At 40.5% G+C, this 72089-nt stretch overlaps 1 protein-coding gene and 3 pseudogenes across 2 annotated transcripts; 2 read left to right on the plus strand and 2 right to left on the minus strand.

Moving 5' to 3' along the window:
- LOC123334194 overlaps positions 1–6282 on the minus strand; it is a 19407-nt pseudogene extending 13125 nt beyond the window's left edge.
- Positions 6283–22276: 15994 nt separating this feature from the next.
- On the minus strand, positions 22277–25184 carry LOC102413904 (T-cell surface glycoprotein CD1a). 2 transcript variants are annotated; one of them, XM_044944165.1, is made up of 6 exons: positions 25103–25184; positions 24521–24787; positions 23607–23885; positions 22895–23173; positions 22489–22579; positions 22277–22319 (listed from the first exon to the last, which is right to left on the minus strand). In XM_044944165.1, the coding sequence occupies exons 1-6, from the start codon at positions 25182–25184 to the stop codon at positions 22277–22279; spliced, it is 1041 nt and encodes a 346-aa protein (XP_044800100.1). The 2 variants fall into 2 exon arrangements, with proteins under 2 accessions (XP_044800100.1, XP_044800101.1); XM_044944166.1 differs by lacking the exon at positions 22895–23173.
- A 4713-nt stretch (positions 25185–29897) lies between these two features.
- LOC112585505 lies at positions 29898–46395 on the plus strand (annotated as a pseudogene).
- A 5133-nt stretch (positions 46396–51528) lies between these two features.
- Positions 51529–51999, plus strand: LOC112585455 (annotated as a pseudogene).
- The last annotated feature ends 20090 nt before the right edge of the window (positions 52000–72089 follow it).

Below are 72089 nucleotides of genomic sequence, written 5' to 3' on the forward strand. Positions count from 1 at the left end.
CTCAACACAACAAAGATGGCATAAAGGAAAAGAGTTTTAGAAGACTATAAATTTGGTGCAAATTCAACACAGACTTTTACTGAGAGCAATAGTGCATGCAGGTAAGACAATTTGGCAGGGATACAAATAGTAAAAAAAAAGGTGGATGTTGCTCTCAAAAGGCTTAAAAATTAAAAGGGAAAAGGAACATATATAGCCACAACAAAAGGTCTAAAATGAGGAGAAGATTTAGCAAAATCCAGTTAAATTGTGATAGCACTTTAGATAAGGCAGAGACAGCTCCCGCTTGTGGATCAGGGAAGGTCTTCTTCAGGAAGTGATACCTGAAATAAGCCTGATGGTCTATTCACATCTAAATACATGAAGGGCCCTTGGGCTTAATTTCATTCAGAATTTAAATTATGAATTTTAAAGCCTTATAACACAGGATAGAAAAATAATTCTGCAAAATTACATTTAGCTTATATCGACCATTCGGTAGAAATAAACAACAACCAAAACAGGTATAAAAGGAGAGTGGAAAGGTCAACATCACTGTCCTATGTCTACATGTGTCCTGAGCTCTTGAGCTGCTGGAATATCCTTCCAAAGGGAGAAGAGTGCTTGGGGGTTCACAGTGTGTCCTGATGAGCATAGAGATGGAAGTCATTCTACATGGAATGGAGATGAGAAGGAAGGGGCTGATAGATAAGAAGAAAGGGGCTGGGAGAAGGAAAACTGAGAAAATAGAGAGAAAAAAAAAAATGGGCCAGCAAGTGGAGACTGAGGGAAAGGGTAGGAAAAATGGACACAAAAACTCACCAGTGCTTCCTGAGCCAAAATGCAAGATCTGTTAGGAGTACCAGGGGCACAATCACTGTCAAAATGATCCAACCCACAGAGCAGTGATGATCTGCGGATGGATATGCACACAAGGGTGTCCTCTCAAACTGACCCACTGTTTTACTGCATTTCTGTGCTCTTGATTTGTTATTCAAGTATCTGTCTCAACAATCTCCTTCTTCCCTATTTCCTCTCCTATCCCTCATCAGTGATGACTCCATATAACCTCCTTCCTATATGGGGCTCTCATTTTCAACTCCCATATTTCTTATTTTTATTCCTTTTGTGTCTGGAGTCCCTGTAAAAGGGAAAGTGAAGTCACTCAGTCATGTCCGACTCTTTGCGACCCAGTGGACTGTAGCCTACCAAGCTCCTCCATCCATGGGATTCTTCAGGCAAGAATACTGGAGTGGGTTGCCATTTCCTGCTCTAGGGGGTCTTCCCAACCCAGGGATAGAACCCAGGTTTCCACGCATTGGAGGCAGACACTTTAACCTCTGAGCCACCAGGGAAGCCCAGAATCCCCCAATTTTTCATCTAGCTCTCCTGCTCTACTTGAGGACCACCTATTCCCATCCCAGCAGGGCTCCAGTTCTTCTTCACCCCAGTAGAGGATGATGTTCTGGCCTCCTAGACTGCTGTGCCTCACCTGGCAACTCAGGCCAGATGCCTCACTGGCTTCCACATCCGAGGAAACCCGAAAATACCATGTCCCATCAGCTTTAGCCAAGACATCACTTTTCTGAGTGCCCTATTGCTCATGCTCACCCCACATCCACATCACCCAAATGGGCTTTGGGTAGAAGCCAGAGGCATGACAAACCAGCAACAGATGGACAGGGCCAGGACTGGGACCAAGGGAGAGCCAGGCCTCTTGTCTTACTGCATAGGACAGAGAAAATAGTCAGATGAGGACTCTAGTCCAGACTCAGAGGTTCAGAGCTTCATGTCACTTTAGATGAACATACTTTTTTCCCACCGTTAGCAGTCGTCACCCATTATCCCCTCCCCTACTTGGCTCCTTGTTAGGAAGATGAGGTGTGATTTTAGCAGAAAAAAATTTGTGGAGAGAGGGTGCAGGACTGACCTCATCTCTGGAGATATGCCTTTCCTGCCTCAAGAAGACCCAAGAGGAAACATGGGCAGATGTCATTCAGCAGCTTATGTATTTCCTGGGTGTGTCCGTAAAAGCTGAATAGTCTGCTGACCAACATGACTTGTCTGGAAGCTCAGCAGTTCTGATCCTTGATAAGCAAACTACACAAAGTCTATTGAGGCTTCACCAGCATGCAACTCACAGCCTTCTGTTATCTGTATTTCAAAGGGATCTAGGGAAGAGTAGTTACCAATCAGAGAAAAGAGGACAATAAAAGGAAAAAGCAAATCAAAAGATGATGGAAGCAAAAATAAGAAGTTTAGAAGATTTGAGGAAATGAAGCAAGATTGGCTTGAGAAAAGTTCAAAGAAAAGGAAATTGGTGGTAGTTAGAAATTGAGAAAGAGATGAATGGCATGAGGAGAAGTGTTTGAAGAAGGCAATATAAAGAATGTGGATAATAGATAACAGTATAATAAGGAAGGACTTAGTGTGAGACAATGGGGAGTATAATAATCAAGAGTGAGTGGAATGCAATAGGTTATATTGAGTGTGTAAAAAGAGATGGCTGAAGAGATTGAATGGGGAGGAAAGTCACACTTTAAGGAGTCCATCATAGAGTGAGGAAACTGAAGATATCTAGTCAGAGTCGAGTGAAAGGGGCTGTCACAGGTAACCACTGTTGGAATATAATAAATCACAAGCCAATGAGAGGGAAATGTATAAGTAAGTAGCAGAAGCCTTGAACATTATGGGAAGACAGGATCTGGATTACATCCCTTGCCCAACTGCTCTTCCATGGTAGGGAGAGGTAAGATTCAGAATTGAGTGGAAATTGATTGGAGGATGTATATTAGAGAAATAAGAAACTCAGAGATACACACACACACCTCGCACTGTACCCCCAATCCCCATTGAGGGAACTGAACTTACATTCAAGTTGCCATTTATTGGCACTGTTGTAAAATACCTGCAAAACTATAGTGAATCTCCTGTGAGACACACTTTGCAGTTCTATTAACTCATTGTTGAAGTGGCCCTTGGACCAAGGCCAAAGGTAAATGACTGTGTGAGAGCTGCTTTTCCAGCCATGAGTCTGCAAGTCACCCAACTAAGCTGAGCCCAGATTTTGTACCCAGGGATGGTGGTAAAATCATAAAATCCAAATGTATTAGAAGGAGATTGGCTCCTGGAAGCCTGTGGGAAAAGAACAAAGAGAATGAGAAGGGACATTGGGAAGGAGAGAGAATGGAGAAAGAAAGGTACCAAAGAGGGGAAACTTGGTATATAATAGAAAAGGCAAGCCATCGATATCTCAGTGGACATTTGGCTGCCCCAGGGTTCCAAGAGTTAGTTATACGCAGCCTTCAAGAGAGCACAGAGACCTGGAGTCAGGGATACTTAGAATGGAACTGGGCTGATAACTCTCAATCTCCAGCTTGGGGAAACCATTACACAGGCACACATGCATGCACGCATGTGTGCACGTGTGCGCGCGCACACACACACACACACACACACACATCTTCCTGGATAAGAGCTCTTACCCTCTTCATTGTCACCACCTGGGAGGAGAGTAAGGAACAATGAAAGTTGCAGAAACAGCATCTCATTTGCAGATGTCCTTTCTCACAGAAAAGTAGGTCTTTGATTTCTGTTCTAAACAAACCTACCCCAAAACACCTCTGTTCTGACTTCCTCTTCCTGCCAACAGGCAAACCTTTCCTTTACTCCCTGACTGAAAAAAGAAAGCTTGCTCCTTCCCTAAGCCCTGGACCACATACTCAGATATTCATTTCCCTTCCAGTTCTGATACTCCTCTCTGGATTCCAGTTTCTCTCCTTGTCACCAACATCCATTCTGCTCACCTTTCTATAATTTAACTGCTATGGACCAAATCTTGTTAGAAAGTCAATGTATTTGTAAGGCCTCTTTTCTCATTCATACAATAAAAGAATGAAACTAAACATCTTCTTAGCATCAAATCTAATACTCTCATGCCCCTGCTCTTTTCCGTCAGTTAGTCTTTCGCTTGCTTTTCTGAATATTTCCTCAAATATTCTCTTCCTCTTTCTCACCTTCACCCCACCTCATTCATATCTCTGACTTGTCTTGGTTCCTTTATTAGCTTTTTCAGAATCCCCTATGAGTTCTCTGAGAAACAGTATAAATTGATACATATTCTTCATTATTCTTAGGGAATAGCCAGTAGCCATCACAAAGACCACAGAAATATTGAAACATGTAAAGAAAAACCTCCTCTATTTGACCTATATGGACATATATTCACTCACCAAAGAATCAGTTAGCCTCTGCCTAAACCAAACGTCTATTACACCTGTGAATTGTGTTATGTAGTGGCTGAAAATACAATCACTTTATTCAAGGACGTTTTAAATTCCTTGGGAGAAAAAACATCTAAAACAAGAATTGTAAATCTTGGTGTGCTGAGACTTATTATAAAGTATAAACTCTAAACAAACAACAACAAAGTCCTTGAAACATTTGCCAAAATGGTGGCCCTTAACTCTTTTGTTTACCCAACAGAATCTTGTCTTCAGAGATTGCCTTGAGGTATTTGAACTATAGCCTGTTTAAAAAATTGTTTTCACTGAATAAATTTGAAAATCTAATGGACTTTATTCGATGATTCATGAATTGGGCAGCATTCTTTCTAGCAGATGGAAGGGTATACAGAGGAACAGTTTAAAATGGAGGGTTTTTATAGGAAGAAAGGTGGTGCAGAGGAGCAATTTTCAAAAGAAAAGAAAAGGTTATTTTAAGCCAGGACATATTTTTGAGGGAAAGGGAATGGCAAGAATTTTATCATGTACATTGCCTCTTCTTCCTCTGGAAGGTGGAGAGGGCCTACCTGGAAGATTATCTCATCGGTGCCAATTCAAAATTACAAAATGGTTGATTATGATTACATTTCTGATGAAGGCCAAAACTGCAATTAAGTTAGATATTGAATCAAGGTTTGAACATCCTTTCAACTAATGAAAACATTCTTTCCAGACCTGTGGCCACTGTTGAGTTTTTCAAATTTACTGACATATTGAGTGCAGCACTTTAACAGCATCCTCTTTTAGTTAATAACTCAGCTGGAATTCCATCACCTCCACTACTAGCTTTGTAGTAATGCTTCTTAAGGTCCACTTATATGTGGGTCAACAGTGAGAACCTTACATGGAACAGCTGACTGGTTCAAAATTAGGAAAGGAGTACCATAGGCTGTATATTGTCACCCAGTTTATTTAACTTATATGCAGAGTACCTCATGCAAAATGTCAGGCTAAATGAATGACAAGCTGGAATCAAGATTTCTGGGAGAAATATCAACAACCTCAGATATGCAGATGTCACCACCCTAATGTCAGAAACTGAAGAGGAACTAAAGAGCCTTTTGAGGAAGGTGAAAGAGGAGAGTGAAAAAGCTGGCTTACAACTCAACATTCAAGAACTAAAATCATGGCATCTGGGCCCATCACTTCACGGCAAATAGAAGAAGAAAAAGTAGAAGCAGTGACAGATTTTACTTTCTTGGGCTCCAAAATCACTGTGGATGGTGAATGCAGCCATGAAATTAAAAGATGCTTGCTCCTTGAAAGGAAAGTTAAAACAAACCTAGACAGCATATTAAAAAACAAAGACATCACTTTGCTGACCAAGCTCCGTAGAGTCAAAGCTATGGATTTTCCAGTAATCATGTATAGGTGTGAGAGTTGGACCATACAGAAGGTTGAGCACCAAAGAACTGGTGCTTTCAAATTGTGGTGCTAGAAAAGACTCCTGAGAGTCCTTTGGAAAGCAAGGAGATCAAAACCAGTCAATCCTAAAGGAAATCAACCCTGAATATTCATTTGATGGACTGATGCTGAAGTTGAAGCTCCAAGACTTTGGCCACCTGATGCAAAGGGCTGATTCACTGGAAAAGACCCTGATGCTGGGAAAGATTGAAGGCAAAAGGAGAAAGGGTGACAGAGGATGAGATAGTCATGAGTTTGAGCAAACTCTGGGAAATAGTGAAGGACAGGAAGCCTGGTGTACTGTAGCCCATTGGTCCCAAAGTCAGATCCGACTTAGCAACTGAACAACAGCAAAAAACCTTACTTGATGAAATGAGAAACTTTAGGGTTTTTTTTTTTTTTTTTGAACTGAAGTACATGTTAATAAGTATGATGTTTACACAAAGGATCCTGCTGCTGTAAATCTCTTATTAATGATGTAAAAATTAATAAACAATTAAATAAATTAATTAAATAAAGTCAGGAAACCCAAAGTGGAGGTTCTCAGGATTTCACATGGCTCACCATGATTGCAGATGCCAAATTGCAATGCTTTGTTCTTCCTGAATAAACCCATCTTGTCTGGGGATACATCTGGTCATCTATTTGTTTTAGGTCAACACATAATAAGAAACTAGTAATAATATGTGGGAAGTAAAGTGAATAGAATATTCTGGAGTTATTTATACAAGATTCTCTTCTTATTGGTCTTCCCTGAATGTTCCATGCTTGCTTTATCATATGCTGCTCTCTGCTTGAAATGCTGATCTCCCTCATTCATGGTGTTTATAACTATTTAAAGTCTCTTAAATATTTTTTTTGGAGAAGGCAATGGCATCCCACTCCAGTACTCTTGCCTGGAAAATCCCATGGATAGAGGAGCCTGGTAGGCTGCAGTCCATGGGGTCGCTAAGAGTCGGACACGACTGAGCGACTTCACTTTCATTTTCACTTTCATGCATTGGAGAAGGAAATGGCAACCCACTCCAGTGTTCTTGCCTGGAGAATCCCAGGGACGGGGGAGCCTGGTGGGCCGCCGTCTATGGGGTCTCACAGAGTCGGACACGTGCTGCTGCTGCTAAGTCACTTCAGTCGTGTCCAACTCTGTGTGACCCCATAGACATCAGCCCACCAGGCTCTCCTGCCCTTGGGATTCTCCAGGCAAGAATACTGGAGTGGGTTGCCATTCAGCAGCAGCAGCAAATATTTGTTTATGCTACTTATCACCTGGATAGATGCATTTAGGCTATTTATTTTCTTATTTCTTGGTATATAACTAATCAGAAATTATCTTGAGATAATTCAAAGAAGAAAACTTTTGGGAAAATTAAGATTAGAAAATAGAAAGCCAGAAAGAGCTTCACTTGAATACTTGTAATTTTTAAAAGCTGGATAAGCAAAATCACAACTTGTCTTGAAACCATCACAATACTGAAGTATCAGGACCACCAATTAACCCAAAACCTAAGGAAAGACATATTCCTCCAAGGAAATAAGAAAAACAAATCCTTGTTTATTTGGGACAGATGCCAGATGCTGCACAAGACAGTAAGAATAATTCAGCTAAAACTGTTAATAAATTCCTAAAGGCTGGTGTGAATATATAAAACCCTTAGGATCCACAGACAACGGAAATTCACGTTTTTCCATGTACCTCACCAAGGGCTCCTGAAAGACTGGAATCAAGTATGTAGACCAGAGAAATCCTTCCTCACAGTACAAGCCTGAGACCTGAGAAAGACAGGAAGTCCCAACCAGATCTTGCCCCACTAACTCCCATACCTCGGAGAAGGAGGGAGGATGGGAGGGGGAAGGGAAGAAAGTTCTATTGTCTTCAGAACACGGGTGAAGACACACAGCAGCTGGAGGAAAGAGAAAAGTGGAGAAGGGACGCTGAAAGAGCCTGTCCTCACCTATTAGAGATTACATCATGCTGAGAGCAATGTGGGAACACTTAGAAGGCCCAAGTCCCTTAAGAATAAGACAGAGCCAGATTAAGATAATGCCCCTACTTCCTCTTCCAAGCAGGTGAGCAAGCAAGGAGTAGTAGGAACTTTCCACTGATGCAAGAAAGGCAACAGTGTGACCATAAATCTTCTTTAAGAATCTCACAAAGGAACTTTCCACTGATACAAGAGAACAAAGGAAATACCAAAGCCTGCAAGCCTGCAAGAGAACCAGGAAAGGCATTTTTTCCCCTGCTTTTTAAATATGAGGTCCCTGGGAGGAGCTAAGATGGCGGAGGAGTAGGACGGGGAGAACACTTTCTCCCCCACAAATTCATTAAAAGAACATTTAAATGCCGAGTAAATTCCACAAAACAACTTCTGAATGCCGGCAAAGGGCATCAGGCACCCAGAAAAGCAACCCAAGTCTTCGAAAGGAGGTAGGAAAAAATACAAAAGACAAAAAGAGAGACAAAAGAGGGAGGGACGGAGTTCCATGCCGGGAAGGAAGTCTTAAAAAGAGAGAAGTTTCCAAACACCAGGAAACCTTCTCACTGCCGAATCTGTGCCGAGCCTTGGAAGCACAGAGGGCAACATAACAGGGAGGAAAAATAAATAAACAATTAAAATCTGCAGATTGCGAGCCCTACGGTAACTCCCCCAGCAGAGAAGCAGCGCAGACGCCTGCACAGGCCACTAGCAAGCAGGGGCTGGACAGGGAGGCACGGCGCAGGCTGCATCGCTTAGAGTAAGGATCTGGCCTGAATACCCCAGGTGCTATCTGAGCGAAATAATCTGGGCTAGCAAACCAGACTGTGGGATATCTACCATGCGAAAAGCCAGCCCTAACCTAAGACACTGCCAGGCCAGCGCACGGAACAAAGGACTGAACAGAGATAGCCGGCTGCTGACAGGCAGCCAGAGCTGGAAGGAGGCAATCGCAGCCCCAGAGAGACATTATCTATAAAACTGTAAGCAGGCTTTTTTGCTAACTAAAACGTCTTGGGGGTCTGGACGGTCAACATCCGCCTGAGAAGGTGTGCCGGTTGTACACCTAGATAACCAAGCGGTGGGGAGGCGATAAGTCGCAGCAATCGCGCTCGCCAAACACCTCATCACCTGAGCTGCTTGGACCTGGGAAGGGCACAAAACGCAGGCCCAACCAAGTCTGCGCCTCTGAGAACTACCTGAGTGCCTGAACCTGAGCGGCTTGGACCCGGGAGGTGCAAGCAGCCCAGGGCCGGCCTCGGATGGTTCCCAGCAGAGCAACCTAGAGCCTGAGCAGTGTGGGCAGGGAGGCTACACGCGCTGTGAGCGGGGGCAGACCCAGTGTGGCTGAGGCACTGCAGGCACACGCCAGTGCTATTTGTTTGCAGCGTCCCTCCCTCCCCAAAGTGCGACTGAACAAGTGAGCCTAAAAAAAAAAAAAAGTGTTCTCCACCATCCCCTTTGTGTGAGGGTGGAAACCAGACACTGAAGAGACCAGCAAACAGAAGAAGCTATAACAGAGGGAACCGCCTTGGAAGCTACAGGCAATAGATTAAACCCTGTGGTTAGTACCGACTACATAGGAAGGGGCCTATAGATCTTGAGAAATATAAGTCGGACCAAGGAACTAGCCGAAAATGAACTGACCCAACAATACTCACAACAAAACCAGAGCAAGTCCTAGATATATTTTTACTATTTTTACAATCATTCTCTCTTTTTTTTAATTTTTAAAAAAATTTAAGTCTGCTATTATTCCTTTAATTTTCACTTTTATAACCTACTATTACTTTGCAAAAAAAAAAAAAAAAAAGACCCTATTTTTTTAAAGCAAACTTCATATATATATATATTTTTTATAATTTTTATGACCTTGTTTTATTTCTTCTTCTTCTTCTTTTCTTTAACATTGTATTTTTGAAATTCCAATCTCTACTCTAGATTTTAAATTTTAGCTTTTTGGTATTTGTTATCAATTTTGTACCTATATTTTTTTAATAATTTTTGTGACTTTTTTTTTGCTCTCATTCTTTCTCTTCTTCTTTTATATAACATTGTATATCTGAAATTCCAAACTGTACTCTAGATTTTTAATTTATGCTTTTTGGTATTTGTTATCAATTTTGTACCTATATTTTCTTTATAATTTTTGTGACTTTGTTTTTGTTTGTTTGTTTGTTTTTCCTCTCTATTTCTTTTTCTTCTTCTTTTTTTTAACATTGTATTTTTGAAATTCCAAACTCTACTGTACATGTTTAACTTTTGCTTTTTGGTATTTGTTATCAATTTTGTACCTATACTTTCTTTATAATTTTTGCGACTTTGTTTGTTTTTGTTTGTTTTTTATCTCTTTCTTTTCCTTCTTCTTTTCTTTAACATTGTATTTTTGAAATTCCAAACTCTACTCTAGAATTTTAATTTTTGCTTTTATGTATTTGTTACCAGTTTTGTACCTTTAAGAACCCAATCTTCAGTACCCATTTTTCACTAGGGAGTGAGATTACTGGCTTGACTGCTGTCTCTCCCTTTGGACTCTCCTTTTCCTCCACTGGGTCACCTGTGTCTCCTCCCTAACCCCTCTTTACTCTACCCAACTCTGTGAATTTCTGTGTGTTCCAGACGGTGGAGAACACTTAGGGAACTGATTACTGGCTGAATCTGTCTCCCTCCTTTTCATTTCCCCCTTTTATCCTCCTGGCCACCTCTGTCTCCTTCCTCCTTCTTCTCTTCTCTGTATAACTCCATGAACATCTCTGAGCGGTCCAGTTGTGGAGTGCACATAAGGAAGTGATTACTGGCTAGCCCACTCTCTCCTCTATTGATTCCACCTCATCTCATTCGGGTCACCTCTAACTCCCTCCTCCCTCTTCTCTTCTCCATGTAACAGTGTGAAACTCTCTGGGTGACCCTCATGGTGGAGAAACTTTTCATTTTTAACATAGATCTTTTATCAATGGTGCTGTATAGAAGGAGAAGTTTTGAAACTACTGTAAAAATGAGAAGTTTTGAAACTACTGTAAAAATAAGACTGATAACTGGAAGCAGGAGGCTTAAGTTCAAACCCTGACTCCAGGGAACTTCTGACTCCAGGCATCATTAATTGACAGGAGCTCATCAAATGCCTCCATACATACATTGAAACCAAGCACCACACAAGAGCCAACAAGTTCCAGGACAAGACATACCAAGCAAATTCTCCAGCAACACAGGAACACAACCCTGAGCTCCAAGATACAGGCTGCCCAAAGTCACCCCAAAACCATAGACATCTCATAACTCATTACTGGACACTTCATTGCACTCCAGAGAGAAGAAATACAGCTCCACCCACCAGAACACCGACACAAGCTTCCCTAACCAGGAAACCTTGACAAGCCACCTGTACAAACCCACACACAGTGAGGAAACGCCACAATAAAGAGAACTCCACAAACTGCCAGAATACAGAAAGGACACCCCAAACTCAGCAATTTAAACAAGATGAAGAGACAGAGGAATACCCAGCAGATAAAGGAACAGGATAAATGCCCACCAAACCAAACAAAAGAGGAAGAGATAGGGAATCTACCTGATAAAGAATTCCGAATAATGATAGTGAAATTGATCCAAAATCTTGAAATTAAAATGGAATCACAGATAAATAGCCTGGAGACAAGGATTGAGAAGATGCAAGAAAGGTTTAACAAGGACCTAGAAGAAATAAAAAAGAGTCAATATATAATGAATAATGCAATAAATGAGATCAAAAACACTCTGGAGGCAACAAATAGTAGAATAACGGAGGCAGAAGATAGGATTAGTGAATTAGAAGATAGAATGGTAGAAATAAATGAATCAGAGAGGATAAAAGAAAAACGAATTAAAAGAAATGAGGACAATCTCAGAGACCTCCAGGACAATATTAAACGCTACAACATTCGAATCATAGGGGTCCCAGAAGAAGAAGACAAAAAGAAAGACCATGAGAAAATACTTGAGGAGATAATAGTTGAAAACTTCCCTAAAATGGGGAAGGAAATAATCACTCAAGCCCAAGAAATCAAGAGAGTTCCAAACAGGATAAATCCAAGGTGAAACATCCCAAGACACATATTAATCAAATTAACAAAGATCAAACACAAAGAACAGATATTAAAAGCAGCAAGGGAAAACAACAACACACTAGGAAATTCCCATAAGGATAATAGCTGATCTTTCAATAGAAACTCTTCAAGCCAGGAGGGAATGGCAAGACATACTTAAAATGATGAAAGAAAATAACCTACAGCCCAGATTATTGTACCCAGCAAGGATCTCATTCAAATATGAAGGAGAAATCAAAAGCTTTTCAGACAAGCAAAAGCTCAGAGAATTCTGCACCACCAAACCAGCTCTCCAACAAATACTAAAGGATATTCTCTAGACAGGAAACACAAAAATGGTGTATAAATTCGAACCCAAAACAATAAAGTAAATGGCAACAGGATCATACTTATCAGTAATTACCTTAAACGTAAATGGGTTTAATGCCCCAACCAAAAGACAAAGACTGGCTGAATGGATACAAAAAAAGAGACCCCTACATATGCTGTCTACAAGAGACCCACCTCAAAACAGAGGACACATACAGACTGAAACTGAAGGGCTGGAAAAAGATTTTCCATGCAAATAGGGACCAAAAGAAAGCAGGAGTAGCAATACTCATATCAGATAAAATAGACTTTAAAACAAAGGCTGTGAAAAGAGACAAAGAAGGACACTATATAATGATCAAAGGATCAACCCAAGAAGAAGATATAACAATTATAAATATATATGCACCCAACATAGGAGCACTGCAATATGTAAGACAAATGCTAACACGTATGAAAGGAGAAATTAACAATAACACAATAATAGTCAGAGACTTTAATACCCCATTCACACCTATGGATAGATCAACTAAACAGAAAATTAACAAGGAAACACAAACTTTAAATGATACAATAGACCAGTTAGACCTAATTGATATCTATAAGACATTTCACCCCAAAACAATGAAATTCACCTTTTTTTCAAGTGCACACGGAACCTTCTCCAGGATAGATCACATCCTGGGCCATAAATCTAGCCTTGGTAAATTCAAAAAAATTGAAATCATTCCAAGCATCTTTTCTGACCACAATGCAGTAAGATTAGATCTCAATTACAGAAGAAAAACTATTAAAAATTCCAACATATGGAGGCTGAACAACACGCTGCTGAATAACCAACAAATCACAGAAGAAATCAAAATTTGCATAGAAATGAATGAAAATGAAAACACAACAACTGAAAACCTGTGGGACACTGTAAAGCAGTCCTAAGGGGAAAGTTCATAGCAATACAGGCATACCTCAAGAAACAAGAAAAAAGTCAAATAAATAACCTAACTCTACACCTAAAGTAACTAGAAAAGGAAGAAATTAAGAACCCCAGGGTTAGTAGAAGGAAAGAAATCTTAAAAAATTAGGGCAGAAATAAATGCAAAAGAAACAAAAGAGACCATAGCAAAAATCAACAAAGCCAAAAGCTGGTTCTTTGAAAGGATAAATAATTGACAAACCATTAGCCAGACTCATCAAGAAACAAAGGGAGAAAAATCAAATCAATAAAATTAGAAATGAAAATGGAGAGATCACAACAGACAACACAGAAATACAAAGGATCATAAGAGACTACTATCAACAATTATACGCCAATAAAATGGACAACGTGGAAGAAACGGGCAAATTCTTAGAAAAGTACAACTTTCCAAAACTGGACCAGGAAGAAATAAAAAATCTTAACAGACCCATCACAAGCACGGAAATTGAAACTGTAATCAAAAACCTTCCAGCAAACAAAAACCCAGGTCCAGACAGTTTCACAGCTGAATTCTACCAAAAATTTAGAGGAGAGCTAACACCTATCCTACTCAAACTCTTCCAGAAAATTGCAGAGGAAGGTAAACCTCCAAACTCATTCTATGAGGCCACCATCACCCTAATACCAAAACCTGACAAAGATGCCACAAAAAAAGAAAACTACAGGCCAATATCACTGATGAACATAGATGCAAAAATCCTTAACAAAATTCTAACAATCAGAATCCAACAACACATTAAAAATATCATACCTCATGACCAAGTGGGCTTTATCCCAGGGATGCAAGGATTCTTCAATATCCTCAAATCAATGAATGTAATACACCACATTAACAAATTGAAAAATAAAAGCCATATGATTATCTCAATAGATGCAGAGAAAGCCTTTGACAAAATTCAACATCCATTTATGATTAAAAAAAAAAAAACTCTCCAGAAAGCAGGAATAGAAGGAACATACCTCAACATAATAAAAGCTATATATGACAAACCCACAGCAAACATTATCCTCAATGGTGAAACATTGAAAGCATTTCCTCTAAAGTCAGGAACAAGACAAGGGTGCCCACTTTCACCATTACTGTTCAACATAGTTTTGGAAGTTTTTGCCACAGCAATCAGAGCAGAAAAAGAAATAAAAGGAATCCAAATTGGAAAAGAAGAAGTAAAGCTCTCACTGTTGCAGATGACATGATCCTCTACATGGAAAACCCTAAAGACTCCACCAGAAAATTACTAGAACTAATCAATAACTATAGTAAAGTTTCAGGATATAAAATCAACACACAGAAATCCCTTGCATTCCTATACACTAATAATGAGAAAACAGAAAGAGAAATTAAGGAAACAATTCCATTCACCATTGCAACAAAAAGAATAAAATACTTAGGAATATATCTACCTAAAGAAACTAAAGACCTATATATAGAAAACTATAAAACACTGGTGAAAGAAATCAAAGAGGACACTAACAGATGGAGAAATATACCATGTTCATGGATTGGAAGAATCAATATAGTGAAAATGAGTATACTACACAAAGCAATTTACAGATTCAATGCAATCGCTATCAGGCTACCAACGGTATTCTTCACAGAGCTAGAACAAATAATTTCACAATTTGTATGGAAATACAAAAAAACTCGAATAGCCAAAGCTATCTTGAGAAAGAAGAATGGAACTGGAGGTATCAACCTGCCTGACTTCAGGCTTTACTACAAAGCCACAGTCATCAAGACAGTATGGTACTGGCACAAAGACAGAAATATAGATCAACGGAACAAAATAGAAAGCCCAGAGATAAATCCACGCACATATGGACACCTTATCTTTGACAAAGGAGAAAGGAATATACAATGAACTAAAGACAATCTCTTTAACAAGTGGTGCTGGGAAAACTGGTCAACCACCTGTAAAAGAATGAAACTAGAGTGCTTTCTAACACCATATACAAAAATAAACTCAAAATGGATTAAAGATCTAAACGTAAGACCAGAAACTATAAAACTCCTAGAGGAGAACATAGGCAAAACACTCTCCGACATACATCACAGCAGGATCTTCTATGACCCACCTCCCAGAATATTGGAAATAAAAGAAAAAATAAACAAATGGGACCTAATTAAACTTAAAAGCTTCTGCACAACAAAGGAAACTATTAGCAAGGTGAAAAGACAGCCTTCAGAATGGGAGAAAATAATAGCAAATGAAGCAACTGACAAACAACTAATATCAAAAATATATAAGCAACTCCTACAGCTCAATTCCAGAAAAATAAATGACCCAATCCAAAAATGGGCCAAAGAACTAAATAGACCTTTCTCCAAAGAAGACATACAGATGGCTAACAAACACATGAAAAGATGCTCAACATCACTCATTATCAGAGAAATGCAAATCAAATGAGGTACCATTTCACGCCAGTCAGAATGGCTGTGATCTAAAAGTCTACAAGCAATAAATGCTGGAAAGGGTGTGGAAAAAAGGGAACCCTCTTCCACTGTTGGTGGGAATGCAAACTAGTACAGCCACTATGGAGAACAGTGTGGAGATTCCTTAAAAAACTGGAAATAGAACTGCCTTATGATCCAGCAATCCCACTGCTGGGCATACACACTGAGGAAACCAGAAGGGAAAGAGACAGGTGTACCCCAATGTTCATCGCAGCACTGTTTATAATAGCCAGGACATGGAAGCAACCTAGATGTCCATCAGCAGATGAATGGATAAGAAAGCTATGGTACATATACACAATGGAGTATTATTCAGCCATTAAAAAGAATACATTTGAATCAGTTCTAAAGAGGTGGATGAAACTGGAGCCTATTATACAGAGTGAAGTAAGCCAGAAAGAAAAACACCAATACAGTATACTAACGCATATATATGGAATTTAGAAAGATGGTAACGATAACCCTGTATACAAGACAGCAAAAGAGACACTGATGTATAGAACAGTCTTTTGGACTCTGTGGAAGAGCGAGAGGGTGGGATGATTTGGGAGAATGACATTGAAATACGTATAATATAATATATGGAATGAGTCGCCAGCCCAGGTTTGATGCATGATACTGGATGCTTGGGGCTGGTGCACTGGGACAACCCAGAGGGATGGTGTGGGGAGGGAGGAGGAAGGAGGGTTCAGGATGGGGAACACATGTATACCTGTGGCAGATTCATTTTGATATTTGGCAAAACCAATACAGTATTGTAAAGTTTAAAAATAAAATAAAATTAAAATTTAAAAAAATGAGGTCCCACATTTATGTTTGGTGCTGGACTCCAAAATTGTGTAGCCACCAGTGCTTATACCATTCACTGTAGACTGGGGAAAAGCAAGGAGGAGGCAGTTTGAGTTTGGGTGGGAAGAAGAGGAAGAGGAGTTAACTACCTGAGGGATGGAGGCTGGAAACAACAGGTTGGGAGCAAGGCAGAGAGACCAAGGACATAACAGATGGAGGAGGAGAGGAGGAAGCCCAGAAGATGAAGAGGGGAGGAGGGAGGAACAAGAAGAAAGAGGAGGAGAGTGGCAGAGGCCGGAATGGGAGGAGGAAGGAGAGGAAGCTGAGAGGGAGGAGCAGGATGAGAATTGGAAAGAGAAGTGGGGCAGAGCTGCTGATTCTTCAACTCAGCTTCTGTGGGCAACGTTGGTCCTAATCAGGGAGCAGGAAGCAGCTGCTCACCCCCACCCCACCCCCCCACCCCCCCGCCCCGTGGATCTGCAGCTTCCCAGGGAGCTCCACTCCTGAGCATACACTCAGCTATGGTGGATAAAGGACAGCTCTGAAGGAGAAGAAAGAATAGGGGTTTCTCAGGAGCTGACTGAGAAATACTGAGAAATGGGGGAGCTGAGAAAAACCAGAACTGGAAGCCAAACTCAAGGGATAAGGTGGGGACAGGTGTGAGATGACTATGACCAGAGGAGGGGGAAAAGAAAGAAAAGAACTAAGAGATCTGCTCCCTGGGCCAGCAAAACCTAGAAGAGAAATCTGGGCATGTTGGGATATACCTTGATTATAAATCAAGTTCGTTGGATATCCTAGGGGAGTCCAGTATTCTTCCCTGGGTCACCAGACCTCCCTGAGGATCCTTCTTGATTCATTGGTCAAGACTTAAATCATTGGTGCTTAGGCCACCAGCAATCTCATATTCTTTCTAACAATTGTCTCTTGGTCCTCCTCCATACACAATCTAGCTCTTTAATTCCATCCCCTCAGGACCCATGTGTGAGCTCACCTCCCTACACTATCTCACAGGCTTAACCTACATCTCCTCCCCGCCAAAAGAAACCTCAGCTTCCCTGCTAGAGAAATCCACTGCCTCTTACAATGATGTGCCTTTTACTGGCCTCATTTTCCCTCCCACTCTGCTTCAAGATTCCCTTTCACTTTTCTGGCTTCATGCATCTGGTCTGTTTGCTTCTCACCCCTCACAGCAAATACTTTGCATTCCTGGTGGTTCAGATGGTAAAGAACCTGGTTTCAATGAGGGAGACCCCAGTTTGATCCCTGAGTCAGGAAGATCCCCTGGAGAAGGGAATGGCTGCCCACTCCAGTATTCTTGCCTGAAGAATTCCATAGACAGAGGAACCTGGCCAGCTACAGTCCACAGTTTGGCAAAGAGTCAGATGCAACTGAGTGACTGTCACTTCACACTTCAAAAGGAGCTTTGGACTGAGAGCAAGATAAACTCCAGGATAGACACTTGCTGGGTATAGCAGTATATTGGAGCGATCATAGAATTCTGGTCTTAGTTTTCTTAATCTGTAACATGATTAAGTGAAAAGAACTGAATATGCCCAGCAACACATCTGGCTCCAACAATTTTGTGCCTTACTATGCTCCTACACCTTCTGACCAGTGTGTTCTCCTCTTTCACTACTCTGCCTCTCCCTCCTCTCTCATTTTTCTGTGTCTTCCCTTCATTCTCCATTAAGCCTTTATCTCAACTCTTAGTCTTCCTCTCCATTTTTTCATAGTCCCTACCCTACAACCTAATCTCACCTTTCTTTCTGAGTCATTTTCAAATCTAAAGCACTCTTTTATCATGTGATTCTTGGATTGCAGTGTTCAGTTCAGTTCAGTCTCTCAGTCGTGTCCGACTCTTTGTGACCCCAGGGACTGCAGCACGCCAGGCTTCCCTGTCCATCACCAACTCCCACAGTTTACTCAAACTCATGTCCATTGAGTTGGTGATGCCATCCAACCATCTCATCCTTTGTCATCCCCTTCTCCTCCCACCTTCAAACTTTCCCAGCATTAGGGTATTCTCTAATGAGTCTGTTCTTCACATCAGGTGGACAAAAAGTATTGGAGCTTCAGCTTCAGCATCAGTCCTTCCAGTGAATATTCAGGACTGATTTCATTTAGGATGGACTGGTTGGATCTCCTTGATGCCCAAGGGATTCTCAAGAGTCTTCTCCAGCACCACAGTTCAAAAGCATCAATTCTTCAGTACTCAGCCTTCTTTATGGTCCAACTCTCACATCCTTACATGACTACTGGAAAAACCATATCTTTGACTATATGGACCTTTGTTGGCAAAGTGATATCTTTGCTTTTTAATGCACTGTCTAGGTTGGTCATAACTTTCCTTCCAAGGAGTAAGTGTCTTTTAATTCCATGGCTGCAATCACCATCTGCAGTGATTTTGGAGCCCAAAAATAAAGTCTGACACTGTTTCCACTGTATCCCCATCTATTTCCCATGAAGTGACGGGACCAGATGCCATGATCTTCGTTTTCTGAATGTTGAGCTTTAAGCCAACTTTTTCACTCTCCACTTTCACTTTCATCAAGAGGCTTTTTAGTTCCTCTTCACTTTCTGCCATAAGGGTGGTGTCATCTGCATATCTGAGGTTATTGAGATTTCTCCCAGCAATCTTGATTCCAGCTTGTGTTTCTTCCAGTCCAGTATTCCTCATGATGTATTCTGCATAGAAGTTAAATAAGCAGGGTGACAATATACATCCTTGATGTACTCCTTTTCCTATTTGGAACCAGTCTGTTGTTCCATGTCCAGTTCTAACTGTTGCTTCCTGACCTGCATATAGCTTTCTCCAGAGGCAGATCAGGTGGTCTGGTATTCCCATCTCTTTCAGAATTTTCCACAGTTTACTGTGATCCACACAGTCAAAGGCTTTGGCATAGTCAATAAAGCAGAAATAGATGTTTTTTCTGGAACTCTCTTTCTTTTTCCATGATCCAGCGGATGTTGGCAATTTGATCTCTGTTTCCTCTGCCTTTTATAAAACCAGCCTGAACATCTGGAAGTTCATGGTTCATGTATTACTGAAGCCTGGCTTGGAGAATTTTGAGCATTACTTTACTAGTGTGTAAGATGAGTGCAATTGTGTGGTAGCTTGAGCATTCTTTGGCATTGCCTTTCTTTGGGATTAGAATTAAAACTGACCGTGGGGTAGGGGTAAGTAATTTATAAGAGTAGAATAAAATAGCCATAAGAAAAAATATCAATGAACTGTATCCCATCAGCAAGAAATTATTTTAATCAAAATTCAGCTTTAAGAGAATGAAAAGTGAACCAAGACATAGAAAATATTCCCATTGCATATCCAACAAAGGAGTAGTATGCAAGAAAGTATAAATAAGAAAAAATTGAATCCCTTCCCTATCACTACACACTCTCCCATACACACACACACACACACACGCACACACACAGCTAAAACCTTAAACTAGTACTTCACAAAACAGTGTATATAAATGCTCAAAGGCATGTGAAAATATGTCAAGTACCATTAGCCATCATGGAAACATGAACAAAAAAATTTGGATACACTATACCCCCATTAGAAAGGTTAAAATTTAAAGGGTAAATACATCAAATATGAGTGACAATGTTGAGAAGATGAAAGGTAGATTGGTATAGCCACTGAAAACTTGTTTGCCACTTATCTATTAAATGTGAAAAATACGTATAAACCAGGCTCAGCAATTTCATTTGCATGTCTATTTCCAAGAGAAAGGGCTCTTTATGTTTGCAAAAAGACATGTATACAAGTGTTCAAAGCAACGTTATTCAACATAACTAAAATCTGGAAACAATGAAAATGTCCATCCACAGTAGAACAGCTAAATGGTGGTACAATCACACAATGGAATACTACACAGCAATGGAAAATAACGAATTACTGCTATATGTTACAACATGAATAGAACTCACAAAAATAATGTTGACTGAAAGAAGGCAGACACAAAATAGGTCTTACAATATGACCCTAGTAACATGAAATTCAAAAACAAATCTAAACTCTGGTCATAAAAATTAGAATATTTGTTGTCTTTAAAAAGATACTGAATAAAAAAATGGATATTGACTGGGAATTAGAAGCATGAGGGAGAAAAATTCTAGGGGCTGAAAATATTCTATACCATGGTAGTGAATTATGCTTAGATTCCCTCCAGAAAGCAGACCTAAATCTGGAGAGGAGAGAACATCAAAGTAAACTATATTGAAACAAGAAACGTTATATATAACATACTATCTATAATGCTAAGATGAAGATATGGAAAATGTGAGAAAGGAACTAGACTTGTAGATTCATGAGATGATGACCAGTTTTGGTTTGTTTGTTTTTATTTGGCTGGGTCAAGTCCTAGTTGTGGCATGCAGAATCTTTTCATTCCAGCACCCAGGCTCTCTAGTTGTGGTGCATGGACTTAGTTGCTCCATGGCGTGTGGGATCTTAGTTCCCTGACCAGGGATGGGACACATGAAACCCATGTTCTCTGAATTGCAAGACATATTCTCAAAAATCCATAAGAATGTGTTCTATGTAATCTCTTTGCCTTGACCTCACTTCAACCTCAGGATAAACATTCTTGCTTTCTTTTCTTGATCATCTTCTTTTCACTTCAGGGACATACTCACACTACTACCTCTCAGATGTCACCGATATCAGTGCTTCTAAACTTTTAATGCTTTTATAAACCCTGCTAATTTTGCTGAAATACAAATTATGTTTCAGGAATTCTCAGCTGAGGTCCAAGATTCTATATGTCTAACAAGCTGATAACTCTGTACCTTATCACTGAAATATTTTAAATAATATGAGTCTACATTCTGCCTTCTGCTTTTTATTTAGAATACTTATAAATCAATTTGTTTAATCACTCTCATGTTCAATTCTTTGCGACCCCACGGACTGCAGCATGCCCAGGCTTCCCTGTCCTTCCCTATCTCACTATTGTTCAAACTCATGTTCATTGAGTCAGTGATGCCATCCAATCCATTTCATCCTCTGTCATCACCTTCTCTTCCTACACTCAATCTTTCTCAGGATCAAGGTATTTTCCAATGAGTACACTCTTCGCCTCAGGTGGCCAAAGTATTGTTGCTTCAGCTTCAGCATCAGTCCTTCCAATGAACATTCAGGATGGATTTCCTTTAGGATTGACTGGTTTGATATCCTTGCAGTACAATGGACTCTCAATATAAAGAAATATTTTCATTCAAAATTAATCTCTGGAGTTAAAAATAAGAATTGCAAAACTAATACAATTATGTAAAGTTTAAAAATAAAATAAAATTTAAAACAAAAAAAAAAAACTAAGTATGGTCAGATATAAAACTGTGTTTCTCCTCAAGGGCTCAGAGAAATGACTAAAAACTAAGATCACTAAATGCAGTCTCTTGGCCAAGTGAAAAGACTTTTAACTAGAAGAGCATCAAATGTCTCAACTACTACAAAGATGACAGGAAGGAAGAAAATTTTTTTAAAGATCATAAATCCAGAATAAATTCAATCCAGATTTTTACTTACAATATACTACATACAGATAAGACATTTTGCCATAGATACAAATAGTAAAAAGACATGGACTTTGTTCTCAAGAAGCTTATAAAATAGAAGGGAAAGGGGAAATAAATAGCTACAACAAAGGGTCTAAAGTGAGGAGGATTTTTAAAAGTTCAGTTAAATTACAATGGCAGTTCAGACGAGGCAGAGACAGCTTTCACTTGTGAATGAGGGAAGACCCTCTGGAGGAAGTAACATCTGAAATAAGCCTGATGATGCGCTCACATTTGAATACGTGAAGGATCCTAGGACCTTATTCCATTCAGAATTTAAAATCCCAAACACAGGTTAGAATGACAAATTCTGCAAAAATGCATTTAGCTTAATTGACAACTGATCATTAAGCAAAAAAAAAAAAAAAAAAAACACAACTAAAAACTCTCTGTAAGGAGAGTGGAAAGGCCATCATCACCTAAGTCTGTTTAGATGTGTCCTGAGTTCCTGGGCAGCTGGGATCTCATTCCAAAGGGAGAACAGAACTTGGGGGTTCACAGTGTGTCCTAATGAGAACAAAGATGGAAGTTACTCTACATGGAGTGGAGGTAAGAAATGACTGCTAAGAAGGAAGAGGGCTGGGAAGAGGAAAACTGATGAGAAAGAGAAGAAAAAGGATGGACAGCCAAGTGGACACTTGAAAAGGGGCAGGAAGGATGCACACAAAGAACTCACCAGTGCTTCCAAAGCCAAAATGCAAGACCTGCCATGAGCACCAGGGTCACACTCACTGCCAAGGCCATCCAGCCCACAGAGCTGTGATGATCTGTGGACAGGACACACACAGGTGTCCTCACAAACCCACCCACTGTTTTACTGCATTTCTGTGCTCTTCCTTTGTTACTGGAGTGTCATCTCACCCTCTTCTTCTTCCCTATTTCTTCTCTCATCCCTCCTTCATCTAACCTCAAGATTTCCCTATGTCTCTAGGGTTCTCATTTTAAACTCCTATATTTTTTTATTTTATTTTTTATTCCTTTTGGGTCTGGAGTCCCTAGAATCCCCAATTTTTCACCTGGCTCTCTTAGTCTGCTTGAGGACCACCTATTCCCATCCCAGCAGGGCTCCAGTTCTTCCTGACCCCAGTAGAGGATGACATCCTGGCCTCCTAGACTGCTGTGCCTCACCCAGCAACTCAGGCCAGATGCCTCACTGGCTTCCACATCCAAGAAAACCCGAAGATACAATGTCCCATCAGCATTAGGTAAGACATCACTTCTCTGAGGGCCCTGTTGCTCCTGCTCACCCCGCATCCACATCACCCAAATAGGCTTTGGGTAGAAGCCAGAGATGTGACAAACCAGCGTCAGTTGGCCAGGGCCAGGACTGGGACCAAGGGAGAGCCAGGCCTCTGGTCGTACTGCAGAGGACAGGGAAGGTAGTCAGATGAGGACTCTAATGCAGACCCACAAGTTCAGATTTTCACATCAATTTAGATAGACACACTTTCCCACATTGACCCTGGCCTGATTCCTGGATCAGGAAGATCCTCTGGAGAAGGGATAGGCTACCCACTCCAGGATTCTTGGGCTTCCCTTGTGGCTCAGCTGGTAAAGAATCCACCTGCAATGCAGGAGACCTGGGTTCGATCCCTGGGTTGGGAAAATCCCCTGGAGAAGGGGAAAGGCTACCCACTCCAGTATTCTGGCATGGAGAATTCCATGGACCATGGGGTTGCAAAGAATCAAATAGGATTGTCACCCATTGTCCCCTCCCCCTCTTAGTTCCTTTTTAGAAAATGAAAAGGTATGATTTTAGAACAAAATATTAATGGAAAAGGGTGTGGGATTAACCTTGTCTCTGGAGATATGCCTTCCCGGCATCAAGAAGACCCAAGAGGAAACATGGGCAGGTATCACTGAGCAGCTTGTGTATTATTTCCTGGATTCCTCGGAACAAATTGAATAGTCTTCTGAGGACCTGAGCCCTCTTTCCACCCTCTGGAGAGGACACCCATGACTTGTTCTGAAAGCTCAAGAAGTCTGATCCTTGATAAGCAATCCACATAAAGCCTACTGGGGCTTCCCCAGCATGCAGCTCACAGCCTTTTGCTATCTGTACCTCAAAGGGATCTGGCAAAGAAAATTAGAGAAAAGAGGGCATAAAAAAGATAAAATTAATCAAAGAATGATGGAAACAGAAGGGAGAATTTCAGATGATTTGAGGAAATGAAGCAAGATTGGTTTCATCACATATTCAGAGAAAGGGGAATTATTGGCAATTGGAAATATAGGAAGAGATGAATGATATAAGGAGGAGGGTAAAATATTTAAAGGAGGCAGTGTAAATTATGTGAGCAAGAAAATGAGGAAGGACTTAATGTGAGAAACTGGGGGTTAAAATAACCCAGGATGAATGAAATGCAATAGATAACACTGAATATATAGATAACACTGAATATATAGACATAGATGCCTAGTTGGAAAACTGGGGAAAGGGGCTGTTGCAAGTGACTGATGGTGCAAGATAATAAGGCACAAGCCTGCAGTCAATGAGAGAGGAGTCTGTAAATAGCAGAAGTCTTGAACCTTCTGAGAAATCAGGGTCTGGATTATACCCTCTGTCCAAAAGGATACAATTGTAATTCTATGGTGTGGAGAGTTAAGTTTCAGAATTGATCAGAGGCTGTTTCTTAGAGAAATAAACTCAGTAAAACCCACACACCCCCTACCACATCCCCAATCCCTGTTAAGGAAAATGAACTTGCATTCAAATTGCCATTTCCTGGCATGGCTGTAAAATGCCTGAACAAATCTAATGAAGCTCATGTGAAAATAATTTTGCAGTTCCATCAACTCCTCATTGCTGAAGTTGCCCTTGGACCAAGGCCACAGGTAAATAAAAGTGCCAGGGTTGCTCTTCCAGCCATGAGTCTGCAACTCACCCAACCAGCCTGAGCTCAGACTTTGCACCCAAAAACTGTTGTGAAAGGATAAGACACAGATGACTTCGAAGGAAACGGGCTCCTGAAAGCCTGTGGGAAAAGGACAAAGACTATGAGGAGGGGCATTGGGAAGGAGAGACTGGAGAATGAAAGGTGCCAAAGAAAGGAAACTCAGAATCTAGATGAAAGGCAAGATATCTCAGCAGACACATGCCTGCCCCAGGGCCCTATGTGCTCTGAGAGCACAGGGGTCTGGGTCAGGGGCGCTCAGAATGAAACTAGGCTGATACTCTCAATCTTCTGGTTTGGGAAACCACCCCATACACACAGGTATGCACATGCATGCACACACACACATACATTCACACACACACACACACACACACACACACACACACATATAACCTTCTGGAGCAGAGTTCTTATTCTCGTCATTGTCTCCACCCACGAGGAGAGCCAGGAGCAATGGAAGTTGCAGAAACAGCATCTCATTTGCAGATGTTTTTTTCTCTCAGAAAAGTTGGTCTTTGATTTCTGTTCTAAGCAAACCTACCACACAACACCACTACTCTGACTTCCTTCTCTTACCAATGAACCTTCCCTTTATTCACTGTCTGAAGAAAAAAAAAAAAAAAACAAAAACAATCTGCTCCTTCCCTAATCCCCACACCACCTACCCAAATGCTAGTTTCTCTTCTAGTTCTGACTCTCTTCTCTGGCTTCCAAGTTCTCTTCTTGGAAGTTCTCTTCTCACCAGCTTCCATAATGTTCATCTTCCCCAATCTAACTGTTATGGACCAAGTCTTATGTGGTATTGAAAAGTCAATGTACCAGTAAGGACTTTCTCAACCATGAAATAAAAGCATGAAACTAAATGTCTTCCCAGCAGCCTGCTTAAAGTTCTCATGCCACTGCTCTTTTCTGTTACTCTGTCTTTCTCTTGCTTTTTTTTTTTTAATATTTCCTCAAATATTCTCTCCCCCTTTCTCACTCCCACCTACCTCATTCACGCCTCTGAGTTCTCACTCATTGCTTTATTAGCTTTTTCAGGATCCCCTATGATTTCCCTGAGAAACAGTATAAACTGACACATATTCTTCATTATTCTTAGGGAGCAGCCAGTAGCCATCACAGAGATCACAGGAGCATTGCAGCATAAAGAAAACCCTCCTCTGTTTGACCTGCATTGACATATAGTCACTCATCAAACAATCACATAGCACGTGCCTAAGAACAAGTATCTGTTACATTTGTGAATCATGTTACACACAATGCAATAACCTTATTCAAAGACTTTTTAGATTCCTTGGGGGATAAAACACTGAAACAAGAATTGTAAATCTTTCTGTGCTGAGACTTATTATAATGTATAAATTCTAGACCAAAAACACACACACACAAAGCCTTCTTGAAACAACATTTTCCAAAATGGTGACTCTTAACTGTTTTGTTTACCCAACAGGATCTTGACTTCAGAGATTGTCCTGAGGTGTTACATATATAGCCTGGGGGGGCGGGGGGGACGTTTTAACTGAGTAAATTTGAAGATCTTTTGGCTTTATTCAATGATTCATGAATTGGACAACATCCCATCTAGCAACTACAAAGACACTCAGAGAAACAGCAGAAAATGGAAGGTTTTTACAAAAAGAGCAGGTCAGATGAGCTATTTATCAACAGAAAAGATTATTTTAGACCAGGACATCTTCTTTTTGAAGGGAAGGGAATAACGATAATTTTATCATGTAGATTGCCTCTTCTTCCTCTGGAGGATGGAGAGGGCCTCACAGGGAGATTATCCCATTGGTGCTGATCAGAAAATCCCAAAATAGTTGATTAAGATTACATTTCTGGTGAAGGTTGGAAATGTAGTTAAGTCAGATATTGAATCTAGATTTGGCATCATGCACTTTACCCAAGTGACTCTGCTATGGGCCTCTGTCTTCAACAACCCCTACTGTACTGGATCCCCAACATCTAACAGAGTGCCTGGCAAGTGGTAGGTGCTCAGTGAATATTTTTGAGTGTTGGCATAATTTGATACAGGCATCAAATGATATTGCACGTTATAGTGTTCTTCAACATAAAATTATTCAAGACATCAGAAAACATTACTTACCCCTACTTGATGAAGTGAAAAACTTTAGAGTTTTACTTCAGACTAAAGTATATGCTAATAAGCATGAAGTTTACAGAAAGGGTCCTGCTGTAAATCTCTTATTAATTATGTAAAAAAATAATAAATAGAAACCTCAATTAAATGGAGTTGGGAGACCCAAAGTGGGGACTCTCAAGCTTTCACATGGCACACCATGATTGCAGATGCCAAATTGCAATTCTCTGCTCATCCGGAATAAACCAATCTTGTTTGGGGATATATGTGGTCATCTACTTGTTTTAGGGCAACACATAATAAGAAGCCACTGGAATATATAGGAAGTAAAGTTAATAGAATATAATGAAGTCATTTATCCAAGATTATTTTCATACTGGTCTTACCCGAATGCTTCATGCTTGCTTTATCATATGCTGCTCTCTGCTGGAAATGCTGATCTTCCTCATTCATGGTGTTTGTAACTGTCTAAAGTCACTAAAATATTTATTTATGCTACTTATAACCTGGATAGATGTATTTAGGCTATTTATTTTGTTAATTCTTAGTATATAAATAAACAAAAATTATTTCAGGCTAATTCAAGGAAGAGATTTTTTTTAATTAAGATTAGAAAATAAAAAGCTAGAAAGAGCTTCATTGTATATTTGTAATTTTTAAAAGCTGAACAAGCAAAATCACAACTTTTCTTGAAACCATCACATCACTGAAGTATCAGGGCCACCAATTAACCCAAAACTTAAGGAAAGACAGATTCTTCCAAGGGAATATGAGATGCAAATCCTTGCTTACTTGGGACAGATGTCAGATGCTACACAAGCCAGTGAGAATAATTCACATAATATTGTTTATAAACTCCTAAAGGCATGAGTAGCTACACACTGAGAATTACAGATAAGAGAAAGTCACTCAGTCATGTCTGACTGTTGGTGACCCAATGGGCTACCAGGCTCCTCCATCCATGGGATTTTCCAGACAAGAACACTGGAGTGGGTTGCCATTTCCTTCTCCATACAGATAAGGGGAACTCACTTTTTCCCATGGACCTCACCAGGGTCTCCTGAAAGATTGGAATCAAGGATATAGGCCACAGAAATCTTTCCTCATGGTACAAGACTGAGATCTGAGATAGGCAAGAAGTCCCAACCAGATCTTCTCCACTATCTCCCACACAGAAAAGGAGGGAGGGTGGGAGTGTGGGAGGGGGAAGGGAAGAAAGCTCTGTTGTCTTCAGGACATAGGTGAAGACACACAGCAGCTGGAGGAAGGAGAAAAGTGAAGAAGCGACACTAAAACAGCCTGTCCTTAATTTTTGAGGTTCCATCCTGCCGAGAGCAAGGTGGAACACTTAGAAGGCCTAACCCCCAAAACTGAAAGACTAGGCACCTGCCTAAGAATGAGACTGAGTCAGAATAAAAATAATGCTTCTACTCAGTCTCCCAACCAGATGAGCCAGCATGGAGTAGTAGGAACTTTCCACTGCTGCACAAGAGGCAACAGTGTGGTCATAAATCTTGAAGCACCTCACAAAGGAAATACCAAAGCCTGTGAGTGAAGGAGACATTAGGAAAAATTCTCTATCCACACTGAACAAAGTAATGCTACAGGAATTTGAAGACTGTTAAACAACAATAAAACATGAATCCGGTTAACACCTAACTGACGCACTCAGTGTTTCACAAAAGTCTATTTCAAGACCAAAAACTTGAAAAAAAAAAAAAAAACTGTTTACTTCAGTGTCTCTTGTACACAATATAATTGCATTTTAACCAGGAGTTATTAAACACACACAAAAGAGTCATGAAAGTAAAGCACCCAGGAAACTAAGATAGTCTGCACTTGCCGTAAGATTTCCTTTGCCCTAGAGACAGTGACTCTAACCAATTAAAACAGATAAACAAACCACACACACACACACACACACACACACACACACACACACACTAAACAAACAGCTTGAAAGACAGAGAGACAGAACGAAGTTGATTTCCAAAGAAAGGGAAAAGATTTATGTCTTAGAACCATTAAAAACCCTTTTTCCCTGCTTTTTACATATGAGGTCCCATGTTTACATTTCGTTCATTTCAGTTCAGTTCAGTTGCTCAGTCGTGTCTGACTCTTTGTGACCCCAGAACGCCAGGCCTCCCTGTCTATCATCAACTCCTGGAGTTTACCCAATTGAGTCGGTGATGTCATCCAACCATCTCATCTTCTGTCGTCCCCTTCTCCTCCTGCCTTCAATCTTTCCCAGCATCAGGGTCTTTTCAAATGAGTCAACTCTTCACATCAGGTGGCCAAAGTATTGGAGTTTCAGCTCCAACATCAGTCCTTCCAATGAACACTCAGGACTGATTTCCTTTAGGATGGACTGGTTGGATCTCCTTGCAGTCCAAGGGACTCTCAAGAATACTGGACCCCAAAACTGTGTAGCCACCAGTGCTTACACCCTTCACTGTGGACTGGGGAAAAGCATGGAGGGGGCAGTTTGAGTTTGGATAGGTAGAAGAGAAACAAGAGTTAATTAACTGAGGAATGGAGTCTGGGACCAACAGGTGAGGAGCTGGGCAGAGTCACCAGGGGACATAACAGGTGGAGGAGGAGAGGAGGAAGCTCAAAAGAGGAAGAGGATGAAGGGAAGAGGAGGGAGGCAGAGGCTAAAAGTAGGAGGAAGAGGGAAAGGAAGCTAAACGGGAAGAGTGGGAAGAGGACTGGAAAGAGAAGTGGAGCAGAGCCCCTGGTTCTTCAGGTCAACTTCTATAGCAGAGCTGATCTTAGTCAGGGGCAGCAAGCAGCTGGTAATTGAGTCGTGGCCCCACCAGGGATCTGCAGTTTCCCCAGCCACTCCATTCCTGAGCATAAACTCAGCTATGATGGATGAAGGACAGATCTGAAGGAGGAGAAAGGACAGGGGCTTCTCAGGAGCTGCCTAAGGAATTCTGAGAACTAGAGAAGCTGAAGAAAAGCAGAACCAGAGGTCAACTTCAAGGGCTAAAGTGGGGCCAGAGGGAAGGTGACCATGACCTAGGCGGGGGGCGGGGGTGGGGGCAATTGGGAGAAAATAAGGCGGTCATATAAGTCCTGATAACTATGTGCTCTCTGGACCAAGAAACTCCAGAAGAGAAAACCAGAATAGGTGAGATAAGCCCTAATTAGAATTCAAGTTGACAAGATACAAGGGAGTCAAGTATTCTTCCCTGGGTGACCAGACCTCCCCGGGTTCCTCCCTCTTGATTCACTGGTGCTTAGGCCAGTGAATCAAAATTCTCCTGTTCTTTCTAACATCTCTTATTTAGTGCTTCTCCAAACAACAAATACCGTCACAACTCTTGAATTCCTTCTCCTCAGGACCCAAATGTGAACTTCTCTCTCCACACTGCCTCACAGGCTCATCTTACATCCTTCTCCCTGCCCAAAGAAACCCCAACTTCCCTTCTAGAGAAATCCACTGCCTCTTATACCAATTTATCTTTTACTGACCTCATTTTCTCTCCCACTCTGCATCAAGTTTTCCCTTGCCTTTTCTTTCTTCAATCATTTGTGTGCTTCTCAACCACCCCACCCCCCGCCACAGAAAATATTTTCCCAAAAGGAGCTTTGCACTGAGAGTCAAGATGAACTCTTGAGTGGATACCTGCTGGACACAGTGTATTGGAGAAATTATATCAGCATTCTGAGTTCAGTTTTCTTATCTGTAAAAATGACTGAGTGGGAAAAACTGAGCGTTTTCTAATATGAAATTTGGCTCCAGCATTTTTGGTCCTTACTGGACTCCTGCTCTTTCCCACCTGTGTGTTCTCCTCTTTGCCACTCTACTCTCTCCTTCTTTCTCACTCTTCTGTGTTTTCCTTTATCTAAGCCTTTATATCAGCCCCCAGTCCTCTTCTCCATCTTCTTATTGTCCCTACCCATTCAACCCAATTACAGTATTCCTTTCTAACTCACTTTCAAATCTAAAGCATTGTTTTATCACGATTGTTAGATTTCTGTGTATAAGAACATGAAACACAGTTATGAATTCTTTTTTCTTTTTTTATTTTATTTTTTATTTTATTTTATTTTTAAACTTTACATAATTGTATTAGTTTTGCCAAATATCAAAATGAATCCGCCACAGGTATACATGTGTTCCCCTTCCTGAACCCTCCTCCCTCCCCATTCCATCCCTCTGGGTCGTCCCAGTGCACCAGCCCCAAGCATCCAGTATCGTGCATCGAACCTGGACTGGCAACTCGTTTCATTTTGTTAGAAATATTTTTCAACAAATGCCGGTACTATTTTCTTAATTTTTATTTATTTATTTGACTGCACTAAGTCTTGGTTGCTTTGCATGGGCTTTCGCTAGTTGCAGCGCATGGGGGCTACTCATTGTGGTGGGTTTTCTTCTCGTGGAGTATGGGCTGTAGGTGTGACGGCTTCAGAAGTTGCAGCCCACAGGCTCAGTAGTTGTGGCACATGGTCTTAGTTGCTCCGTGGCATGTGAAATCTTCCAGGACCAGAGATTGAATGCATGTCCCCTACACTAGAAAGCAAATTCTTATACATTGTGTCACCAGGGAAGTCTATAGTTATGGATTCTATTTCTGGCAAGATGGCACATTGTGTAACTTGAATAGACTAAGAAATTCAAGATTAAAAAAAAATGTCTTTTCATTCTTTTTTTGAATACATAGCTGTGCTTTTGATGAAATAAGGGAATCAAACATAGAAAAAAACAGAAACCCAGAGATACAAACAGGAAATGATGCTCAGGCATTCAAGACATCCTGTGTATTCCCTAGTGGGTTGGCTATTGTGGTTACTTCGATCAGGAAGCAAGGCCTTGGGACTTCCCTGGCAGTCCAGTGGTTAAAACTCTGTGATCCCATGCATGGGGAATGAATTTGATCCCTGGTTGGGGAACTAAGATCTCACAGCTGCTGCTGCTAAGTCACTTCAGTCATGTCCAGCTCTGTGCGACCCCATTGACGGCAGCCCACCAGGCTCCCCCATCCCTGGGATTCTCCAGGCAAGAACACTGGAGTGGGTTGCCATTTCTGCACAGATAGCCAAAAAATAAAAAAGGAGACAAGGCCTTGAGACTTTGTCTCAAATAAAGTGAAATTTGAAACTAAGTTTCCTGCTATACACTGGTCTCAGTGACAAAATGGACTAACAAATATCTACCTAATTGTCAGGGAAGGAAGTGTGCTTAGCTGGGTATTCACTGAACATTGGCTGGTTTGCTTGCCTCTCATTCTGAGAATTACTAATCACAAGTCTGAGACTGGAGCTCCTTGTGTGATCTTAGAATACACAAACCAAAAAATTAAAAGATGATTCCAAGTTTGTGATATCTCTGTGACACTTGGTGAATGAAAATTCTGGAGGGCCCACCTGCTTGTGGGATCTTAGGTCCCAGGCCCAGGACTGAACCTGGGCCATGGGCAGTGAGAGCACCTGTCCTAACCACCACACTACCAGGGAATTCCCAACACTAGGTAAAATTTAAAGCAAAGTTTATTTTGAGAATGCTCAACGCAGTCTGTAAAAAATTCCTACACATAAAGCCTTTCCTAATATGAGTGCATAATCCAAAATTACAGGATACGGAGAGAAATAATTCAGCATAAAAGAAAGTAGACAGACAAACAAATAAAGGCTAGATCCCTCAAGAAATCACACACTGACAAAATTGTATTTTTAAAGCTTAAAGATGTGAAAAGAAACAACACCAGAAGAGAAAGTGACATCAAAAAATACAAGGAAGATTAAGCTTCTAGACATGAATATTCCAAATATTGTAATTTAAAACTTGACTCATGCATTAAGCAAAAAACAGAGAAAGCAATTTTTGAATATTTCTAAATTAAGAGAGCTGAAGGATTTTTTTATAGCACAAGACAGAGCTAAATAGCTCTTGAGTACAAACAAAAAACTTAAGAGATATGAACACTAACATGAAATCCAATATAAGTCTAATAGGAAATTCATTAGGAGAGAATACAAATAATGAGCAGAGCAAATATTTGATGAAACTGTGGCTGATAATTTTACAGAATCAATGAAAGGCATAAATCTTTAGATTCAGGAAAGACAAAAGCTCCAAAGCAAATTAGTAAGTTTGAAAAACAATGTTTATTTTTCATAGTGAAGAACAACACAGAATTGTAGGCAGCTTAGAATATAAATCAATTTAAACCAAAGCTCTTTCCTTTAGATTTCCATATGTCTTAATTCAATCAGTAGTTAATAAATACCAAGGGACATGCTAAACACTAAAATGAGAAATGGGAGAATACAGAAGCTCTAGAGAAAGAAACGGGTAAACCAACCATAAATGTAGAGAGTATTTCCCTTGTGAGAGAAAGTACAGGGATGCAATGAGCCTCATTAAGTCTTCATTAAGTCATTTTACCTATAGTTTTGCTGCTTACATGGTCTTGTTCATTCAGAGCCCCAAATACTGGCTACAATAACCAAGCAGGAGCAGTGAGATTGTACATCCATTAGAATGTTTCAAGTGGTTTTCAATTTGGAAACTGATGAAGATATCAAGATATTAGAGATTGAACCTACATAATGAGCACCATGTATAACACCTGGCATGTTAGATATCAACTTCTAACTTCTCTGCAGGAAACTGATGAGAATCTTGGATAGTCAGAGAACATTTTCTTGGCCATAGTGCTTTCTGGATTTTACTTGTTTCAGCAATCACTAGGTAATATGGATGATAATTAACACATTTATTAGGTGCCTATTCTTATACCAATTGCATTTGATACCCTTTTTTTCCCATTGTATTTTTGAGGACATTTATAATTAGATAGGGGACTTACCTGGTGGCTCAGATAGTAAAGAATTTGCCTGCAATGCAAGACACCCACGTTCACTCTCTCGGTTGGGAAGACCCCTGGAGAATGGAATGGCACCCCACTCTAGTATTCTTGCCTGGAGAATTCCATAGACTGAAGAGCATGGTGGGCTACTGTCCACGGGGTCCCAAAGAATCAGACACGACTGAGTGACTAACTCTTTCATGATCAGATGGATAGTAGGCAAAGATGACTTTTGCTCTATGCCTACTCAGAATTCGCCTTAAGAGCATCCTCTATAAAAACTGTTTTAAGACAATGTTGATTTTAATATGTTCTGAAAATTCTATGTTTTTAACTATTATTCTACAAAGCTTATGTGCTTGTTTACTTGTCCACTTTGCCTCATGACTAATCATCTAGAAGAAAAGTTTGCCAACACTGCATGTATTAGTTTGCTAGTGTTGCCATAACAGTTACCACAGACTGGGTGACTCAAACAACAAAAATTTCTTTCTCACTGATCTAGAGGCCAGAAGTCCAAGGTCAAGTTGTCAGAAGGTTTGGTTTCTCTTGAGGTCTCTCTCTTAGCTTATAGATGGCCATCTTCTCACATCAGTGTCTTCACACCATCTTTTCTCTGTGCATGCACATCCCTTTTGACTGTGTATGTGCAAATGTCCTCTTCTTGTAAGGATATCATTCAGATTAGATTAGGGACCTCCCTAATAGCCTCATCTTCATTTAGTTACCTTCTTAAAAGGCCCTCTCTCCAAGTACAGTTGTATTATGAGACACTAGGCATTAGGGCTTCAATATATGAATTTTAGGAAGACACAATTCAGCCCATAACACCGGATACATTCACTTTCAAAATCTTCTTCACTTTACTTCTTATTGACTTTCAAATTTGGTTTTTTAACAGAAGTGTCTTATAGATATCCAGACTTCAGAGACTGTTGGTATGGCTTAAGAAAGAAACCTGTAACTTCCAGGATGTCTGTAACTCTGTATTGTTTCTTATTAATAATTGTTACTCCAGTATTTACATTTAAATAGACATCTCTGCTTTCTAAAATGTAGAAATAATTCTGAATTTTATTTATTTCTTTTTCTGACTTTTCTTCATGAAATATGAAAGAAAACAATACATTTTCTTTTTGAAATGTAGAAAGTAGAAAGAGTCACTCTATTGGTTATCAAGATTTATAATAAACCTAGAGTAATTAAAATTACTACATTGCAGTGACATAAGGATAGATTTATAGAAGAAAGGATCAGAATAAGGGGCCCAAAGACAGACCTATGTATATACAGATGGGTTCCAAGGGGTTGCAAAGAGTCAGACATGACTTCACAACAGAACAATATATACATAGGGACACATATTACACCATAATTAATACTTCATATCAGTGTTATTAATCAATAACTAACACTGAAAATGCAATTTTACCTCCATTTCACACCACACACAAAAATCAAGTCTAAGTATATTGTATTGTGTGCTCAGTCTTGCCCAACTCTCTGTGGCCCTATGGATTGTAGCCCACCGGGCTCCTCTGCCCATGCAATTTTCCAGGCAAGAATATTGGAGTGGGTGCCATTTCCTACTCCAGAGGATCTTCTCGACCCAAAGATCAAACCCACATCTCCTGTGTCTCCTGCATTGGCAGGCGGATTCTTCACCTCTAGCACTACCACTAGCTTTGACTAGTCTGTCTAGTCAAAGCTATGGTTTTTCCAGTAGTCATGGATGAATGTGAGAGTTGGGCCATAAAGAAAGCTGACCACTGAATAATTGATGCTTTTGACCTGTGGTGTTGGAGAAGACCCTTAAGAGTCTTTTGAACTGCAAGGAGATCAAACCAGTCAATTGTAAAGGATATAAGCACTGAATATTCATTGGAAGGACTGATGTTGAAGCTGAATTCCAATACTTTGGCCATCTGATGTGCAGAACTGACTCATTGGAAAAGACCCAGATGCTGGGAAAGATTGAAGGCAGGAAGAGAAGGGGATGACAAAGGATGAGATGGTGGAATGGCATCACCGATTTGATGGACCTGAGTTTGAGCAAGCTACGAGAGTTCGTGATGGACAGAAAAACATGGTCTGCTGCAGTCCATGGAGTAACAAAGAATCAGACATGACTGAGCAACTGAACTGAACTGAGCACCACCTGAGAACGCCCAGGTATAGTGTAGATATAAATACAAAAGGTAATTAAGTTTCTTATAGATAAAATAGTAAAGTGCTTTGCAAGGTGGGATTCCCAGATGAGCAGAATCAGCATCACCTGGAAGTAATGAGAAATTAAGTTCTTAAACATTACCCCTGACCTAAAGAATTAAAAACTCTGGAAGTTTGTCTCAACAATATGTACTTTAAAAAGCCTTCTAGATGATTCTGATGTCCACACAAGTATGAGAACCAGAGACTGAGACTATTTCATCATGACCACCAGGTTTGGGTAAATAATTTACAAGAGTAGAATAAAATAATCATAAATAAAGATATCAATGAACTGCAATCCATTAATAAGGTATACTTTTCATCAAAATGCAACTTGAAGACAGTGAAAAGTATCCAGAGACTGATAGATATACTCACAATGCATATCAAACAAAAGACTAGTATAAAAACTTATAAAGAACTTCAATTCAGTAAGTTAAATACTGAATTGTTTTTCAATATGGTGGGAAAAAATGGTGGTGTGGTCTCCTCCTCACCACGCACACACACCAACACACACACACACACACACACAAACACACACACACACACACAAATAGCTAAAGCCTTAAACTGGTACTCCACAAAAGAGTGTATCCAAATGGTTAAGGGGAATATGAAAAGATGTTAAGTACCATTAGTCAACACCAGGCCCACTCACAGAACAAAGGACTAACTAGAGCTATGCGAAAAGCCCTAACCTAACACACCATCAGACCCACTCACAGAACAAAGGACTGAGCAGAGCTAGCCAGCTGCAGACCATCCCCCTCTGGTGACAGGCAGCCATAGCCAGAAGGGAGCAATCGCAGCCCCGGAGAAGCATTATCTACCAAACTGCAAGCAGACTTCGTTGCTAACTAAGACTTCTTGAGATTCTAGATGGTCAACATCCGCCTGAGAAGGTGTGCCACTTGTACACCCAGAAAACTGAGCGGCAGGAACGCGGGAGGCGATAAGTCGCAGCGACCATGCTCACCAAACACCTGGTCACCTGAGCTGCTCGGACCTGGGAAGAGCACAAACCACAGGCCCAACTGAGTCTGCCCCTCTGAGGACTACCCAAGTACCTGAACCTGAGCAGCTTAGACCTGGGAAGTGCATACAACACAGGGCTAGTTTCAGACAGTTCCTGGCAGAGCAACCTAGAGCCTAAGCAGTGTAGACAGGGAAAGCACACACGCCGTGAGCAGGGGCAAACCCAGTGTGGCTGAGACACTGCAAGCACACACCAGTGTTATTTGTTTGAGCGTCCCTCCCTCCCCACAGCACGACTGAACAAGTGAGCCTAAAAAAGTGTCCACCACCACCCACTTGTGTCAGGGCAGAAATTAGACACTGAAGAGACCAGCAAACAGAAGAAGCTAAACCAGAGGGAACCTCATTGGAAGTGACAGGTGCAATAGATTAAAACCCTGTAGTTAGTACCAATTACATAGGAAGGGGCCTATGGATCTTGAGAAATATAAGCCAGATCAAGGAAGTATCCAAAAATGAACTGACCCCACAATACTCACAACAACACCAGAGAAAGTCCTAGATATATTTTTACTATCATTCTTTATTTTTTTTAATTTTTTTTCAATTTTTTAAGTCCAATATTACTCCTTTAATTTTCATTTTTATAACCTACTATTACTTCACAAAAAGAGAGACCCTATTTTTTAAAGCAAACTTCATATATATATATATATATATATATATATATATAGCAAACTTCATATATATATATATATATAATCATTTTTGTGACTTTGTTTTGTTTTGTTCCTTTCTTTTTTTGAAAGAAAAAAAACCAACCTCTACTCTAGATTTTTAATCTTTGCTTTTTGGTATTTGTTATCAATTTTGTGCCTTTAAGAATGCAATCTTCAGTACCCATTTTTACTTGGGAGCTGATTACTGGCTTGACTGCTCTCTTCCCTCTTTGAACTCTCCTTTTTCTCCACCAGGTCGTCTCTATCTACTCCCTCCCCCTTCTCTTCTCTACCCAACTCTGTGAATCTCTTTGTGTGTTCCGAACGGTGAAGAACACTTACGGAACTAACTGCTAGCTGAATCTGTCTCTCTCCTTTTGATTCTCCCCTTTATCCTCCTGGCCACCTCTGTCTCCTTCCTCACTCTTCTTTTCTCTGTGTAACTCCGTGAACATCTCTGAGCGGTCCAGACTGTGGAGTGCACATAAGGAAGTGATTACTGGCTAGCTTTCTCTATCTCCTTTTGATTCCACCTCATCTCATCCTGGTCACCTCTATCTCCCTCCTCCCTCTTCTCTTCTCCATGTAACTCTGTGAACCTCTCTGGGTGTCCCTCACTGTGGAAAAACTTTTCACCTTTACCCTAGATGTTTTATCAACAGTGCTGTATAGATGGAGAAGTCTTGAAGCTACTGTAAAAGTAAGACTGAAAACCAGAGGCAGGAGGCTTAAGTCCAAATCCTGAGAACACCAGAGAACTCCTGACTCCAGGGAACATTAATCGACAGGAGCTCATCAAACGCCTCCATACCTACACTGAAACCAAGCACCACCCAAGGGCCAACAAGTTCCAGAGCAAGACATACCATGCAAATTCTCCAGCAACACAGGAACACAGCCCTGAGTGTCAATATACAGGCTGCCCAAAGTCACTCCAAACACACTGACATCTCATAATTCATTACTGGACACTACATTGCACTCCAGAGAGAAGAAATCCAGCTCCACCCACCAGAACACCGACACAAACTTCCCTAACCAGAAAACTTTGACAAGCCACTACACCATCTACAGTGATTTTGGAGCCCAAAAAAATAAAGTCTGACACTGTTTCCACTGTTTCCCCATCTATTTCCCTTGAAGCGATGGGACCAAATGCCATGATCTTCGTTTTCTGAATGTTGAGCTTTAAGCCAACTTTTTCACTCTCCTCTTTCACTTTCATCAATAAGCTTTTTAGTTCCTCTTCACTTTCTGCCATAAAGGTGGTATTCATATCTGCATATCTGTGGCTATTGATATTTCTTCTGGAAATCTTGATTCCAGCATGTTCTTCCAGCCCAGCATTCCTCATGATGTATTCTGCATATAAGTTAAATAAGCAGGGTGACAATATACACCCTTGACATACTCCTTTTCCTATTTGGAACCAATCTCTTATTCCATGTCCAGTTCTAACTGTTGCTTCCTGACCTGCATATAGGTTTCTCAAGAGGCAGGTCAGGTGGTCTGGTATTCCCATCTCTTGAAGAATTTTTCACAGTTTATTGTGATCCACACAGTCAAAGGCTTTGGCATAGTCAATAAGGCAGAAGTAGATGTTTTTCTGGAACTCTCTTGCTTTTTTAATGATCCAGCAGATGTTGGCAATTTTATCTCTGGTTCCTCTGCCTTTTCTCAAACCAGCTTGAACATCTAGAAGTTCACGGTTCACGTACTGCTGAAGCCTGGCTTGGAGAACTTTGAGCATTACTTTACTAGCGTGTGAGATGAGTGCAATTGTGCGGTAGTTTGAGCATTCTTTGGCATTGCCTTTCTTTGGGATTGGAATGAAAACTGTTTCCTGTCCTGTGGCCACTGCTGAGTTTTCCAAATTTGCTGGCATATTGAGTGCAGCACTTTCACAGCATCATCTTCCAGGATTTGAAATAGCTCAACTGGAATTCCATCACTTCCACTAGCTTTCTTCTTTGTGATGCTTTCTAAGGCCCACTTGACTTCACCTTCCAGGATGTCTGGCTCTAGGTGAGTGATCACACCATCGTGATTATCTTGGTCTTGAAGATCTTTTTTTGTACAATTTGGTGAATTTCTGCCACCACTTCTTAATATCTTCTGCTTCTGTTAGGTCCATACCATTTCTGTCCTTTATCGAGCCCATCTTTGCATAAAATGTTCCCTTGGTTTCTCTAATTTTCTTGAAGAAATCTCTAGTCTTTCCCATTCTGTTGTTTTCCTCTATTTCTTTGCATTGATCGCTGAGGAAGGCTTTCTTATCTCTCCTTGCTATTTTTTGGAACTCTGCATTCAGCCCAAGACACATATTAATCAAATTAACAAAGATCAAATATAAAGAACAAATATTAAAAAACACCAAGGGAAAAACAACAAATAACACTCAAGGGAATTCCCATAAGGATAACAGCTGATCTTTCAATAGAAACTCTTCAGGCCAGGAGGGAATGGCAGGACATACTTAAAGTGATGAAAGAAAATAACCTACAGCCCAGATTACTGTACCCAGCAAGGATCTCATTCAAATATGAAGGAGAAATCAAAAGCTTTACAGACAAGCAAAAGCTGACAGAATTCAGCACCACCAAACCAGCTCGCCAACAAATGCTAAAGGATCTTCTCTAGAAAGGAAACACAAAAAGGGTGTATAAACTCGAACCCAAAACAATAAATGGCAACGCCATCATACTTATCAATAATCACCTTAAACGTAAATGGGTTGAATGCCCCAACCAAAAGACAAAGACCGGCTGAATGGATACAGAAACAAGACCCCTATATATGTTGTCTACAAGAGACCCACCTCAAAACAAGGGACACATACAGACTGAAAGTTAAGGGCTGGAAAAAGATATTCCACACAAATAGAGACCAAAAGAAAGCAGGAGTAGCAATACTCATATCAGATAAAATAGACTTTAAAACAGTATAATATATAGCAATGAAAAATAATGTTACTGCTGAATGTCACATCATGAATAAACCTCACAAAAAAAGTTGTTGAATGATAGAAGATAGACACAAATAGGTCTTACTATATGATTCTAGTAACATGAAGTTCAAAAGCAGAATCAAAATTAAACTTTGGACATAGAGATCAGAATATTTGTTGTTTTGAAAAGATGTTGACTGCAAGTGGAGCTATGAGGGGCTAAAAATATTCTTTATCAGGGCTGGGGGTTGTGTTTAAGTTCCTTCCAGAAAGCAGATCTAAAATAGGAAAGGCGAGAAAGTCAAAGGACACTGCAATGACAAAGGAAGCTTTATAGGTAAGACTTTACTTAGGGACATGATACCAGGTATTAGGAGTGGGAGACTTGGCAAGTACAACAGGAGAGAAAGTCCAAACAGTGGTGTATTATCAGAGTGGTCACCACTCCAGAAAACTAGAATCTGATCCCACTGGAAGCGTCTGAGGATTTCCACAGACTGGGGCTCAGTGCTGTAAGCCTGAGGGCTACGAGGGTAGCACATATCCATGACCTGACTCATGTCCCCGAAGAGCCATGTTCCCCTGTGCACCAAGGAGTGTTCATTCCCCCACACTTGCAGTTTTGAGCATCCAAACATGATAAGCAGCTGCTCACAGATGTCCCAACCACATCATAAGAAAAGCCTTAGTGTAAAAATGCAGAAGACAGTGCAGATGATGTTAGGTTCTCTAACCAGTTTTCATCTTAGCAATGGCTGGGGAAAAAATACTCGGCTGAGAAGATGTGAAGCATAAGAAGCGTCTGACACTCTGATTTTTCTGAGCAAACAAAAAATATATTCACAAGATCAATCAATTTTTTTCATAGGAAAACTTACAATACACCAGTCTGGTCAGTAACTGTTTATCTCCCAGTGACATCTAGTGGTGAAATATGAACATTCACAAGATTCAGTTTACAGCTTTTAATGGTGTCTAAAAGGAAATTCCTCAGTAAATTCTATGTAGCCTAGTTTCACTCCATTCTGAATCAAAAGCTCAGTACCTGATGTAGACAGACACATTCAGTGACAGCTATTCATCTGTTGGGACACTTATTTTAACCCACCACTTCAAGAAGAGCAGGCAAACTCACTTTGGTACCGTGTAATTAACTATCAGTTCATTAATGTGGGGAGTAAGACTTTGCTGTAAGTGGAGACTTTTATCTGACTTTTTTCTAATTCCCCCGTATTTTTCCCATGGTTACAATCAGCCTTAAATATGATCTCTACATTGCATTTGTGATCTAAAAGATCCTAATTTCTCCAGCTTTGGGGAGTCACTCTAGTTAAATCTTCAAATTAAAATATCTATGAGAAAGTATACCAAGTAAATTCCTTTAAGCCCATTTAATTCCATTATTTGCCAGCCCGGGCTTGATGCACGATACTGGATGCTTGGGGCTGGTGCACTGGGACGACCCAGAGGGATGGTATGGGGAGGAAGGAGGGAGGAGGGTTCAGGATGGGGAACACATGTATACTGTGGTGGATTCATTTTGGTATATGGCAAAACCAATAAAATATTGTAAAGTTAAAAAATAAAATAAAAATAAAAAGCAGAGATATTGCTTTGCCAACAACAACAACAAAAAAAAATTAAAGCACAGTCCACAAAAAAATAAAATAAAATAAAATCACAGTTAAATAAATTAGTTTCCCAATTTTATTTATATATTTATTAGAAGCATATTCATTGGGATCAATTTTTCATATAAAAAATATTATACATGGTAAAAACTAATTGTAAAGTCAAATGTTAAATATTGCCTGTAAAAGTATTGCTTTTATCAGGTTTTCTCTTCTTGTAGCCATTATTTCTACCAAAATGCTTTAATGACCTAAGAGAAGGGATTGTTACTAGAGCCTGGGAAGAGAAAAAGTCATACAGAGTTGGCCAAATTGAGAGCAGCAACGATCTTTATTTGAGGGACAGAATCCAGCTAGGGCCACAAGTCAAATATATTTATAATACTAGTTTTAAGCTGCTCTGTTAATTCCAATATCTGCATTTCTATGAATATGTTTCCTTGGTTTGTTTTTATGTGTTCCATTTTTATCACATATCTCACAATGCTTCGTGATACACTAGACATTGTTTATAGATAGCAGTGGAGATATAATTACACAACTCTTTGCTTTATATTTATTTCCAAGAATGTGAAATCTCTTTCCAACATGCGACTATTAAAGAGGCAATTATTCATATAATCACTATGTGAATCATATTCATATATCACTATGTAGCAAGTTAATTTTAGCCTAAAGAAGCAATTTTTAATATTGACTTCATCTGTGGCTAGCCTTCCTCCCAGTGCCAGAGCTGTTTCTGTCCAAGTCTAATCTCTTTGATCTTATCAATACACCAATACTGAGCTCACATGCCACAACTACTGAAGCCCCCCTGCTCTGGAGTCCTGGGGCCTGCTGGAAGTCAGATTCCAGTTTCATCATTTTGAATCCATGGTAGAGAGCCCTTTTCTCTAGGCACCTACTATATCCTCTAGTCTCGTGTATTCTCTAGACTAGGTCCACAATCACTGTCCTTTACCCAGCAAGACAGGAAGGGTAAGCCAGGGAGAACTGTTAGTCCAAGTAAAGTATCACAACATTTGAGAATCTTGAAGACTGCGGTCTCTCCAACATGTTCCCACTATTGTTAATCTTTCATCTGTCTCAGTCTTGGCAGGCTTTCTTCTCCAATGCTGCCTCCAGAAACTGCCATTTTTTGATAGTTATGTATAAAGAGCTCTTCTGTCTAAAAATCAGTCCATCTGGGGTTTTGTACAGCCACCTCTCTTCAATAGTTTCATAAATAAGTACAAGTTTTATAATATCTAATTTTTTGGTGTTACCATGTGAACAAAGATTTTCTACATCCTCTCATATCCTAGTCAGAAAATTGTTTATTGTATTTAAATTGTAGTCAAATAGTGAAGGAAATTATAGTTTCTTTATCTATAACTTATCTGGTTCTTTCCATAATTATCTCCACCTAGGTAAAAAGAAAAGAAAGAAGAAAAGAATGTAGTTCTGTTAAAACTTAGTGTGGGATCAAAAATTCCATTTTTCTGTCATGAGCCTAAGAGAGCCTATGATAAAAATATAACCCAGATGGGATATATCCTCTGGGTCTATGACTCACAAAAGTTAAAATATGTCTAACTCCTCTCTTTCAAATGGAAACAAACAAAATGTGTAGAAAATGAAAAAATAAGCAAAAGACCACCAAAATTTTTAAAACAAATATTAACAGGGCTAAAGGGAAAATAGACAGCAATACAATAGTAGTATGGAAAACTAGATACTGCTACTGCTGCTGCTGCTAAGTCGCTTCAGTCATGTCCAACTCTGTGTGACCCCATAGATGGCACCTCACCAGGCTCCTCTGTCCATGGGATCTTTCAGGCAAGAGTACTGGAGTGGGTTGCCATTGCCTTCTCCAAGATACTAGGAAGAAGCAAATACATTTCTAGAAACATCCAACCTACCAAGACTGAATCATAAAAAATAGAAAATCTGAACAGACCAATAACAACTGAGACTGAATCAGTAATCAAGAACCTCCACCAAAAAAAAAAAAAAAAAAAACTGATAAATTCTACCAAAAATGTATAAAACAATTAACTCTAATTTTCTCCAGCTCTTCTCAAGAATTGAAGAGGGAACACTTCCAAGCTCATTTTATGAAGCCAACATTACTCTGACAACAAAGGCAGACAAGGACACTACAAGAAAAGAAAACCACAGGCCAATATCTCTTATGAACATGGATACAAAATTCCTCAACAAAATAAGAACAAACAAAATTCAATACTGTGTTAAAATAAGACTACACAGGGCTTCCCTGGTGACTCAGTGGTAAAGAATCTGCCTGCCAGTGCAGGAGACATGGGCTTGATCCCTGGTCCCGGAAGACCCCACATGTAAGCCCGTGCACCACAGCTACTGAGCCTGTGTTCTAAGACCGGCAAACTGCAACTACTGAGCTCATGTGCTGCAACTACTGAAGCCCTCACCCTTGTGGAGCCCATGCCCCACGAGAAGGGAAGTCATTGCAATAAAAGCCTGGGGCACCAAAACGAAGAGTGACCCCCACTAGCCACTACTAGAGAAAAGCCCAAGCAGCAACAAAGACCCAACACAGCCAAAAATAAATAAATAAAATTATTTTTTAAAAAAGAATATTACACCATGATCAAGTGGGATTTACTCCTGGAACGCAAAGATGGTTCAACATACACAAATCAATAAATGTGATACACAACATTAACAAAATAAAAATTGAAAATTGTATGATGATCTTAATAGATTCAGAAAAGGCCTTTGACAAAATTCAACAACCTTTCATGACAAGGAAAAAATTCTCAATAAATTAGATACAGATGGAATATACCTCAACATAGTAAAGGCAGTGTACTACAAATCAACAGCTAAAATCATGCTCAATGTTGAAACTCTAAAAGTTTTTCCTCTGTGATTAGGTACAAGACAAAGATACACACTATTGCCAATTTAAGTCAACATAGTACCTGAAGTTTTCTGGCCAGAGCACTTAGATAAGGAAAAACTTAAAGGCATCTAAGTTAGAAAAGAAGTAAAACTGTATCTATTTGCAGATGACAATCTTATATATAGAAAACCCTAAAAACTCAACCAAAAAACTGGAACTAATAAACAAATTTAGTAAAATTGAAAGGTACAAAAATCAATATACAAAATATCAGTTGCATTTCCAAATATTAACAATGAATTCTTAGAAAAAGAAATTAAGAAAACAATCCCATTTACAATAAAATTAAAAAGAATAAACACTTGAGAATAAATTAACCAAGGAGGTAAAAGATCAGTATATTCAGATCCATGAGACACTTGAGCCATGAACTGACACTCTGGCTAAGTGGCCAGAACCCACAGCTCCTCTCCTGGGGCAGAGCACACATTCAGCGCAGGGCATCCCTGACTTATCAGGGACATGAGGATCCAGAATTGGGGGCTCTCTGGTTCACAAAGTATTTTGAAACCCTGGAGAAGAAGAAAAATTCTCAAAAGTAGATGAAGGAATCTTTTGTCAGTGACCACAGTGGAACAAGCATGCTGGAAATCATTGAGGGCTTGGGCTTGCCTACACTCCTTATCCTGTGCAGAGGGCTCGGGATCATTTTCTCACAGCACTTATCTTTTTCCTCACACACTTGGAGAACTTGATTCTTCATTGACTTTGTGTTCTTGATAGTTCCCCTGGTAACAATTTTGACCATTTTCTCTACATTTGTTCTCCTTGAGCATCTTGTAATTATCTTTGGGGTCAAAGATAGTGTTTAAACAGGGTCATATGAACTTAAAAAAAGAAATTACTTATCAAAGACTGGATAAAAGTAACATATAATCTGCTGACATCTATTGGCCTCTTCATATCACTTTACATAGTTCAGGTAAATGTAGAAGTAGCATCCTAAAGAATGGACAGCTTAGCCTTTTATATTTGGGTAATTGCTTCTTACCTGATCCTCCTTAGTAGTTTAACACTGGGTGATAAAATTTTGAGTTTTGCCAAATTTTTAATTAAGGGTACAGTATTACCATGTTCTTGAAAATTTATTCCATCACATGCTGCAAATAAAAAGCATTCAGAATATCTACTCTCTGAAGCTGAAAGAAAACCCACTCTTTGTTTAATTACAGCAATGAACAGAAACAAATTAATTTTTTCTTGCTGTCAAATGTAACAATGACAAAATCAACCTGTTAGTACATACATTACACAGAAGTACATTGTGGGCTTTATTTGTGCTCAACCTCTGTATGTGTATCAACTGCTTAATTATATATCTATTGCATTTGCAAGACAAGACTATAAAATCTTGGTGATCAACAGGGGTCAGATATGTTTTGAGCAACATTATTTTAATGAGGAAGAGAAAACATAAAATGTGAAGAAAATAGGACTTTTGGCAACCCAACATTAACTATAAATTATTATAAAATTGTTTCATTACTACTCTAACAGTAATGATGCTTAAGATTTTAAAATGTATCTCAACACTATGTAAAACAAACCAACACAGAACAAAGCCTTGTGACTTCTTAGACTATGTAAATTCCAATATATTAAAGAAACTGTTGTTGGGGAGGGAGGAGGGAGGAGGGTTCAGGATGGGGAACACGTGTATACCTCTGGTGGATTCATGTTGATATATGCCAAAACCAATACAATATTGTAAAGTTAAAAAAAAAAATAAAATTTTTTTTAAAAATAAAGAAAGAAACTGTTGTATTTATAGTTGTGATGCTAGAAGATTAAAGGAGTGGGAAGGAAGATTTTTACTTTCCATCTTATGTTACCTATTATGAGTATGTATTTTTATTGTATGAATCACTTTTATAATATTTACATTAAAATATCTAAATTGTGGAATTGTGAAAAAAAATTATAAGACATTGGTAAAAGGAATTTAATACAAAAATAAATGGGATGATAATCCATATTCATAGATTGGAAGAATTAATAATGTTACAATATCCATGCTACCCAAAATAATCAATAGATCCTGTGAAATCCCTATCAAAATTTCATTGGAATTTTCATAGGAATACAACAAACAATCCTAAAATTTATATAAAGCCACAAAACACTTTGAGTAGTCAAAGCAAACTTGAGAAAGAACAAAGCTGGAGTCATCACATTTCCTGACTTCAAACTACATTACAAAGTTTTAGTAATCAAAACAGTGTGGCATTGGCATAAAAATGACACATAGATCAGTGGAATAGAATAGAAATCCCAATAGTAATCTCATGCATATATGGTTAATTAATTTTTGATGAAGGCACCAAGACTATACAATGGGGAAAGGATAGTCTCTTCAATAAATGGTGCTGGGATATCTACATGCAAAAGAATGAAACTAGGTTTCTATATTACACTGCACATAAAAATCAACTCAAAATCAATTAAAGATTTGGATGTAAGAGCTAAAACTATTAAAAACACAGAATAAAACAGGGATAAGCACTTTAACATTGGTATTGGCAATAATATCTTTTAATATATTGCTGGTAAAAATATCAATAACTTCAGATACGTGGATGATATCACTCTAATGGCAGAAAGTGAGGAGGAAATAAAGAGCCTCTTGATGAGGGTGAAAGAAGAGAGTGAAAAAAATGGCTAAAAACTCAACATTCAAAAAACTAAGATCACAGCATCAGGTGTCATCACTTCATGTCAGATAGATTGGGGGAAAAGTGGAAGCAGTGACAGATTTTATTTTCTTGGGCTCCAAATCAATGAGGACAGTATACTATTGCCATGAATTTAAAAGACTTTTGCTCTTTGAAAGGAATGCTATGGCAAATCTAGACAGTGTATTAAAAAGCAGAGACATCACTTTGCCAACAAAGGCCCATATTGTCAAAGCTGTGGCTTTTCCAGTAGTCATGTATACATGTGAGAGTTGGACCGTTAAAGAAGGCTGAGCACTGAAGAATTGATGTCTTTGAATTGTGGTGCTTGAGAAGACTCTTGAGAGTCCCTTGGACAGCAGGGAGATCAAACCAGTCAATTCTAAATTCATCTGGTATATTCATTGGAAAGACTGATGCTGAAGCTAAAGCTCCAATACTTTGGCCACCTAATGTGAAGAGCTAACTCACTGAAAAAGATTCTGATTCTGGGAAAGATTGAAAACAAAAGGAGAAGAGGGCAGCAGAGGATGAGATAGCATTACCAACTCAATGGGCATGATTTGAGAAAACTCTGAGAGATAGTGAAGGACAGGGAAACCTGGTATGCTGCAGCTCATGGGGTTGCAAAGAGTTGGACACAACTTAGTCACTGAAAAACACCAATGGTGCCAAAAGCAAAGGCAACAAAAGCAAAAATAAACATCTGGGACTACATCAACTAAAAAGCTGCTAAGTAGCAAATGAAACCATCAACTGAATGAACATAAAACCTATGGAATGGGAGAAAACATTTGCAAAGGATATATTTAATAAGAAGTTATTATCCAAAATATACAAAGAACTCATACAACTCATAAGCAAAAATAACAATCAATTAAAAATAGGCAAAGGACCTGAATATACATTTTTCCAAAGAAAACAGGTATTTTAAAAGTTCCTCAACCTGACTTATCATCAAGAAAATGAAAATCTAAATTTTGTTTGACCACAGGGCCTGCAGTAACCTTAAACCCATGAAAGCACATGTCCTGATTTGCAGCCCATAGAGTCACATGTAAATTCCTGATATGACGTCTCCAGCAATGCCTGGGATCAGCAGTTCTCTTTGCTTGCTTCCCAGTGCTTTCCTCTTTGTTTTTGTTCAGTCACTCAGTCATGTCCAACTCTTTGCCACCCGGTGGACCACAGCATGCCAGGCTTCCCTGTCCTTCACTATCTCCTGGAGTTTGCTCCAACTCATGTCCATTGAGTCGGTGATGCCATTCAACCACCTCATCCTCTGTCACCCACTTCTCCTACTGCCTTCAATCTTTCCCAGCATCAGGGTCTTTTCCAGTGAGTCAGCTCTTTGCATCAGGTGACCAAAATATTTGAGATTCAACTTCAGCATTAGTCCTTCCAATGAATATTCAAGGTTGATTTCCTTTAAGATTGACTGGTTTGATCTCCTTGCAATCCAAGGGACTCTCAACAGTCTTCTCCAACACCACAATTCGAAAGTATCAATTCTTCGGCATTCAGCCTTTTTTATCATCCAGCTTTCACATCCGTACATGACTACTGGAAAAACCTTCCTCTAGTTTTCCCCTTAATATGACCCTAGAGGGGCTTTCCAGACTCCCACTCTTTCGGTTCTAATTGCCCAGTTAGCCTTAACCTGGGAACCCCAAAGCATGCCACCCAAAGACCCTAATAAAGGCATGTACCCCACATCTGTCTCTCGGTCTGCACTCTACCTTGACCTCCTGATGTGGTCCCTCTGCTGCTGATGCTGCTGCTAAGTCACTTTAGTCCTGTCTGACTCGGTGCGACCCCATAGATGGCAGTTCACTAGGCTCCTCTGTTCCTGGGATTCTCCAGGCAAGAATACTGGCTGCTGCTGCTGAGTCACTTCAGTCGTGTCCGACTCTGTGCGACCCCATAGACGGCAATCCACCAGGCTCCCCGGTCCCTGGGATTCTTCAGGCAAGAACACTGGAGTGGGTTGCCATTTCCTTCTCCAATGCATGAAAGTGAAAAGTGAAAGGGCAGTCACTCAGTCGTGTCTGACTCTTCACGACCCCATGGACTGCAGCCTACCAGGCTCCTCTGCCCGTGGGATTTTCCAGGCAAGAGTACTGGAGTGGGTTGCCATTGCCTTCTTCGTGGTCCCTCTAGGCTTGCCAAATACCTCCAGGACCTGTGAGTAGTAAACCTCTATTTCAATTTCTCTCCTGGTCTGTTGTTGAACATCAGCTCACCTTATGCTCCACTTAACAAGGGCAAACTTAAAAAAAAATCATAACAAAATACATATAATGGAACATATTCAGCCTTTAAAAAGAAGGAAATCCTTCCATTTGTGACAGCATAGGTAAGCACATGGAGAAGGCAATGGCTCCCCACTCCAGTACTCTTGCCTGGAAAATCCCATGGTCGGACGAGCCTCGTAGGCTGCAGACCATGGGGTCGCAAAGAGTCGGACACGACTGAGCGACTTCACTTTCACTTTTCCCTTTCATGCATTGGAGAAGGGAATGGCAACCCACTCCAGTGTTCTTGCCTGGAGAATCCCAGGGATGGGGGAGCCTGGTGGGCCGCCGTCTATGGGGTTGCACAGAGTCGGACACGACTGAAGCGACTTAGCAGGTAAGCACAGAAAGCATTATGCTAAATCAGCCAGACAAAAACAAGAAAAATACTGAATGGTATCACTCATATGTGGAATATTTTTTTTAAAGCCAAGTTCATAGCAAAAGTTATTAGCAACAGAGTATAAAATGGTGGTTACCGGTAACTACAGGATGGAGGAATGAGAAGTTGGTAAAAGGATACAACCTTTGAATTATAAGATAAATAAAGTCTAAGGATCTAAGGCAGTGTATGGTGACTTGAGTTGATAATACTGTATTGCATAATTGAAATTCGCTAAGATAGTAGAACTTAGCTCTCTTACATAAAAAGATCAAAATGTGAGGTGATGTATGTGTTAATCAACTCAGTTGTGGGAAGACTTTCACAATATGTATGTACGTCAAATCATCATGTTTCACATTTTAAATATATTATAATTTTGTCAAGCAAAGCTCAATGAACCTGAGAAAAGTTATTTGGGTCTGTATAAAATTCTATATCTAAAAATTAGGAAGTACATGAGCTCCTCAAGCATATAAGAATCAAATATATAAATGGCTATGTTCTAAGACATAAAGTCCCAATACTTTTCAATGAACAGGTAGCTTATAAACTCTGTTCACATTCTCTGACCATAGCATCACTAACCTAAAGTTAATAACAAAAAAGTAAGTGCTTAAATTTCCATATACTTGGTTTACAAACCTACTTCTGGGGAATTTACTAGTCAAAAGAGAAAATATGCTGAAAAAAAAAAAAAAACTTAAGACCAAAGAACAATAAAAATATTACACATCAAAACCTGTGAGATATACAGTTTTACTGTCTGGGTTCTGAAGGTAGATTCTATGTAAATTAGATTAATATTTTTCTTTTGTTGCTCAAATCTTTTATGCCTATGCTGATTTTTTCGGCTACTGTACTTACTAATAATTGCGAGAGTTGTATTGAAACCTCCCTTGAAAGTCCATCAATTTTTGAGTAAAGTGGAATTTCAAGAGAAATCTGTAGACTTTAAAATGTTTGTATTAGAACAAGGAAACACTGAAATTTTGTGAGCTAGATGACCTGTTTAAGAAATTGCTAATTGCCTGGGCATGCTTTGATTATGGTAACAGGAACCTGCAGGTTTGCAGGACCTGGACAGGAGGATGAGTGGGGGTCAGCATGAGAACCCAGCTTGAGTGAAATTTCCTGAAAAAAAAGAATGACTATGTGTAACGGTCTGAATTTTGGATGGCAATGTCCTGCTTATTATCAGCACAGAAAAGCAAAGATCCGAATTCCCAAGTCAGAGCCTGAATCCCAAAGGCAGAAAACAAGACAGTAGGGATTAGATACAATAGCAATGACCTGCTACCTTGGAGAGTATTCTGGGTACCAAATATCTTTACATGTGCCATTATGAGCTGAACGGCACAAACAAATGTTTGGCTGATATGAAAGTGTGTGTGTTGCCTTGTTCCCATGTAATGAATGCATAAGCTTGTCATCCAGGCCAATATAAAAGAAGCTATTTCCATGTCCGATAAATACCATGATAGTGATAAGACAACAGCTGTGAGGCTCATATTTAATATGGCTAGGTTCACATTCAGGAAATTCACACTGAAGCACAACAAGAGTGTTACTGACTTTTTAATTAAAAGCAGATGGAACCAGAAATTTCTGTGAGCCACATCTCATTAAATCTCCAGGAAACTGGGATTACTCTCTGCTAAGAAATTCCTAATGCGTTTCTTCTTGAATTTACACATAACTTTTTAACAGTCAGTACAGATACCCACGCCCAAGGTAAGAGAAACCCAAGTAAGACGGTTGGCGTTGCAAGAGGGCATCAGAGGGCAGACACACTGAAACTGTAATCACAGAAAACTAGTCAATCTAATCACACTAGGACCACAGCCTTGTCTAACTCAATGAAACTAAGCCCTGCCAGTGGGGCAACCCAAGACGGGCGGGTCATGGTGGAGAGATCTGACAGAATGTGGTCCACTGGAGAAGGGAATGGCAAACCACTCCAGTATGCTTGCCTTGAGAACCCCATGAACAGTATGAAAAGGCAAAATGATAGGATACTGAAAGAGTAACTCCCCCAGGTCAGTAGGTGCCCAATATGCTACTGGAGATCAGTGGAGAAATAACTCCAGAAAGAATGAAGGGATGGAGTCAAAGCAAAAACAATACCCAGCTGTGGATGTGACTGGTGATAGAAGCAAGGTCCGATGCTGTAAAGAGCAATATTGCATAGGAACCTGGAATGTCAGGTCCATGAATCAAGGCAAACTGGAAGTGGTCAAACAAAACATGGCAAGAGTGAATGTCGACATTCTAGGAATCAGCGAACTAAAATGGACTGGAATGGGTGAATTTAACTCAGATGACCATTATATCTACTACTGTGGGCAGGAATCCCTCAGAAGAAATGGAGTAGCCATCACGGTCAACAAAAGAGTCCGAAATGCAGTACTTGGATACAATCTCAAAAACGACAGAATGATCTCTGTTCATTTCCAAATCAAACCATTCAGTATCACACTAATCCAAGTCTATACCCCAACCAGTAACACTGAAGCAGCTGAAGTTGAACGGTTCTGTGAAGACCTACAAGATCTTTTAGAACTAACACCCAAAAAAGATGTATTTTTCATTATAGGGGACTGGAATGTAAAAGTAGGAGGCCAAGAAAGCCTGGATTAACAGGCAAATTTGGCCTTGGAATACAGAATAAAGCAGGGCAAAGACTAATAGAGTTTCGCCAAGAAAATGCACTGGTCATAAAAAACACCATCTTCCAACAACACAAGAAAAGACTCTATACATGGACATCACCAGATGGTCAACACCGAAATAAGATTGATTCTATTCTTTGCAGCCAAAGATGGAGAAGCTCTATACCGTCAGCAAAAACAAAACCAGGAGCTGACTGTGGCTCAGACCATGAACTCCTTATTGCCAAATTCAGACTTAAATTGAAGAAAGTAGGGAAAACCACTAGACCATTCAGGTATGACTTAAATCAAATCCCATATGATTATACAGTGGCAGTGAGAAATAGATTTAAGGGCCTAGATATGATAGATAGAGTGCCTGATGAACTATGGACTGAGGTTCGTGACACTGTACAGGAGACAGGGATGAAGACCATGCCCATGGAAAAGAAATGCAAAAAGCAAAATGGCTGTGTGGGGAAGCCTTACAAATAGCTGTGAAAAGAAGAGAAGTGAAAAGCAAAGGAGAAAAGGAAAGATATAAGCATCTGAATGCAGAGTTCCAAAGAATAGCAAGAAGGGATAAGAAAGCCTTCTTCAGTGATCAATGCAAAGAAATAGAGGAAAACAACAGAATGGGAAAGATTAGAGATCTCTTCAAGAAAATTAGAGATACCAAGGGAACATTTCATGCAAAGCTGGGCTTGAAAAAGGACAGAAATGGTATGGACATAACAGAAGCAGAAGATATTAAAAAGAGATGGCAAGAATATGCAGATAAGATCAGATCAGATCAGTCACTCAGTCGTGTCCGACACTTTGCGACCCCATGAATCGCAGCACGCCAGGCCTCCCTGTCCATCACCAACTTCCAGAGTTTAATCAGACTCACGTCCATCAAGTTAGTGATGCCATCCAGACATCTTATCCTCTGTCGTCCCCTTCTCTTGCCCCCAGTCCCTCCCAGCATCAGAGTCTTTTCCATGAGTCAACTCTTCGCATGAGGTGGCCAAAGTACTGGAGTTTCAGCTTTAGCATCAGTCCTTCCAAAGAAATCCCAGGGCTGATCTCCTTCAGAATGGACTGGTTGGACCTCCATGTAGTCCAAGGGACTCTCAAGAGTCTTCTCCAACACCACAGTTCAAAAGCATCAATTCTTCTTCACAGTCCAACTCTCACATCCATACATGACCACAGGAAAAACCATAGCCTTGACTAGATGAGCCTTTATTGGCAAAGTAATATCTTTGCTTTTGAATATGCTATGTAGGTTGGTCATAACTTTCCTTCCAAGGAGTAAGAGTATTTTAATTTCATGGCTGCAGTCACCATCTGCAGTGATTTTGAGCCCAGAAAAATAAAATCTGACACTGTTTCCACTGTTTCCCCATCTATTCCCCACGAAGTGATGGGACCGGATGCCATGATCTTCGTTTTCTGAATGTTGAGCTTTAAACCAACTTTTTCAGTCTCCACTTTCACTTTCATCAAGAGGCTTTTGAGTTCCTCTTCACTTTTTGCCATAAGAGTGGTGTCATCTGCATATCAGAGGTTATTGAGATTTCTACCGGCAATCTTGATTCCAGCTTGTGTTTCTTCCAGTCCAGCGTTTCTCATGATGTACTCTGCATAGAAGTTAAATAAGCAGGGTGACCATATACAGCCTTGACGTACTCCTTTTCCTATTTGGAACCAGTCTGTTGTTCCATGCCCAGTTCTAACTGTTGCTTCCTGACCTGCATACAAATTTCTCAAGAGGCAGATCAGGTGGTCTGGTATTCCCATCTCTTGAAGAGTCTTCCACAGTTTATTGTGATCCACAAAGTCAAAGGCTTTGGCATAGTCAATAAAGCAGAAATAGATGCTTTTCTGGAACTCTCTTGCTTTTTCCATGATCCAGGGAATGTTGGCAATTTGATCTCTGGTTCCTTTGCCTTTTCTAAAACCAGCTTGAACATCAGGAAGTTCACGGTTCACATATTGATGAAGCCTGAAGAACTGTACAAAAAAGATCTTCATGACCCAGATATTCACGATGGTGTGATCACTGACCTAGAGCCAGACATCCTGGAATGTGAAGTCAAGTGGGCCTTAGAAAGCATCACTATGAACAAAGCTAGTGGAGGTGATGGAATTCCAGTTGAGCTATTCCAAATCCTAAAATATGATGCTGCAAAAGTGCTGCACTCAATATGCCAGCAAATTTGGAAAACTCAGCAGTGGCCCCAGGACTGGAAAAGGTCAGTTTTCATTCCAATCCCAAAGAAAGGCAATGCCAAAGATTGCTCAAACTACCACACAATTGCACTCATCTCACACGCTAGTAAAGTAATGCCCAAAATCCTCCAAGCCAGACTTCAGCAATATGTGAACCATGAACTTCCTGATGTTCAAGCTGGTTTTAGAAAAGGCAGAGGAACCAGAGATCAAATTGCAAACATCCGCTGGATCATGGAAAATCAAGAGAGTTCCAGAAAAACATCTATTTTTGCTTTATTGACTATGCCAAAGGTTTTGACTATGTGGATCACAATAAACTGTGGAAGACTCTTCAAGAGATGGGAATACCAGACCACCTGATCTGCCTCTTGAGAAATTTGTATGCAGGTCAGGAAGCAACAGTTAGAACTGGGCATGGAACAACAGATTGGTTCCAAATAGGAAAAGGAGTACGTCAAGGCTGTATATGGTCACCCTGTTTATTTAACTTCTATGCAGAGTACATCATGAGAAACGCTGGACTGGAAGAAACACAAGCTGAAAGATTGCTGGGAGAAATATCAATAACCTCAGATATGTAGATGACACCACCCTTAAGGCAGAAAGTGAAGAGGAACTCAAAAGCCTCTTGATGAAAGTGAAAGTGGAGAGTGGAAAAGTTGGTTTAAAGCTCAACATTCAGAAAACGAAGATCATGGCATCCGGTCCCATCACTTCATGGGAAATAGATGGGGAAACAGTGGAAACAGTGTCAGACTTTATTTTTTGGGCTCCAAAATCACTGCAGATGGTCCCTGCAGCCATTAAATTAAAATACTCTTACTCCTTGGAAGGAAAGTTATGACCAACCTGGACAGCATATTAAAAAGCAGAGACATTACTTTGCCAACAAAGGTCTGTCTAGTCAAGGCTATGGTTTTTCCAGTGGTCATGTATGGATGTGAGAGTTGGACTGTGAAGAAGGCTGAGCACTGAAGAATTGATGCTTTTGAACTGTGGTATTGGAGAAGACTCTTGAGAGTCCCTTGGACTGCAAGGAGATCCAACCAGTCCTTTCTGAAGGAGATCAGCCCTGGGATTTCTTTGGAAGGAATGGTGCTAAAGCTGAAACTCCAGGACTTTGGCCACCTCATGTGAAGAGTTGACTCATTGGAAAAGGCTCTGAATCTGGGAGGGATTGAGCGCAGTAGGAGAAGGGGATGACAGAGGATGAGATGCCTGGATAGCATCACTGACTCGATGGACGTGAGTCTGGGTGAACTCTGGGAGTTGGTGATGGACAGGGAGGCCTGGCGTGCTGCAATTCATGGGGTCACAAAGAGTCAGACACGACTGAGCGACTGAACTGAACTGAACAGCAAAAGTGCACATCTGAAAAATGTAAAGCCTCAAATCTTCCTCTCTCTCCTGTCACATGAAATCTACATCTATTTAAACTATTGATTTAGGGTTTAAAATAAAGGTCTGTCATCTATCGATTGAATGAGGGTAATACCCCTCTTTTGTATCTTGGTTTCCTGGGATGCTGGTGGTTCTGCAGAAGGGCATCAGCTATCTGGCATTTGCTGCACATCAGCAATTGCTCTTTTCTGCTATGTGTGCTGTAAGGACAATTAAATGATTGTTGTGTTCTTAGTGGGATGAGCAGACATACCTATGTGAACGTATGGCCCAAATGAAGATAATATGTAGTGTCCTTGGGGGAAAAATTAGGGCCCAAATGACAGCAGCATTGAAGAATTTGCTTTAGAGGGTTTAGGAAAACACACCTGCCCACCCAAAAACCTAGATAAAAAACACATCTTTTTTTTAGCACATCTGTTTTTCAGGACATAGTCCTGATAAGTGCTATGTCGTGGACGTACATCTTACTATGCAGCAATTAGAAACAACAAATTAGATGTGCATGCAGGAGTAGGGACAAATCTTAAAACAATGTTTAGGAGAAAAAAGGTAAGAAAGGTAAGAGATAGATAAATAGAGATGACAGATATATCAAACACCATTTGTGAAATTTTTTATTTTTATTTATTTATTTTAATTGGAGGCTAATTACTTTACAATACTGTAGTGGTTTTTGCACCACACATTGACATGAATCAGCCATAGGTGTACGTGTGTCCCCCATCCTGAGCCCCCCTCCCAGCTCCTTCCCCATCACATCCCTCAGGGTTGTCCCAGTGCACCGGCTTTGAGTGCCCTGTTTCATGCACTGAACTTGGACTAGTGATCTATTTCACATATGGTAATATACATGTTTCAATGCTATTCTCTCAAGTCATCCCACCCTCGCCTTCTCTAAAACACATGCACACAGAACAATTCTTAAGGACATAAATAAACAAAAAGTTACCCATGCAGCATATGAATAGTTACCTATGAATGAAATTGGGAATGGAGTTGGCTAATGAGATTAAAGGCAATAAATCAGTTAAACAAAAAAAATTCTTTCCCAGACCAAGCATGCTAATATGCCATCGACTAAGGAATATAACTAACTCGACCATCTGTAACTGAAGTCCAACAGGCAAACACAAATCCATAATAAAATATTTGCAAGGTGTCACAGAAACCATGAATGAGAATTGCCATGTATACAGGATTTAGAATTTCTATGCTGTCTGTGGTATGCAATAAATATGTGGAACCATGAAGGAAGTGCAAGCTGAGTGCAGATTCATAGTTTCATACTTCAAAAAAGTATGAACAGAGAAACATTAAAATTAGATTTAAGGACTTTCAATTCAACTAGCTTAATTAAATTTTTAAAAATAGACTTCATTGTAATAACACTAGCAGCTGTGTCCCAAATAAATGGTTTTATTTTTTCAATTATATTCTTCTATAAAGTGTGATTTATCTTTTCAATGCTATTCTGAGAATTTTCTAAATCTGCTACTTTGGTTGAGTTTTCTTTCTTGGTAAAAATAAGACAAATATGAATTCTGATCATATCATAAATTTACCATCAGAATAGGTAAGAAAGATTCACAAGTCCATCTATATCACCACCTAAGACTACCATTCAATCGCTTATAGCCCAAATTAATTGTAAACCATGAAGAATTTTTACCTAAAACAGGTATAATGAGGAATGTTCTTTATTCTCTTCATACTTTGGATCATCTGTGCACTGGAGAGCTACAATTAACAAATAGATAGTTACCCTGTTCCAGGGGTCAGCAAATTATAGCCTGTAGTCTTATTCCAGCCTGTCACCTCTTTTTGAATGGCCCATAGACTAAGAATGGTTTTATGGCCTCTTGGCCAGCAGTGTCAGCCAGATATTCTATTAGATGCTCCTTGGCCAGCCCAAGATACAAGACAATGGTATCCAGGCCCGGGTAGGAGGACCATGACTTGCCTGCACGGCACTCCAGGGTCTTGAGTCCACAGCTTTCCAGCCTTTCTTGGGTTAAATGATACTCCTGGCAGATGACAGCTTGAAAAAGTTGAAGTTACTTGGCAGAATATTGCTGCTCCCCCATTTTTTAAGCATTCTTATGGAAGGTTGAACATATACAAAAAAGACAGAATGGCATGATGAACCTAATTGGACCCACCTCCCTCCTCTCTTGGGCTTGGCCTGCCTCTCTACACCCTCACTCATGTTCTGAACCAAATCCAGCCATCTTATTCTTTTATCTATAGGCATTTTGAAGCGTATCACAATACCACAACCACACCTAAAACAATAATTGTCTGCTTCCATTACACATTCAGTGTGTTAAAGAAAATAATTTTTACACTTTTAGATGATTGGGGGAAAAAGAATAATATTTGATAATTCATAAAAGTATACAAAATGTATATTTTAATATTATAAATAAAGTTTTATTAGGACACAGGTGAACTCATTCATTTCTTTACTATGGCTGCTTTTGTGCCACAGAAGCAGGATTGAGCTATTGCAACAGAGACAATACAGCCCACAAAGCCTGAAATATTTACCATCTGGCCCCCTACAGAAAAAAAAAAAAAAAATCAACAGTCTCTGGCCTATTCTATAATCTCAATCACTCCTAGCCTTGCTAGGAACTCTGCTTATGCTGCAGCCTTGCCTAGAATTATATGACCTTATTTAGAGTAGGAGCAAACTAATATGTGGTTACAAGCCACCTCCAAGATGGAAGCCCTTGCTGATAAGGACCTTCATAGTGATGTCAGCTAAGAGGCTGTGCACCCACCAGAGGGAACAGCTGTCCAGGACACACTGTACTCATGATTGGAAATGCTTTTTTTTTTTTTTTTTTGACTCAAGACAGTCAAGACTCTAGTCCACCCTTCTCACACACATCCTGAGTCCAAAGATGGGCCAGGGCCACTTTGGCTACTAATGGTATTATGTTAACAATCTCTTCAACCTTCACATAATATTATAGCAGTACTTATATTTCTGGAATTTTTGAATACCATATAGAAGTGACGAATCTGTCTGAATATCCATATGATAGATTCTATAATAGCAAAAACTTTTGAGATTCAACAATTTTACACACTTAACTGGCCCAATCCCCTGTCTTGCTAAACACTAGGAAGCTCTGTTACTCCAGAAAGCACTTTAAAAGACTTCAGAGAGAATTAGTGGTCTCTTGGCTAATCCTGGAAAATGAAGCATGATCTTAACTGAAGCCCTTGGACGTGAGCTCACGTCATGTCAGCATTGTTCTTAATATTCTGTGACTACGTAAGCTTTGTTGACTGAAAAAAATGCAGAGTGTGAGAGTGCGTTGTGAATTAAATCTTATCTGTGGCAAAATGAGGCCTATAGCCCAAGAGGCAGCATTTCAGATAGCTTTGACTGCTCCAAAGAAGCAAGGAGTAAGGAAGAATTATTATACATGTGATTTTGGTGAAGGGTGAATGCATGCAATCAAGCACATGCTTTTGCAGAAAGTTGCTGCTAGTCACAAGTAGCAGTATCACCATGAAAGATTTTAGTACTTTTCTAGATATGAGGAGATGTAAGAATTGGGCTCATAAAATCTTCTCCTGAAAATATCTAACTATCTGAAGGCCTACTATGCCAGTTTTTCCCAGGACACTGGGTGCTTCTTTCCTGATCCCTGAACTCCTTTCAGAGTGTGTTGAAGGTCAGCAGCATGGGATATACTTGTAGAGGCAGAGGGAAAGGGCCAATTTGTAGTTGATGCTTTCTACCAATGAACTCTTTTATGCCCTTTTATGCTCTCCAGTCTACCATTCCCTTTACTCATTTAGTCTTTTTTAAAAATATTTATTTATTTGGCTTCCTGGAGGTGAATGGGCTTCTCTAGTTGTGGCGCACAGGCTCCAGATTGCAGGCTCAGTTGCCCATCAGCATGTGAGATCTCAGTTCCCCAACAAGGAACTGAACCCTCATTCTCTGCATCATTGCAAGGCAGATTATTAACCACTGGACCACCAGGGAGGTCACCACTCATTTACTCTTAAGCATGTGACTTTTAATATTACCATGGGATATAGCTTTTAATAGCAAGAATATTTTTCTTATAGTGTCTCCTTCATGTGGCTGCATGATGAAGTCAGTGATGAATGAGATGAATAAGTGTTTTAGGCAATAAGAGATTTCATTACAAGCAATGGAGTGTTACAAAACTGTTGGAAGGTGGAGAGAACACTCTAGGCTGAGAATTGCAGAAATGACTCCCAGGATGTTTTAACTTGGGCCAGGATTTCATTTAATCAAGTATGATAATGTGACAGGCACAGAGACAATTGCCTCTGCTGGAAGAAATTATTACTTACAGTTCTCAAGAGAAGGGGACATACCACATCATGCAAGACCACATCGGATAAAATCAAGAGCAGTCAGGAGAGAGAAGGAATAAGGGGACAGCATGGGCATAAGACTCTATTGTGATTTCCACAGGAAAGGCAAGGCAGGGCAAAATAAATAGTTTAGAATTGGGTTATTTGAATAATTTCAGCGAGTTATGAGTTATAAATGGGCTTCCCTGGTGGCTCAGTGGTAACAAACTCTCTTGCCAATGCAAGAGACAGGTTTGATCACTGGGTTGCGAAGATCCCCTGCAGAAGGAAAAGGCAACCTCCTCCAGTATTCTTGCCTGGGAAGTCCCATGGACAGAGGATCTTGGCAGGCTATAGTCTGCGGGGGTCACAAAAAAATCAGATATGACTTAGCTACTAACAACAATAAAAACAAAATGAGTTATAAGGGTGGTCTCCAGTTGTCTGGTGGTAGTTGGACCATAAAGTAGGCTGAGAGCCAAAGAATTGATGCTTTCAAATTATGGTGCTAGAGAAGACTCTTGAGAGCCCCTTGGAGAGCAAGAAGATCAAACCAGTCAATCCTAAAGGAAATCAACCCTGAATATTCATTGGAAGGACTGAAGCTCCAATATTTTGGTCACCTGTTTCAAAGAGCTGACTGGTTGGAAAAGACCCTGATACTGAGAAAGATGGAAGGCAAAAGGAAAAGGGGGTAGCAGAGGATGAGATGGTCAGATAGCATCACTGACTCAATGGACATGAATTTGAGCAAAGTCTGGGACATAGTGAAGGACAGGGAAGCCTGGCATGCTGCAGTCCATGGGGTTCCAAAGAGCTGGACACGACTTAGTGACTGAACAACAACAACCAGTTGTTTGGCACCTGGTCTTGGGGTGATTAGGGGTAGGGGAAATATTGATCTGGTATGTGCGAGTAAGTAATGGAGGTGGTTGGAATATGCAATTTGGATTTGTTAACCTGCACATGAAAGGTTTACTTAAAGGAGAGTTTACTCTCTCAAGGAATTAGCTATCCCTGGGAGGGGCAATCTTTCCTTGGCAGGTAAGGACTTCAAGATGCCAAAGCCTTATACAATATAGAAAATTTTTAAAACATGATTAGCACACAGGACACTTTACAACTGAGTCATGGTGGTGATTAAGGGAAGGAGGGATCTTTAATCTACTGAATTCAAATCCAAGTTCAATACAACGGTTGTAATCCAGGGAAGCTGGAGTTAGAGAGATTCTTCTATCACTGCTAACCACAGCTACTGTCTATGAACACAAAGGTTTGGAGAATGGAAACTGGAATACAAAAAACCTTCAGTTCACTTCAGTCACTCAGTCGTGTCCAACTCTTTGCGACCCCATGAATCGCAGCACGCCAGGCCTCCCTGTCCATCACCAACACCCAGAGTTCACTCAGACTCACATCCATTGAGTCAGTGATGCCATCCAGCCATCTCATCCTCTGTCGTCCCCTTCTCCTCCTGCTCCCAATCCCTCCCAGCATCAGAGTCTTTTCCAATGAGTCAACTCTTCTCATGAGGTGGCCAAAGTACTGGAGTTTCAGCTTCAGCATCATTCCTTCCAAAGAAATCCCAGGGCTGATCTCCTTCAGAAAGGACTGGTTGGATCTCCTTTGCAGTCCAAGGGACTCTCAAGAGTCTTCTCCAACACCACAGTTCAAAAGCATCAATTCCTCAGCACTCAGCTTTCTTCACAGTCCAACTCTCACAACCATACATGACCACTGGAAAAACCGTAGCCATCTCCACAACTCTATTTGCCAGTGAACAGAAATGAAGTAGGAAAAGCTCTTTATTTATTCCTGACCTCCAAAGGTCACTTAAGTGGAACTCCTCTTCCAGACAAGATGGAAAAACAAGAACCATATTTATTCTGGCCTGACACAACTAAAAAAGTGGACAGGGGAGGGAGGTGGGAGGAGGGAATAAGAAAAAGAGGACATATGTATACCTATGGTTGTTTCATGTTGATATATGGCAAAAAAAAATCATAATATTGTAAAGTGATAATCTTACAATTAAAAATAAAATATAAAAAAGTGGGAAATCTATATGAAACAACAATGTTTGGACATTGACCATCAGGCATCACAGGGCAGTGAACTCTAAGAGAGAGGAATAAGCAAGGTGAGTCAATTACCCCCAGTTCACTTCTGGAAGGGAGCTTTTAAGCTGCATCCAGGGAAAGGGTTATATGTAGAGCCTGGCAATCTCCCTGAGTTGAGGATGCAGAGTTAGGAATTCAGAAAGGCCAAGGGCTTCCCTTGTGCATCAGCTGGTGACAAATTTGCCCACAATGCGGGAGACCTGGGTTTGACCCCTGGGTTGGAAAGATCCCCTGGAGAAGGAAAAGGTACCCACTCCAGTATTCTAGCCTAAAGAACTCCATGGACTCTATAGTCCATGGGGTTGCAACAAGGTGGTCATATTTCACAGGGCAGAGCTGCAGACAGGAAAAAGCTGCACAGAGAAGTCCACAGATTTGGAACCCCTCTAGTACTTCAGTACTTCTGCAGAAGGAAATGGCAACCCACTCCAGTATTCTTGCCTGGAAAATTCCAAGGACAGAGGAAACTTGGCGGGTTATCATCCATGGGGTTGCAAAGAGTCGGACACAACTTAGCAAATGAACAACAGTACTTCAGTAAAGTGTTAAGATGGTATTATATAAAGCAGTGAGTCAAAATTAACCCCAAAGTTTGCACTGATCCTACCTAACAACACTTAAAATCAATCCTCTAAAGGACCAGAAAAATTTCCAAGTAACTTAGTTTTAACCCAAAACAGAGTTAAAATGAAGTAAATAGAAAAAGGACATTAAGGAACAGATCAAAAAAATTGATAAAACTCTAGCCTGACTAGTCAGTAAATAAAGAAAAAAGAGGAAAGAAACAAATTAATAATAACAGAAAGGAAAGGAAAAAAATGGCATAACTACAGACCTTATAGATGCTAAAAGATCAATAACAGAATATTACAAATTACTTTATGTCATAAAATTTAACAACTCTGAAGAAATGAATAGACTCCTTGAAAAACATAGACCATCAAAGTTCACTTAAAATGAAAGAGATCAGCTGAGTAAGCTTATTTCTATCAAAGAAAGTTTAGCTACAAATGTAGATTAAAAAAACCTTCCCACAAGTGTCACAGGAGTACACCCAATTGGTGAAACCTAATTTACAAACTCACCTAGAGCCAGATATCTTGGAATATGAAGTCAAATGGGCCTTAGAAAGAATCACTACGAACAAAGCTAGAGGAGGTGATGGAATTCCAGTTGAGCTGTTTCAAATACTAAAAGATGATGCTGTGAAAGTGCTGCATGCAATATGCCAGCAAATTTGGAACACTCAGCAGTGGCCACAATACTGGAAAAATGTCAGTTTTCATTCTAATCCCAAAGAAAGGCAATGCCAAAGAATGCTAAAACTACCACACAATTGCAGTCATCTCACATGCTAGTAAAGTAATGCTCAAAATTATCCAAGCCAGGCTTCAGCAATACGTGAACCGTGAACTTCCAGATGTTCAAGCTGGTTTTAGAAAAGGCAGAAGAACCAGAGATCAAATTGCCAACATCCACTGGATTAAAGGAAAAGCAAGAGAGTTCCAGAAAAACATCTATTTCTGCTTTATTGACTATGCCAAAGCCTTTGACTGTGTGGATCACAAGAAACTGTGGAAAATTCTTCAAGAGATGAGAATACCAGACCATCTGACCTGCCTCTTGAGAAACCTATATGCAGGTGAGGAAGCAACAGTTAGAATAGGACATGGAACAACAGACTAGTTCCAAATAGGAAAAGGAGTATGTCAAGGCTGTATATTGTCACCCTGCTCGTTTAACTTATATGCAGAGTACATTATGAGAAACTCTGGGCTGGAAGAAGCACAAGCCGGAATCAAGATTGCCGGGAGAAATATCAATAACCTCAGATATGCAGATGACACCACCTTTATGGCAGAAAGTGATCAGATCAGATCAGTCTCTCAGTTGTGCCCGACTCTTTATGACTCCATGAATCGCAGCACACCAGGCCTCCCTGTCCATCAACAACTCCCAGAATTCATTCAGACTCACATCCATCGAGTCAGTGATGCCATCCAGCCTCTTCTCTTCTTGCCCCCAATCCCTCCCAGAATCAGAGTTTTTCCTATGAGTCAAATCTTCCCATGAGGTGGCCAAAGTACTGGAGTTTCAGCCTTAGCATCATTCCTTCCACAGAAATCCCAGGGCTGATCTCCTTCAGAATGGACCGGTTGGATCTCCTTGCAGTCCAAGGGACTCTCAAGACTCTTCTCCAACACCACAGTTCAAAACATCAATTCTTCAGCACTCAGCCTTCTTCACAGTCCAACTCCCACATCCATACATGACCACAGGAAAAACCATAGCCTTGACTAGACAAACCTTACTTGGCAAAGTAATGTCCCTGCTTTTGAATATGCTATCTAGGTTGGTCATAACTTTCCTTCCAAGGAGTAAGCGTCTTTTAATTTCATGGCTGCAGTCACCATCTGCAGTGATTTTGGAGCCCAGAAAAATAAAGTCTGACACTGTTTCCACTGTTTCCCCATCTATTTCCCATGAAGTGATGGGACCGGATGCCATGATCTTCGTTTTCTGAATGTTGAGCTTTAAGCCAACTTTATCACTCTCCACTTTGACCTTCATCAAGAGGCTTTTTAGTTCATCTTCACTTTCTGCCATAAGGGTGGTGTCACCTGCATATCTGAGGTTATTGATATTTCTCACGGCAATCTTGATTCCAGCTTGTGTTTCTTCCAGTTCAGCGTTTCTCATGATGTACTCTGCTTATAAGTTAAATAAGCAGGGTGACAATATACAGCCTTAACGTACTCCTTTCCCTATTTGGAATCAGTCTATTGTTCCATGTCCAGTTCTAACTGTTGCTTCCTGACATGCATACAAATTTCTCAAGAGGCAGATCAGGTGGTCTGGTATTCACATCCCTTTCAGAATTTTCCACAGTTTCTTGTGATCCACACAGTCAAAGGCTTTGGCATAGTCAATAAAGCAGAAATAAATGTTTCTCTGGAACTCTCATGCTTTTTCCATAACCCAGCGGATGTTGGCAATTCGATCTCTAAAGCCTCTTGATGAAAGTGAAAGTAGAGAGTGAAAAAGTTGGCTTAAACCTCAACATTCAGAAAATGAAGATCATGGTATCCGGTCCCATCACTTCATGGGAAATAGGTGGGGAAACAGTGGAAACAGTGTCAGACTTTATTTTGGGGGGCTCCAAAATCACTGCAGATGGTGATTGCAGCCATGAAATTAAAAGACACTTACTCCTTGGAAGGAAAGTTATGAACAACCTAGGTACCATACTAAAAAGCGGAGACATTACTTTACCAACTAAGGTCTGTCTAGTCAAGGCTATGGTTTTTCCAGTAGTCATGTATGGATGTGAGAGTTGGACTGTGAAGAAAGCTGAGCACAGAAGAATTGATGCTTTTGAACTGTGGTGTTGGAGAAGACTCTTGAGAGTCCCTTGGACTGCAAGGAGATCCAACCAGTCCATCCTAAAGGAGACCAGTCCCGGGTGTTCATTCGAAGAAATGATGCTAAAGCTTTAACTCCAATACTTTGGCCACCTGATGCGAAGAGCTCAGTCATTGGAAAAGACTCTGATGCTGGGAGGGTTTGGGGGCAGGAGGAGAAGGGACGACAGAGGATGAGATGGCTGGATGGCATCACCGACTCGATGGACATCAGTTTGAGTGAACTCTGGAAGTTGGTGATGGACAGGGAGGCCTGGTGTGCTGTGGTTCACGGGGTCACAAAGAGTCGGACACAACTGAGCGACTGAACTGAACTGAACTGAATTTACAAAGTCTAGCTGCAAAAAAGTTTAAGAAATGTAGTTTTTGTCTTCCTAGACTTTGCCATAAAAAAAGGTATGAAATAAAAATTTAGCAAACCACTCTGCATTTTGAATAAAGTGGGGTTTTTTCGCTAGATTCCAATAGGGAAAACAAAAGAAAAAATAACATTTGTACCCCTCCCCCAAATATATATGTATTTTTCTAACACTTCCCTGCTGCCTGAAGTGGAAAAGCATCTGACTGCAATGCAGGGGACCCGGGTTCAATCCCTGGGTCTGGAAGGTATCCTGGAGAAGGGAATGGCTACTGACTCCAGTATTCCTGCCTGGAGAATTCCATGAACAGGCTACAGTCCAAGGAGTCACAAAGAGTCAGTCAGACATGAATGAGCAACTTTCACTTTCACACTTTGAAAAACTCTAGAGTGAACTGCAACTGATCACTAGATTTTTGAGCAAGGGAGCCAACACACACACACACACACACACACCAGGAAAGCTAACAATGGGTCAATGGGTTCCAGGAGGCTGAGGAATGGAGCTGCCCAAATAGTCCAAAGAGTTAGATACCAGGAGAAAGAAAGATGTGCTGTGATAGCAAGGGACAACCATGTATTAAGATTTGAATTGTTTAGGATAATGACAAAGAGGAAAATTATGCAAAATTTCGGGTACAGTTATTATCAAATTTCAGAAAAGGCAATGGCACCCCACTCCAGTACTCTTGCCTGAAAAATCCCATGGATGGTGGAGCCTGGTAGGCTGCAGTCCATGGGGTCGCTAAGAGTTGGACACGACTGAGCGACTTCACTTTCACTTTTCACTTTCATGCACTGGAGAAGGAAATGGCGACCCACTCCAGTGTTCCTGCCTGGAGAATACCAGGAATGGGGGAGCCTTGTGGGCTGCCATCTATGGGATTGAACAGAGGCGGACACGACTGAAGCAACTTAGCAACAGCAACAGCATTATCAGATTTATATTCTGTTGCCTTATTTTATATAATACTATTTCATATTAACTAGTTATTGTTATAACCATGCCCATCGCAGCTGCCTGCACTTTAGCCCGCATGCCCGAAGGGCGGCAGCCAAGAGGAGTTACCCAACGTCCGAGGTCAGGGGCAGCGGCCGAGAGTGCCAGACTGCGACGGCGCAGGAACAGCCGAGAGGAGCTACCCCACGTCCGAGGTTGGGGGGGTGGCAGAGAGGAGATACCCAGCGTCCCAGGTCAGGGGCCGCGATGAGAAGAGTTACCCCATGTCCGAAGTCAGGGGCGGCGACTGGGAGGAGATACCCCACGCCCTTAAGCCGGAGGCCAAGGGCGGCGGCGGGAGGAGCTACCCCACACCCGAGGCCAGGGCTGGTGGCCGGGAGGAACAACTCCGCACCGTGGCAGGCACAGAAGGGCTTAGAGGAGCTATCCCAAGTTGAAGGTCAGGAAGGGAGGTGGTGAGGAGATACCCCTCGTCCAAGGTAAGGAGCATTGGCTGCGCTTTGCTGGAGCAGCCTTGAAGAGATACCCCACGCCCTAGGTAAGAGAAACCCAAGTAAGATGGTAGGTGTTGCAAGAGGGCATCAGAGGGCAGACACACTGAAACCATACTCACAGAAAACTAGTTAATCTAATCACACTAGGACCACAGCCTTGTCTAACTCAATGAAACTAAGACATGCCTGTGGGGCAACCAAAGACAGGCGGGTCATGGTGGAGAGATCTGACAGAATGTGGTCCACTGGAGAAGGGAATGGCAAACCACTTCAGTATTCTTGCCTTGAGAACCCCATGAACAGTATGAAAAGGCAAAATGATAGGATACTGAAAGAGAAACTCCCCCAGGTCAGTAGGTGCCCAATATGCTACTGGAGATCAGTGGAGAAATAACTCCAGAAAGAATGAATGAATGGAGCCAAAGCAAAAACAATACCCAGCTGTGCATGTGACTGGTGATAGAAGCAAGGTCCGATGCTGTAAAGAGCAATATTGCATAGGAACCTGGAATGTCAGGTCCATGAATTAAGGCAAACTGGAAGTGGTCAAACAAGAGACAGCAAGAGTGAATGACAACATTCTAGGAATCAGCGAACTAAAATGGACTGGAATGGGTGAATTTAAATCAGATGACCATTATATCTACTACTGTGGGCAGGAATCCCTCAGAAGAAATGGAGTAGCCATCATGGCCAACAAAAGGGTCTGAAATGCAGTACTTGGATACAATCTCAAAAACGACAGAATGATCTCTGTTTGTTTCCAAGGCAAACCATTCAATATCACAGTAATCCAAGTCTATGCCCCAACCAGTAACGCTGAAGAAGCTGAAGTTGAACGGTGCTATGAAGACCTACAAGACCTTTTAGAACTAACACCCAAAAAAGATGTCCTTTTCATTATAGGGGACAGGAATGCAAAAGTAGGAAGTCAAGAAACATCTGGAGTAACAGGCAAATTTGGCCTTGGATTACGGAATGAAGCAGGGCAAAGACTAATAGAGTTTTGCCAAGAAAATGCACTGGTCATAACAAACACCCTCTTCCAACAACACAAGAGAAGACTCTAAACATGGACATCACCAGATGGTCAACACAAAAATCAGATGGATTATATTCTTTGCAGCCAAAAATGGACAAGCTCTATACAATCAGCAAAAGTAAGACAGGAGCTGACTGTGGCTCAGACCATGAACTCCTTATTGCCAAATTGAGGCTTAAATTGAAGAAAGTAGGGAAAACCGCTAGACCATTCAGGTATGACCTAAATCAAATCCCTTATGATTATACAGTGGAAGTGGGAAATAGATTTAAGGGCCTAGATCTGATAGATACAGTGCCTGATGAGCTATGGAATGAGGTTAGTGACATTGTACAGGAGACAGGGATCAAGACCATCCCCATGGAAAAGAAAAGCAAAAATGCTAAATGGCTGTCTGGGGAGGCCTTACACATAGTTGTGAAAAGAAGAGAAGTGAAAACCAAAGGAGAAAAAGAAAGATATACCCATTTGAATGCAGAGGTCCAAAGAAGAGCAAGGAGAGATAAGAAAGCCTTCCTCAGAGACCAATGCAAAGAAATAGAGGAAAACAACAGAATGGGAAAGACTAGAGATCTCTTCAAGAAAATCAGAGATACTAAAGGAATATTTCATGCAAAGATGGGCTCAATAAAGGACAGAAATGGCATGGACCTAACAGAAGCAGAAGATATTAAGAAGAGATGGCAAGAATACACAGAAGAACTGTACAAAAGAGATCTTCATGACCCAGATAATCACGATGGTGTGATCACTGACCTAGAGCCAGACATCCTGGAATGTGAAGTCAAGTGGGCCTTAGAAAGCATCACTATGAACAAAGCTAGTGGACGTGATAGAATTCCAGTTGAGCTATTCCAAATCCTGAAAGATGATGCTGTGAAAGTGCTGCACTCAATATGCCAGCAAATTTGGAACACTCAGCAGTGGCCACAGGACTGGAAAAGGTCAGTTTCCATTCCAATCCCAAAGAAAGCAATGCCAAAGAATGCTCAAACTACTGCACAATTGCACTCATCTCACACACTAGTAAAGTAATGCTTAAAATTCTCAAGCCAGGCTTCAGCAATATGTGAACCGTGAACTTCCTGATGTTCAAGCTGGTTTGAGAAAAGCCAGAGGAACCAGAGATCAAATTGCCAATATCCACTGGATCATGGAAAAAGCGAGAGAGTTCCAGAAAAACATCTATTTCTGCTTTATTGACTATTCCAAAGCCTTTGATTGTGTGGATCACAATAAACTGTGGAAGATTCTGAAAGAGATTGGAATACCACACCATCTGATCTGCCTCTTGAGAAATTTGTATGCAGGTCAGGAAGCAACAGTTAGAACTGGACATGGAACAACAGACTGGTTCCAAATAGGGAAAGGAGTTCATCAATGCTGTATATGGTCACCCTGCTTATTTAACTTATATGTAGAGTACATCATGAGAAAGGACTGGAAGAAACACAAGCTGGAATCAAGATTGCTGGGAGAAATATCAATAACCTCAGATATGCAGATGACCCCATCCTTATGGAAGAAAGTGAAGATGAACTAAAAAGCCTCTTGATGAAGGTGAAAGTGGAGAGTGAAAAAGTTGGCCTAAAGCTCAACACTCAGAAAACAAAGATCATGGCATCCGGTCCCATCACTTCATGGGAAATAGGTGGGGAAACAGTGGAAACAGTGTCAGACTTTATTTTTCAGGGCTCCAAAATCAATGCAGATGGTGACTTCAGCCATGAAATTAAAAGACGCTTACTCCTTGGAAGGAAAGTTATGACCAACCTAGATAGCATATTAAAAAGCGGAGACATTATTTTGCCAACAAAGGTTCGTCTAGTCAAGGCTATGGTTTTTCCTGTGGTCATGTATGGATGTGAGAGTTGGACTATGAAGAAGGCTAAACATGGAAGAATTGATGCTTTTGAACTGTGGTGTTGGAGAAGACTCTTGAGAATCCCTTGGACTGCAAAGAGGTCCAACCAGTCCATTCTGAAGGATATCAGCCCTGGGATTTCTTTGGAAGGACTGATGCTAAAGCTGAAACTCCAGTACTTTGTCCACCTCATGCGAAGAGTTGAATCATTGGAAAAGACTCTGATGCTGGGAGGGATTGGGGGCAAGAGGAGAAGGGGACGACAGAGGATGAGATGGCTGGATGGCATCACTGACTCGATGGACATGAGTTTGAGTGAACTCCAGAAGTTGGTGATGGACAGGGAGGCCTGGCGTGCTGCGATTCATGGGGTCCCAAAGAGTCGGACACGACTGAGCAACTGATCTGATCTGATCTGATCTGATGATAACATTCATCATACTATGTTACAAAAGATGTCATCAAATTGCTACTGCTACTGCTAAGTCACTTTAGTTGTGTCCGACTCTGTGCGACCCCATAGACAGCAGCCCACCAGGCCCTCCGTCCCTGGGATTCTCCAGGCAAGAATACTGGAGTGGATTGCCATTTCCTTCTCCAATGCATGAAAGTGAAAAGTGAAAATAAGGTCGCTCAGTCGTATCCGACTCCTAGCGACCCCAGGGACTGCAGCCTACCAGACTCCTCCATCCATGGGATTCTTCAGGCAAGAGTACTGGAGTGGGGTGCCATTGCCTTCTCCGTCATCAGTTTAAGCACACCATTATTTTAGGTACCACTAGAAAAGGAAAAACACTGCCAAATGAACATAGTATTTTTAT

This window comes from Bubalus bubalis, chromosome 6 (assembly GCF_019923935.1).
Source record: "Bubalus bubalis isolate 160015118507 breed Murrah chromosome 6, NDDB_SH_1, whole genome shotgun sequence".
NCBI lineage: Eukaryota > Metazoa > Chordata > Mammalia > Artiodactyla > Bovidae > Bubalus > Bubalus bubalis.

What these genes read in the sequence shown, in the direction of transcription:
- LOC102413904 (XM_044944165.1), bottom strand. Translation starts at nt 25,184, where the DNA reads ATGCTGTTTCTGCAACTTCCATTGCTCCTGGCTCTCCTCGTGGGTGGA. An exon ending in CAGGAAATGGCAATTTGAAT is followed by an intron (nt 23,886 to 24,520) that starts GCAAGTTCATTT and finishes TTTCTTTGCCAG; the next exon opens with ATCCCTTTGAGGTACAGATA. An exon ending in GGATGTCATCCTCTACTGGG is followed by an intron (nt 22,580 to 22,894) that starts GTCAGGAAGAAC and finishes TCCTGTCCACAG; the next exon opens with ATCATCACAGCTCTGTGGGC.